Genomic DNA, 72,089 nt, shown 5'->3' on the forward strand with positions numbered 1-72,089 from the left:
AGGAATAGGTTCCTAGTAACACAGCATGTTTGTGGGACTATAGTTCACAATAACCTTTTATGTATTTTATCAAAATAAAATGTGGCTCCACTCATTCATTGAAATGTCACACTATTTTCTGTAAATATGTACAATTACATTGACTTTTAAAAATTTTAAAACCTGTGTTTGTTAATCCAGAATTTCCCACTGTAGCAAATTAGAGATTACTTATACATGCTTTGCTAACTAGGATTTACTGTTATGACTTGAAAGGCATCCCCATAGGAGTTATATGACCAGCCAAGATAAAGAGAACATAAGTATTGAGAAAAGCAGTGTAATTTCCATTTTTTAATTGTTGCAGTCTAGAGATGCTCAGTAATCCACACATTAAAACAAGGAGAAAACACTAAACTCTTAGTTTCAAATGTGTGTCAGACTTTTTATGAGGTTTCATCTGGGTTCAGTGCCCAAAAGACAGTAGTTTTAGTGATGTTTTAATGCCTTCAGGTATTTATAAACTATTTTTTACAATAAGTATTTAGGGTCTTCTTCAAACAAAGCATTAAAGTTGCATACAGTCATATTGCAAAAATCCATCACCTACAGTAGTTGCAGGACCTGTCGTTGGCGAGGTTTTCTAGCATCCAATCTCACCAATTTAATAGAGTAATGGAAAATCCTGTTTTTAACAGTAACAGCACCAAAGAAGTAAGAAGGAACAAAGCTCTATGGGGGTGATCATATTACATCAGATGGCTGACCATCTCTTCTAGAGTGTTCTCTAAATTCATCCCAAGACAACCCATGCATTCCTGTCTTTGAACTAGTACTGTTGGGAATAAATCACCTTGAGTTTCGTAAATGAAATCTTGATCAATTTAACCTCACCTTGAATGGGAAGAATCAAGTTTAGCCATTTGCCCTTTTTTCATTTTTTTGAAATCTACCTTAAAAATGTATTTCCTAATAATCAAAGAGAAAGAGTAATAACTATTATACCACATGATACTTTTTCCTCAAACCCCTTAAGGGCTTTATGTGTATATAATATGTATTAGCTCAGGTAATCATCCAAAACTACCATAAGGGGGTAAGTATATTTCCATTTCCAATTTCTTTATCATATGAAGAAAGACTAAGTGACTTGTTAAAGGTCATGCAGTTAATAAATGGTAAAGACAGGGTTCTGGAACTCAGGTCACCTAGTTCCAAAGTTACATTATTCCTTTCCTTCTATTCCATTCCTCACTGTCGCTCCCTGTCTTCGTGGAGGAAGGACACAAGACCCTGCGTTGTTCTTTCGTCTGCTTGGCCCTCCCCGGGTCTGCTGCTGGTTCTTCCCGGGTTGGCTACCGTCCCTTCCACCTCTGTGGAAGGGCGGTTCCCCCTGCCACATTCCCCACTTCTGCGGGGGAGCGGCACACCGCCTGCCGGCTCTCTCAGGGGCTGCACAGGTGTTCCTTCAGATAGATCTTCCCCTTAGATGTTCCTGGTGCATGTTGTCTCTCTCCTCCTTTATAGTCCTCTTCCGCCAATCCCAACTCTGCTACCCACACGCCAAGTACGCTGCTCTCCTCCAATCAGGAGCAGGTCCTGCAGCTTGTCAAGTTGGTGAGAGGCAGCTGGGTAGAAGCTGTTGCCTCCTCTCCCAGCGCCATATTGTGGGAGAGCAGATGCATAGAATAAGTCTTAATTCCAGTAACTTAGTCTAGTCCGAGTTGCTCCCCACACTCACCACATGTAAACACCCTGCATTTAATTCATACACAGTAACTCTTAAAAAAAAGGTAAAATAAGTGAGGACACAAAGATACATAAAATAAAAGTATCAAATAGTTGAAGTAGAACAGAAAGAACACTTAATCATGAGGAAACAATTTTAGAAAGTGTAAAGAATTACAGTAATATAGATTAAAAGTTACATATTTATATTAAGTGAATTACAACATAATGTTACAAAGAAAATATGCAAAGAGTGAAAATTTGCCATTAATATCACTCGGTTTCTTAAAATAAATTGCTATTTTCACTTTTTCCATCCCTTCTTCAATAAGTGCTTGGCAAGGTACAAAATACAGCTCTCAGGTCCTCATGGTCCTCACAAAACTTGCTATCAGTCTGGAGTCAGAATCACATAACTGCACTCAGCTGTCACACAGGGTAATGGAGGAAGCACAAGAGGCCACTGGGACACAAGGCAGATTACCTAAAATAGATTGCATGTGATTAGGAAGGCACCCAGAGGAAGTAAGACACAAACCAGATCTGAAGTATAAATATGAGTTGACAAGGTTTGGAGTAGTTCAGGATAAAGCATGCATTCTGGGCAAAGACTCAGATGTGAAAGAGGACAGTATTGTACATTAAAGACAAGTTCATAAAGGCTGGTCACTAACATGCATGTATTATTCTATCCTCATATTTACCACTTTCCATTTCAAAGAAACATGATGTGGAGAAAGATCCCAGGTTCGGAACCAGACAAGTTCAAATTATGATTTTGATTCTGCCACATGCATCTTGGTATTACACAGTAGCTCACCCTCCTTAAGCCCCAGGCTCATTATTGACCAAACAATAATACGAACACTGAAACTGAGAAATTCTCATTAAAATGTATGAGTCCTATTTGGGAAAATGGCCAGTAAAGAAATATTCAATAAATGATAATCCCCTTTCCTAATAAATAAGTATATTCATAAACCACCTTTGCCTCGGGTGTTTTATAAAAACTTGAAGTGCTTCTTTGTGTTTATAGTTCTGGATTTATGCAACCTGATTTTTTTAAGATAATCTACTATTGTTTTTATCATTTGTGTAATTTGAACGTGGAAATGGAAGAATCCTTGAGAATCATCTGCCACTACCTCCAACTTGGGTCCTGATTACAGGCAGTGGAAGAACAATCCTTAATTATGTTAACCTGGTCCTGTGCATTGCAGGATGTTTCACAATACTTAGATTGGTAACCAGAGATTGTCACTAATAACCTAAGTCACTGCCACAAGTAAAAATGGTCCCACTTTTCCCAACACCTCATAATGAAGTGGTATCACCATATTTCAGAACCCAGTGATTATCTCCCCTGACCCCCAACACACACTCTGTTTGCCAGTGGAAAACTTGATAAGAGGCTAATAAAAGTATTTTGACCAAGGTAAAAAATGATCAAATATCAGAAATAGGACTTGATTCTACTTCTTTCGATTATTAGAGGTTTCTTCTAATTAGTTCCATGTTGTAATTAATTTTTAAATTTATATATCAAACTGTATATATTTCACTTCACAAATGCATGGGAGGATTTCCAAATAGGAGAGAAAGGGAAAGACAATGGGGCATTGTTTTACTCCATCAAAAGGAACTTAACTAACCTGTTTAATTTTCCATTAAGAGCATTCTGCTCTAAGATTAAGAGACATGTGGACACAAAAAGCCTGAGAACTTTTAGAGTCTCCTCCTCATCACGAATAATGTCATGCACAACCTGTGCCCCTTGGGACCAAGCTACTATTGGAGAAAATTCAACCTAGCAGTGCACCACAGCATACTACAAAAACATCACTCCTTAGCTACTGCTCAGACAAGTTTACATAGCATATTGTACTAACATTAAGCAATTGTAGTTCCCGAGGCTACAACCATTTCATATGTTCTCCACATACCACATCACATAAATGTTTATGTGCCTTGGGTGCATAATATAAGACTTGTGTTTTCAGGTAATACATCTTAAGGTGTCTACTCTGGGTGGGAGAGCCACAATTGGTGATTGGTGTCAGAGTTTTTAAAAACATCTCCAAACTCCACTGAGTATCTGAATATTATGTGCATGCATTTGCTTAAAATCAGAATACCTGAGAACAGCTGCCTTTCTCCAATTCCCAAAGTCTTGAAGGATATGAGTATTCTTGAGTGTCAGTGAACTACAGAATCTATGGAGATTTTCAGAAGACAGAAGGTTAGTGTTAACTCCATGAATTCAGAAAAAAGATATCAAACTGCTTTCCATTTTCCCCTAAGATTGAAAGAGAGGAATACTTAAGCAACACACTGCTAACAAAGAAAGATTCCCATAATTTCACTGATAACACACAGAAGGAAGTTTGTAAGAGCTCTATTTAGAAAATTCTATCTTCATCACAAGACAGACCCCATCTTCTCAAATAATTCCCAATACCATGATTCTGGGAGACTTTATGGGTCTCTCCATCAATAATGCCATGAAATTATCTTCAGGACAAAGGCAGACTATGGACTACATTTGTTATCTAAAGTCACCACACCGAGGTAACTTCATAGTAACATAGTAACATGAACTTCATAAAACATAGTAATATGTTTTAAAACATATGTGGGCCAAAGGTCTTTCAAATTCCTCATTTTCTTCGAACTTTGACACTGACATGTGTCTCTCATTAGGCTTCCTATCCTATCAACTTCAAAAGCAGAGGACGGGATAGAATCATTCTAACAATTAAGTGGTTTTCCTCCAAATTTAACTCTTACCAGTACAATGAAATCTAAACAAAGAATGTGAAAGTATAGCTCATATCTTTTTTTCTAGTGGTACATTAAGTGTAAATGTGATTTTCAAAATATATACATCTCATATTTGTGTTTATATTGTATAGGTTCTTTTAAATTTAGCTTTAGCCTTTTAAAATGCAGGTATTCAGCCTAGTGGTTATTATGCCCGTGTCCCCTGTCAGAGTACCTAGGTGAGATGCCCAGCTCCAGTTCCTCACTCCAGATTCCTGCTAATCGGAATCTGAGAGGCAGCAGTGTTGCTTGAGTAATTGGGTTCCTGCCACCCACATGGGAGACCTGGATTGAGTTCCTGTCTGCCTTCTTTGGCCCCAGCCCAGCCCTAGTCATTAGAGACATTTGAGGACTGAACTAGCAGATAGAAATCCATCTCTCTGCCACTCTGCCTTTCAAATAAATAAATCTTAAAAAAAAAATTGTAGACATCAGCAATGAAGGCCGGCACTGTGGCTCACTAGCCTAATCCTCCACCTGCGGCGCCAGCTCACTGGGTTCTAGTCCCAATCGGGGTGCTGGAGTCTGTCCCAGTTGCTCCTCTTCCAGTCCAGCTCTCTGCTGTGGCCTGGGAGTACAGTGGAGGATGGCCCAAGTCCTTGGGCCCTGCACCCCATGGGAGACCAGGAGAAGCACCTGGCTCCTGCCTTCAGGTTAGTACGGTGCGCCGGCCACAGAGGCCATTGTGGGGTGAACCAAAGGAAAAGGAAGACCTTTCTGTCTCTCTCTCACTGTCCACTCTGCCTGCCAAAAAAAAAAAATAGAAGAAGAAGAAAAGAAAAGAAAAGAAAAAGAAATCAGCAATGAAGCCATCTGCCCTTGGGTGTTTGTTGGGAGAATCTTTGGTAATGATTTAATCTCCATGTTGAACCTATTTCAGTTGTCTATGTCTTCATGATTCAATGATGGTAGATTATATATTTCCAGAAATCTAGCCATCCCTTGTATATTTTCCAATTTGTTAACATATAGCTATTGGTAGTAATTCCTGATGATTCTTTTTATTTCTGTGCTATACATTGTAACATCTCCTTTTTCATTTCTGATTAATTTGAGTCTTCTCCCCTTTTTGTTTGATTAGTTGGGCCAATGGTGTATCAGTTTTGTTTATTTTTTCAAAAAAAATCAGCCCTTTATTTCATTGATCTTTTGTACAATCTTGGGAGGGTTCAATTTTGTTTGTTTCTTCTCTACTCTTTATATTAGCTCACCTATATGCATATGCATTCAATATTAATATATAAAAGTAATATTATTTTATATCAATATATGTACAATAAATGAGATATCTTTAATTCAAATGTTTAAAAAAGCAATAAATTAAGGTTAAAGTAGCCATAAAAGGCAGAATAACACTTCATACCCATTACGATGACTATTATAAAAAAAGACAGTAATAAATGTCAGTGAAAATTTAGAGAAACTGTAACCTTTTTTCCTTGTTAGTATGAATGTAAAATAGTAAAGCTTTTGTAGTGGATACCAGCATAGCAATTCCTCAAAAAATTTGGGCCGGCGCCGCAGCTCACTAGGCTAATCCTCCGCCTAGTGACGCCGGCACACCGGGTTCTAGTCCCGGTTGGGGCACCGAATTCTGTCCCGGTTGCCCCTCTTCCAGGCCAGCCCTCTGCTGTGGCAAGGGAGTGCAGTGGAGGATGGCCCAGGTGCTTGGGCCCTGCACCCCATGGGAGACCAGGAGAAGCACCTGGCTCCTGGCTCCTGCCATCGGATCAGCGCGGTGCGCCGGCCGCAGCGTGCCGACCGCGGCGGCCATTGGAGGGTGAACCAACGGCAAAGGAAGACCTTTCTCTCTGTCTCTCTCTCTCACTGTCCACTCTGTCAAAAAAAAAAAATAAATAAATAAAAAATAAAAAAAAAAGAAAAAGAAAAATAAAGGGCATCTAAATTGGAAATGAGTAAGTCAAATTGTCAGTTTATAGATGACATATTATACATAGGAAACTCCAATGATTACACCAAAAAGCTGTCATAACTAATAAGTCAATCAAAGATGAGGATACAAAGGCAACGCACAAGAATCAGTAGTGTTGTTTTACACCAAAAGTGAATCATCTGAAAAAGACATCAAGAAAATAATTCCATATCCAATGACTGCCAAAAAATAAAATACTTAGGAATGAATTTAACCAAACAGATGAGTGATCTGTATAATGAAAAACTTCAAGTCACTGATTAAAGAAATTGAAGAAGATACAAAGAAATGGAAAACATCTCATGTTAATGAATAGGAAGAATCAATATTGTTGAAATATGTATACAACCCAAAGCAATTTATAAATTCAATACAATTCCTATCAAAATTCCAATGAGACGTCACAAAATTAGAGAAAACACTTCTAAAACCTTTATGGACCCACAAAAGATCTTGACAAAGGTGCTATGAACATGCATTGGGAAAATGCAGTCTTTCTGATAAATTATGCTGAGAAAACAGGATATCCACATACAAAAGAAATAAACTAGACCCTCGTCTCTCACTACCTATAAGCATAAACTCAAAACGGAATAAAGATCTAAATGTAAGACATGACATGTTGAACTGACTACAAAAAAACATAGAGGAGTCACAGCAAGACATTAAAATCTGTGCCCATTTCATGGGTCAGTTTCCAAAAGGCCAGGAAACAAAAGCAAAAATAGGCAAATCAGATTTTATCAAACTGAAGAGCTTCTGCACAGCAAAGGAAGCAAGCAACAGAGTGAAGATTCAACCTACAGAATGGGAGAAAATATTTCCAAGCTATATGTCTAACAAGGGGTCAATATCCATAATGTGTAAAGAACTCAAAAACTCAATAGCAAAAAAATTAAAAAAAAAAATGCAATCTAATTTTTTTTGATAGGCAGAGTGGACAGTGAGAGAGAGAGACAGATAGAAAGGTCTTCCTTTGCCATTGGTTCACCCTCCAATGGCTGCCGTGGCTGGCGCGCTGCAGCCAGCACACCGCGCTGATCTGAAGCCAGGAGTCTGGTGCTTCTGGTCTCCCATGGGGTGCAGGGCCCAAGCACTTGGGCCATCCTCCACTGCACTTCCAGGCCACAGCAGAGAGCTGGCCTGGAAGAGGTGCAACCGGGACAGAATCCGGCGCCCCGACGGGGACTAGAACCTGGTATGTTGGTGCCGCAAGGCGGAGGATTAGCCTTGTGAGCCGTGGCGCCGGCCTTGTAATCTAATTTTTAAAGTGGGCAGTAGAACTGAACAGACATGTCTCAAAGAAAGACATGCAAATGGCCAACATGGAAAAAATGCTCAACACCAAAAATAATCAGGGAAACCCACAAAACTATAATGAGATATTGCCTCACTTGAGTTTGTTTTGCTATTTTTCAAAAGATAAAAGATAACAAATGCTAGCAAAGAGATAAAGGAAACCCCTGCATGCTATTGGTAGGAATGTAAATTAGCATAGCCATTGTAGAAAGAAGAATGGAGGTTCCTCAAAATACTAAAAATAGAACTACCGTCTGATTCAGAAATCCCACTACCAAGTATATACTCAAGGGAAATAAAATCCATCTGCTGAAGACATGTCTGTACTCCCATATATATTGCAGTATTATTCACAATAGTCAAGAAAAGTAAAAAACCCAAGGGTGCAACCAAGGATAAGTGGACAAAGAAAATGTCATACATATACATAATGGGATACTACTCAGTCATATAAAGGATATTTGCAATAGCATTGGTAGAACTGGAGGTTTTTGTGTTAAGCAAAATAAGCCATTCATCTCTGTAGTCTAAAAAAAGCTGATCTGATAGAAGCTGAAAGTGTAATAGCAGATATCAGATGCTGTGTAAGGGATGCAGGGGTAGTTGACAAAGATTAATAAGCCCCAACAGTTGCAACACCACATTGGACACCCACATCTCATATTAGAATGCCTAAGTTCAAGCCTCATCACTACTTCCAATTCAAGCTTCCTACTAATATGCACTCTGGAAGGTAGTGTGTGATGGCCAGATACTTGGCTCCCTTCCATTAATGTGGCAAACTCAGGTGGAGTTACAGACTCCTGACATCTGCCTGGGCCAGGCCTAGTTGTTGCAGGCATTTGGGAGTGAAGCAGCAGAAAAAAAAAGTCTCTCCCAGCCTGTCTGCCACTCTCGCTCTCCCTCTCCCTCTCCTGTTGTCTCATTAATTAATAATTTTTAGAGCATGTGTAATTGACAAAATATGAACCAGATGAACTGATGGTTGACTGATTACCCTTGCAGAGTTCTACTATCTCACTTTTTTAAATCAATACTAGATGTCTCCGAAAAACAACAGGAATGGACTGCAATATGTAATTATCAGTTCTATAAGGATAGAATAAATCAAGGATATTTTTCAATGCTTCAGAATGTAGGAGCTCCATGGTGTTAATAACTAGCATCAACTCAAGGAAACATCAAGAGAGAACTCGCCGTATCAACCTGTGCTAAGAAAAAAAAATGATGCTCAATACACTTGGTCGCATGCAAAACAGATTGTGAAGATCTTGTTATTATGGAGAAAACAATGGACAAGGGGCTGAGAATCAGGTTCTAGTTAGTTACAGGTCACCAAAAAGTTATGTAATCTGAGTGGTCTTTGTCCAGACTGGGCCTCTTTCCTCGCTAGTGATAATGAGACGACTCATACTAAATAAACTCTGAAATATTTTCCATTTTCTTTAAAATGGTTATTATAGATTTAAAAATGAGGGCTCAACTTTTTTTAACTGCATACATTGCCCCTCAAATTATTTATGCTGATCACATTTTCAGCTGAGATAAATGTCATTTTCTCAGAGAAGTCCTTGTGACAACTTAACTAATGAATCTTTTTTCCTGTCATCTTTTCTCTAGTTACTCCATGTTATTTTCCCTAGCACTTTCCAAGTAGATGCTTGTCTATATTCTATCTTCCTCTTGAAAAGGGCATGAACTCAGATCTCTTTTGTTATGATTTATCTTCACTATGTGGGGCCGGCGCCGCGGCTCACTAGGCTAATCCTCCGCCTAGCGGCGCCAGCACACCGGGGTCTAGTCCCGGTCGGGGCGCCGGATTCTGTCCCGGTTGCCCCTCTTCCAGGCCAGCTCTCTGCTGTGGCCAGGGAGTGCAGTGGAGGATGGCCCAGGTGCTTGGGCCCTGCATCCCATGGGAGACCAGGAAAAGCACCTGGCTCCTGGCTCCTGCCATCGGATCAGCGCGGTGCGCCGGCCGCAGTGCGCCGGCCGCGGCAGCCATTGGAGGGTGAACCAACGGCAAAGGAAGACCTTTCTATCTGTCTCTCTCTCTCACTGTCCACTCTGCCTGTCAAAAAAAATAAAAAATAAAAAATAAATCTTCACTATGTGGGACAGTGCCTAGTATTGATTAAAGCAGTGAAATTTATCCCATCCTAATTATTACTTTGATTTGAGCAGTCTGATTTTTAATATGACCTCTTCTAAATAACAATCTAATTTAACTGAAAACATTGCAATCTCTTGATTACATATTTCATTCCCAAAGGACAAATCAAATATAATTTGATAAAAATGAAAAGATACCAACTTCTATATAAAGTACAAAAAAGTTTTAATGAAATACAGTTGGAAATAAAAAAGATTTGAAGTTAGAAAAATACTGCTTAGCCCTACTCTTCAAGTTTGGCTTCTTCCTTCAAAGTCAACCATGAGGTTGATGCTAGAAGGTCAAAGATGAGTAAGATACGATCCATGCTGGAAAAAAAAATGGCTGAGTATGGTAGGGAAAACAAAGAGGTAACTTATACTACCTCAGGAGCAGACAAAAGGCAAATCTGAAATACATGGAAATTTCTTCCTACAAGTGTCATACCTGAAATATAACCAGTCCAGCCGGCACCATGGCTCAATAGGCTAATCCTCCGCCTGCAGTGCCGGCATACCGGGTTCTAGTCCTGGTCGGGGTGCCGGATTCTGTCCTGGTTGCTCCTCTTCCAGGCCAGCTCTCTGCTGTGACCAGGGAGTGCAGTGGAGGATGGCCCAAGTGTTTGGGCCCTGCACCCCCATGGGAGACCAGGAGAAGCACACTGAGGGACCTCTGTATATGGTCTTTATTATGCATTTTAGCATCCAGTTGTTAACTTTAGTTTTACTCCCATTAGTCTTGTAGGGGGCAGTCAATATTGCAGTAACTGCCACGCTGGGAGAACACAAAAAATTGAAGGACAAGTACTCCTGTCAATTCAGATGATTTCTCCCCAGCTTTTTGAATTTTGAGGATGTTCCTCAAGACACCTGCCAGATACTGTTCAAGAGAAAATTTTCTCAAGTACACTCAGTGTTTTGCCACTTAGGCATTCAAGTAAAACAGACAATTGAGCTCCTCTAAGATTATGAATGTGACTATTTGTGAATTTCAGTTTTCCTTCTACAATTATCATGATTTGAAAAAAAAAAAGATCTAGGAATTCTAGTACTAGATAACTAGTAGAGTCCACTTAGATGGGCCTGTTAATTTCTCTTGGCCTAAGGTTCAATATCTGAAATAAAAACCAAATGAACTGCATAATTTCTATGGTTTCTTCAAGCTCTAAGATGTCTATGCCTGTGTCATGAATAATTTAAAGTGTGCTATTATCTCTCCAAATTATTGAAGTACAAACCACCACTTGTAGCCCGTGAATAATCCAGTATTTTCCCTGTGTAAACATCTTTAGCAATAATATTCCATGCAAGCTACTTCATGTAGAGACACAAAGCTCACAGCATCACTGAGAATATTTTTTAAAACATGAAAAATTGTTTATCAGTACAACTTAAATATGACCAAAGGATATCAGAAGACTGGCATAAACCAGCATTATCCAAATCTGAAAAGTCATTTGGATCATCAGGTATTTTTAAAAACATAATAAAAATTTTATAACCTATGGAATCTCAGTATCTCAGCGTGGGATCCAGGATTTTTTTCTTATTTCCTCCTGTGATTTTGATGTGTTTCCAAGTGTGAAATCCATTATTATAAACAATAAATGTTATGAGTTCTGAACACTGAGGGACCTCTGTGTTCTAAATTAGTTTGGGAAAGCTAATAATAACATGTATTATTGAAGTTGATTCATAATTTTTCCTTGATCAGCCAGTAATTGTTTGAACAAAATTGACAGTAGTGATTCCTTAGGGGTATAATAATCAACCAAACTTTTCATATAGCAGGTGAATTGCATTCAAATAGACTCATGCACTATCTGAAATCTCCAAACAATAATCATTATTATACCTTATATTTGTAAATTGTTTAATGGATCATGCTCCACATGAATTCTCATTTGAACCTCACTTAGTTATATTATCCCCCTCTAAAAAATTAGGAAATTAAAGTTTACAGAGATAGAAATTCAAGGATCACACAAGTACATGATTGAATCTACAAGGTAGAAGTTTTTTTTTACTCCAAGTCCTTTTTATCTAATCTCATAAACAGAAGTTGCTCTTGACATTCAAGATACTATCTAAAGCCATTTGTAAGTTTGTATAACTTAAACTATTTTCATTTAGTTAGGCAGGTTAAAAATTTTGAAAAGTGAAAAGATTTGCAAATATTTTTAATTTATATGATTCCTGAGTTATACAAATTGTTGGAATAGAGCAAGTCTTAATATTTAGAGTTACCTTACTTCCAAATTGTAAGCTGCATCCCAAAACCCAAAGAAAACTTTCACTAGGCATGGCAGTTAGGTGGAAACTATTTCTCCTACTAGGAATCAAACAAATCAGAATGCAACATAAGAAAGAGAAAACTAAAAACTTTAGCTACCATCGAAGGGAAAACTCAACATCCTCAACTAACAGCAGAGTTTCCGAAACAGAGCAGAATAACCAACTTTGGATCAAATCAACCTGGGTTTAAACAAAAGCTGGGGCTCTCCATGGTCATGGCAACTTCAGCAAGTTATTTCACAAAAGGAGCTACACAGGATAAATCCTGTGTACTAGGTTTTCATTGCTGCTATAATATAGTATAATGAACTGCCACAAACTAGGGAGCTAAAAACAACACAAATTTATCTTACAGTTCTGGAGATGAGAAGTAGGATGTGAGTCTCATCAGATTAAAATCAGAGTGGTCAGAGCTTCACTCCTTCTAAAGCTCCAAGGAGGAGTTTTCTTGATCTTTCTAGTTTCTAGCAGCTGACTGCATTCCTTGGCATGTGGCCCTTTCTGTCTTTGAAGCAGCCATGACAGTCAAGTCCGCCTCCTCCCATGACACTCTGACACTGACTCTCTGCCCTCTCCACTGCCCTTTTAAGGACTGTTCTAATTACATTGGATACATCTGGATAACACAGTGCACTCTCCTTACATCACGGACAGCTGATAAGCAACCTTTATCTTCTTCCTTAATTCCCCTTTCTCATATAACGTTGCAAATTCATTCCCAGGTTCCAGGCAATTAAAATGATTAAGACGCCCAAGCAGAGCAAGGAGAGGTTTACAGAATTTTCTGGTTCACTGGGTTCTTCCTTGCTGTTTTGGACATGTGCTCTCTGGTCCAGAAAAACAGATGAAATCTCTAAAATCATTCCGCATACTAGAGATCGTTTAAATTATGAAATGTCTGCATTTTATACCACATTTATCAGAAAACCATGCCACAGAAATCCATATTTGTTGGTTTACCATAAGCAATCCCAAACCAGAGATAACCCACTCAAGGCATCCTTAGATTATGAATATCTTCCTACAACATACCATTAATCTATTTACCTGGAGGTCCATTTTGTTACATGAGAGTATACTGGGCCGCTTCCCTTCTCTTTCTCTTCAGGAGGCTTCGTCAAGTAATTTGGGAAGACTGGGTTACAGGCCAGATACTTCAACTGCTTTCTCCCAAGCAGGATATTATGGAATGAAAAATAATTCACATAAAGTGCCTAACATGATGTCATATGTATAACAAATGCTCAACATGGTATTATTATTATTATTATTACCACTTCTTCATATTACTATTACACATAATGGATTATTATTATATGAATCTATTATTATTATTACCAATATTATTACCAATGATCACACTTGATGAGAATCTACTACTTACTTAAATCATTCATTGAATAAACTTTTTATGCAGTCATGTATAAGAAAAGGTATTTAAGATAGACTCCTTTCTTCCATAGATATAAACTCTAGTGGTATTATGTATTATATGTAATATATATAACATGTGAGAATATTAGTATACATATGTAATATATATTACAATTGGCAATCATATGTTGAGACATGTAAGAAATGTAAATTTGGAAAACAACAGAATTTAAAAGAATGAAGCACATGAGGAATGTTTCACCAAGATGGTGATGAAGCTTGTGGTGATGGTTGGTGGAGGGAAGAGGAAAGAGAAAAGCAGAGTGACAGGTCAGGACACAGTGGTTTCCTAGTGGAGAGGGAAGTGGAGGGGAGGGGAGGGGAGGGGAGGGGAGGGGAAAGGAGAGGAGAGGAGAGGGGAGGGGAGGAGAGGAGAGGTGAGGGGAGGAGAGGAGAGGGGAGGGGAGGAGAGGGGAGGAGGGGAGGAGAGGAGAGGGGAGGGGAGGAGAGGGGAGGAGGGGAGGGGAGGAGAGGGGAGGAGAGGAGAAGAGGGGAGGGGAGGAGAGGGGAGGAGGGGAGGGGAGGAGAGGAGAAGAGGGGAGGGGAGGAGAGGAGAAGAGGGGAGGGGAGGAGAGGGGAGGAGAGGAGAAGAGGGGAGGAGAGGAGAGGAGAGCAGAGGGAAGGAGAGGAGAGGAGAAGGGAGGAGAAGAGGGGAGGAGAGGAGAGGAGAGCAGAGGGAAGGAGAGGAGAGGAGAGAGAAGGAGAGGAGAGGGAAGGAGGGGAGAAGAGGGGAGGAGGGGAGAAGAGGGGAGGAGAGGAGAAGAGGGGAGGGGAGGAGGGGAGGGGAGGAGGGGAGGGGAGAGGAGGGGAGGAGAAGGAAGCAGAAGGGAGGGGAGAGGAGGAGAGGGGAGGAGAGGGGGAGGGAGGGGAGGGGAGGAGGGGAGGAGAGGAAGGCAAAGGAGGGAGCACAGCATAGGATAGCAGAGGAGGATATGATAGGTCCACATTCAGAATCTGAGTTCATATAGGCTAAGGGCTTCTAAGGCCGATCTAAATAGTGTAGACATCCTCCTAAAGGGGAATCACTGAATATTATTGATGGAAGCATCGTGAAATACACTGGGTTTTCATTTCATTTACTAGCAAATAATGAGAAAATCTCTCTAAGCTTTAATTTCCTGGTCTATAAATAGAAATAGGACTACCTATGTTGTAGGATTTTGATAAGGACAGAAATAGTGTTGTTTCCTAACACCATTCTCAGCACATATTGGCAGACAATAAATGATGGCCATTACCTTCCCCTATGAAATAGATCATTAGTCCTTTGAGGCGTCCCACTTGGCTTCAGTTTTATTATCTCCAGTTAATCTAACCATACCTAAGTACAGAGCCTCCAGAAATACCACCCTCATATTCGTTGAGGAATAGAAACCTTCCGAACTCCTTTAGATTTTACCTTCTGCCCTTACGAACAAGACACCAAATCAATGACTAGATGTTAAATGAAAGTGACCTTCTTTAAAACTAGTCTGGTATCGCTTTTCCTAAGAACTATTCCTTGCTCTTTCAAAGGGTTCACAGGGCTTTTTGTGTTGCATTGCGTTTCTCTTGAACACAAATAGATGAGGTTGGCAAAATTGCCTTAGAATGCCTTGACAGCCACCATCCCAAATCCAGTTTCATTCTAAGCATATTGAAAAACTAGCTTACCTGAGACCTCTTAATAAGTTTTCTAGGAATGAGCATATGCTTCTTGCATGTAGAAAACTCAAGTCTCTTACCCAAGTGATTTTAGCCTCTTAAACTCACAACTGTTATTAGAGAGAAGAAAAGTCAATGAGATATTCAGACAGGGAAAAATATGTTAAATTATCAAATATTGGAAAATATGAGGGAATATTTATTGTTGCTTTTTGTTCCCCACTTATTTGTGCCTAAATTGTTTTTAATAATGTACTAATCATCGTACCAGGCCTTTTGGTTCATATAATTATTTTGAGTTAGAATTTGACCAATGTTAAGCCACAGTTCCGACACAGCCACTAGCCTGAATTCTTCATGGCTATATACAGAGTCTTTGGTCACTGCCAATTGGCTGGTCTAGAATTCTTAGAAAGAGAATTTGTCCATTATCAATGCATTTAGTGACTTTGGGTCAGGAATCCATCTTGGCCCACTACTGAATTTTAAAAGTGAACCTAGAGGAGACAGACATTACAAAAAAAGAAAAAAAGACTTTAGAATCGTAGACTTAAAATTGTCTGAAAAATAAGATTAAATAAAATAATTTGAATATAAAGAGTAACTCATACAGTAGATAATGATTGAACTGATAATGCTTAAAATGCAAAAATGGTCAACAGTTTTTTGATCCTGGTAGCATAGTGTACTATGAATGCTTAAAAGTAAAGAAGCTATTTCCATGTACTAGGATAAATCACAAGTTTTTCCTGAAGGAGTTAGTTTTCCATGTGATAGTTTCAGAAAAATCTTTCCCTGTCAAAAGTTATTGGCTACCCATGAGATTTAAATATTACCACCCACTCCCACCATTACACCACGTGCTCAGTCAGAGGAGCCACCAAACAGTTGACATAGCTGTGTAGGAAGCCACCACAGAATCGAGGATAGCCCCCACATTAACCCAGAAGGGAGGGTCTAGCAAAACCCTGGTAACAAAAAGTGATCTAAAAGGATCCACAAGAATATTAAACTCCCTACAATTTTTTCTATCAACATAAACCACGATTCTCTAGAGGCCAAAAGCTAAAGTTTCAAAAGAAATAGCTCAAGACATTGTGGAATGTATAGTATAGAGGAAGATCCCAGAGAAGTGAGCCAACAAAGCATGTGCTCCATTAAGGAAGACTGGCTACTTGGAGACAGGCCAAATTTCTGTGTAAGGTCTGAAAGTTTCACAAGGCAAACAAGGTCATGGTATTATTGGACAGCTTCATAATCCTCCACAAAGTGTGTGAATCAAGTAAGTTTCATATAAACCCTCTTGCTAATAAGCACTGCCTCAAGTATCTTGTTCGGTATTGTGAACATAATACAGCTAAACCTAAGTGGACCTGACCAGCAATATCCTTTCTAGGGTGGTGTGCATGGAAAAACTGAATCATCCTAATTGACTCTACCTCCGCTTCTACCTCCTGGGTTTGTAAAGATAGAAAAGTCATCCAAGAAAATGTTTTGTCTCTCTTCCTAGTAACTAAAAAACAGGTGCTGATAATTTCTTGCACTAATGTTTTTCAGCTTGGGTTATTTTGGTTAATAGGAATCACTGCTGAGTGCTTTGCACAATGTATTTCTGTGAAATAAAACATCAATTATAACCTTGAATAGCATTTCTTAACTACATTGTGAGTTACATTTCTAAGAAATATAACAACAAAAACTAGCCCAGGTGGGTGTGATAAAGTTATTGCCTCATGAATATGTCATTTTTCAATCTTGTCTGTTGCCACTAAGAAACTGTTGATTGTTTTTTATCTACAAACTGTGTATGCATGAGGCAGAACACTTACAAGCATTGTTTAAATATTTTCAGATAAATAACTCCCTAACACCTTTATCCTAGCACATGCCTCCTCTTGCTTGTTTTCATTAACAAGCACACTTTAGAGAATGCTTTCTGCAAATGCATGCCTGAAGCTTGAGAGACATGGGGAAGATAGCAGGAAGGATATTGCTAATACAAGTTGAGTATATAAATACATTAATCGCACAGACCACACTCACTGACTCAGGAGCTGACATTATACTGTGAGATTAGCTCAGCCCCTGGTTTTGTCCCTGTCAGTGGAGCACCCATTTTTGAAGCTCTTACCCTACACCTAGCAGTGGTCAGTGGTGACAAGCTCAGTGGGGGCAGGGAGAGAGAAAGACCACTACCAAAGGGGAGAAGATCAGACGTGCACAAGAAAACAACTGAACGGCCGGTGCCATGGCTCACTAGGCTAATCCTCCTCCTGCAGCATGGCACTCCGGGTTCTAGTCCCAGTCGGGGTGCCGGTTCTGTTCCAGTTGCTCCTCTTCCAGTCCAGCTCTCTGCTGTGGCCTAGGAAGGCAGTGGAGGATGGCCCAAGTGCTTGGGCCCTGCACCCACATGGGAGACCAGGAGGAAGCACCTGGCTCCTGGCTTCAGATCGGTGCAGTGCACCAGCCGTAGCGGCCATTTGGGGAATGAACCAACGGAAGGAATACCTTTCTCTCTGTGTAACTCTGCCTGCCGAAAAAAAAAAAAAAAAAAGAAATAAAGAAAGAAAAAAGAAAGAAAGAAAGAAAACAACTGAACAATGTGGCCCCAGTATCACTGTGTGCCTAATTCTGTGCCAGTAACTTTTTAGGGGAGTTCATTTTCTCTCATTATTGCTACCACAGGCATTTAAGAGAATTGGGACTTGCATAAGTTTTTCTCCTAGGTAATAAATCTGGGAAAAGATTTAATGGGAAGGTGTGAAGGGAATAAAACTATTGGCAAAAAGAAAGTATGAAATGATGTACAAATGTCCCTTCCTACGTCATAGCATTGCCACATTAGCACAGAAAATCTATCACTTTATTGAACACTAACATATTAAAACATGATATATAAAATGTGATATATATACATGATCTACATATTCAAAACTCACTTTTTGAAGTTCTAATTCTCTTTAAGAATTACATATTGAGAATATGGTAAAAACACATGGTCTTTCCTATGGGGCAAGCCTCAGTGTGAATAATGATTCCTGGCATTCCATAATTATGACTGTGGGGTCCAGGGGAGATACATTAACATTCCTTAGCCTCAGTTTTTCTCTTCTGTCAAACAAGGATAACTGCTTGACTCAAGAAAACAATGAAGATTAAAGCAAATGATATGAATAATTTCACCTATAGCAGTGCCAGGCACATAACAATTTACCTGTCCTGCAGGTGTTAAGAACTGTTTTCTTTGGACATTTATAACATTCCTTGTGGGCCATACAAAATTATCAGCTTAAAAATTAGCCCACTGGGGTTAGCACTGCGGTGTAGCAGATAAGGCCACTGCCTGCAACTTTGGCATCCGTGTATATGCCTGTTAATGTCCCAGCTGCTCCACTTCTGATCCAGCTCCCTGCTAATGGCTTAGGAAAAAAGGAAAGATGGCCATGTGCTTGGGCCCCTGCCCCTATTTGGGAAACTCAGAAGAAGCACCTGGCTCCTGGCTTTGGTCTGGCCCAGCCCTGGCCTTTGTGGTCATGTGGGGAGTGAACCAGTGGCTGGGAGATCAAATTCTGTCTTTCTATCTTTCTCTCTTCCCCTGCCCCGTAAGTCTGACTTTCAAATAAATAGTTATTCTTAAAAAAAGCTTTAAACATTAAAAATTAGCCTGCTATTGCTTTGTTGAATTTCAAATTCTGTCTGTAGTTGCCTTATGAGAGCCAGACCAGTAATTTCACAGGCCATACACCAGATACTCCCTACCCTTGGAAGAGGTAAGAAACCATGTAATCTACAACTTACAGTTACAGATATTAATGAGAAGTAATAATTCATCCAAAATGAAGTGTTTATGATATGAAAAATTAAGAAAAGAACACAACCATGTTTAATTTAAAATAATCATTCTCCAACAAGCCATTTAGTTTTAGTAAAAATTCATAGGTTGTTCTCTCACTGTATTCATAATGATTAGCCTAGATCTCTGTTAGAATACTTATTATTCTCTTTTTGTTGTTAATTATATGCATGTGTGTCTCTTTCACCTCATGATGAGAGTGACATCTGATCCTTAAATACAGCCTTGCATTGTTAGCAATAACTGCTGCACCTATAATTGTATATGGATGAGGTGCTAGGAATCCTGAAACCATCCCGATATGAAAAATGCACAGTCATAAAGCAAATAAGTTCCTACAAATTTACTATTTATTCCACAAAAACTAAATAAAATGTAAATTAAAAATAAAGCAATTTCAATAATGAATACAATTCTGTGTTAAAAATATTACATGGCTGGATTTCATTCTTTTTTCTGCTGTATAATATTCTATAGAGTACATGTCCAATAATTTTTTTAACTTTTATTTAATGAATATAAATTTCCAAAGTACAGAATATGGATTACAATGGCTTCCCCCCCATAACGTCCCTCCCACCCGCAACCCTCCCCTCTCCTGCTCCCTCTCCCCTTCCATTCACATCAATTAATTTTCAATTCTCTTTATATACAGAAGATCAACTTAGTATATATTAAGTAAAGATTTCAAATTTTGCACCCACACAGAAACAGAAAGTGAAAAATACTGTTGGAGTACTAGTTATAGCATTAAATATCAATGTACAGCACACTAAGGACAAAGATCCTACATGAGGAGTAAGTGCACAGTGACTCCTGTTGTTGACTTAACAAATTGACACTCTTGTTTATGGCATCAGTAATCACCCTAGGCTCTTGTCATGAGTTGCCATGGCTATGGAAGCCTTTTGAATTCACTGACTCTGATAATTTTTAGACAAGGCCATGGTCAAAGTGGAAGTTCTCTCCTCCCTTCAGAGAAAGGTACCTCCTGCTTTGATGACCTGTTCTTTCCACTGGGATCTCACTTGCAGTGATCTTTCATTTAGGTCATTTTTTTTTTTTGCCAGACTGTCTTAGCTTTCCATGCCTGAAATACTCTCATGGGCTTTTTAGCTGGATCCGAAAGCCTTAAGGGCTGATTCTGAGGCCATTTACGTCTTTAATCCATGTTGAGTGGATTTTTGTGTAAGGTGAAAGGTAGGCGTCTTGCTTCATGATTCTGCACATGGAAATCCAGTTTTCCCAGCACTATTTATTGAATAGACTGCGCTTACTCCAGGAATTGGTTTTAGATCCTTGATCAAATATAAGTTGGCTGTTTGGATTGATTTCTGGTGCTTTTGTTCTGTTCCAATGGTCTATCCATCTGTTTCTGTACCAGTACCATGCTGTTTTGATTACAACTGCCCTGTAGTATGTCCTGAAATCTGGTATTGTGATGCCTCCTGCTTCGTTTTTGTTGTGCAAGATTGCTTTAGCTATTCAACGACTCTTCTGTCTCCATATGAATTTCAGCATCATTTTTTCCAGATCTGAGAAGAATGTCTTTGGTATTTTGATTGGTATCTCATTGAATCTATAAATTGCTTTTGGGAGAATGGACATTTTGATGATATTGATTCTTCCAATCCATGAGCATGGAAGATTTTTCCATTTTTTGGTATCGTCTTCTATTTCTTTCTTTAAGATTTTGTAATTCTCATCATAGAGATCTTTCATGTCCTTAGTTAAGTTTATTCCAAGGTGTTTGATTGTTTTTGTGGCTATTGTGAATGGGATTGATCTCAGCAATTCTTTCTCAGCCATGTCATTGCCTGTGTATACAAAGACTGTTTTTTTTTGAGCATTGATTTTATATCCTGCTACTTTGCCAAACTCTTCTATGAGTTCCAATAATCTCTTAGTAAAGTTATTTGGATCCCCTAAATAAAGAATCATATCATCTGCAAAGAGGGATAGTTTAAGTTCTTCCTTCCCAATGTGTATCCCTTCAATTTATTTTTCTTGCCTAATAGCTCTGGTTAAAACTTCCAGAACTATATTGAATAGCATTGGTGAGAGTGGACATCCCTGTCTGGTACCAGATCTCAGTGGAAATGCCTCCAACTTTCCCCCATTCAATAGGATGTTGGCTGTGGGTTTTTCATAAATTGCTTTGATTTTATTGAGGAATGCTCCTTGTATACCCAATTTGCTTAGAGTTTTCATCATGAAAGGGTGTTGTATTTTATCGAATGCTTTCTCTGCATCTATTGAGATAATCACATGGTTTTTCTTCCGCAGTTTGTTAAGGTGGTTTTGGATTGTTCCTTAATCCATTCAGCCAGTCTGTGTCTTTTTACTGGAGAGTTGAGGCCATTAACATTCAATGTGACTATTGAAGTAGTAACTTTGCCCTGCTATTTTCCCAAAGGTATTTTCTAATACATGATTTGAACTTCCTGTGATCTTTTACTGTGAGGTTTTCTTCCTTTACCTTCTTTCGTACTGATGTCAGTGTTTCTGTGTTTCTGTGTGTAACACATCTTTAAGCATTTTTTGCAGGGCTGGACGAGTGGCGACAAATTCTTTCAATTTCTGTTTGCTATGAAAGGTCTTTATTTCACCTTCATTCACGAATGAGAGCTTTGCAGGATATAATATTCTGGGCTGGCAGATTTTCTCTCTTAGTACCTGGGCTATGTCTCGCCATAGGGCTTTTGATGAGAAGTCAGCTGTGAGTCTAATTGGAGATCCTCTGAGAGTAATCTGACGTTTCCCTCTTGTACATTTTGGAATCTTTTCTTTATTTTTCACTGCGGTGAGTTTGATTACAATGTGTCATGGTGAGGATCTCTTTTGTTCATGTTTATTAGGGGTTCTATGAGCTTCCTGTACTAGGATGTCTCTGTCCTTCTCCAAACCCGGGAAGTTTTCTGCTAGTATCTCACTAAAAAGGCCTTCTAATCCTTTCTCTCTCTCTCTCCATGCCTTCAGGAACTTCTAGAACCCGAATGTTGGGTTTTTTAATAGTATACTGTAGATTCTCAACAATATTTTTTAAATTTCTAATTTCCTCCTCTTTACTTTGGTTTGACAGTATACTTTCCTGTGGTCTGTCGTCTAAGTCCGATATTCTCTCTTCTATCTCATTGATTCTTTTTTTAAGGCTCTCAAATGTGTTTGCCATTTGTTCCATTGAATTCTTTATTTCATTTTGATTTCTTTTCAATATCACAATTTCATGTTCTGCTAAATTCCTCATTTCATTTTGATTCCTCCTTAAGATTTCATTTTCATGAGAGAGATTTTCTATCCTGTCCAGTAAGGATTTCTGTAGTTCATGAATTTGTTTTTGAGAACTTCTAAATGTTCTTATCATAAATTTTTTGAAATCCGTATCTTGTATTTCTTCCATATCATCATCTTCATAATCTTGTATTGGAGTGTCATGTTCATTTGGGGGCATCATAATGTCTTCCTTGTTCTTGTTTTCTCAGTTTCTTCGTTTATTGTTTGGCATTGTGGAGATACATTGTGGAGTTATTCTTTGATTTATTTTTCTTTTCCTTTTCCTCACTGTGGTGGCTTTTTTTGTTATACTATGACTCTAGATTAAGTGCTTTTGGTGAATCTCTAGAGGCTTGTGGTAGGTGTGGCTAGAGAGCTCTGTTCAGTTCTTCAGGTTTAAGGGTGTGTCAAAAGTGACACACCCAGGTTCGGCATGGTAAATAGAGCTCTCTTTCTCTCTTTTTTTATTCAGAAGGGAAGCTTTCCAAATTGCTGAGCTATTCTCCTTGAAGGCAATCAGTGCCTGAGCGCTAGCCCCAGTGAGTATAATGTTCGTCTGCTCTGTCCCAAGGACCACATAAAGCATCTGTGCAGTCCTCAATGTAAGCTCAGATTCCCCTGCAATGTTTCCCACCGGGTTGCCAAGCCTACCGAGTTTGTGGTGTCTCCCACTGAGAGTACTCACATCCAGGCACTCTGTGAGTTCTCCCACACACCCTTAGTTTTTTTTTTTTTTTCACAGTCCCAGTTCATAAGCTCCACACATTCACTAGGTCTTAAGCTCCTATTATTTCTCCCCACCAGAGTCAGGTTTTTCTGCTTGGCTGAGGCGGGCACAGCCCTGAGCTGGTGCAGCTGTTACGTATGTCCAAAATGGTGCCTGCTGTATTGCTTTCCCCACTTTTGTAAGGTGAGTGGAGATAGAGAATTGTATCCATACCGGTCCCTTTTATTGTTTTTTCTCTCCTCTAGTTAGCCTGATGAACTTTCTCCCACAGGGATTCAAGCCTCATTCCCTCTAGGCTCTTTCTGCTGCTTTTCCACCAGTGTCTTGGGCTACTGCAGTTTTGCCTCACCTCCCTTTCCAGCACTGGTGAGTAGACTCAGCAGCTGGGGTCCCGAGCCATGGGCGCCCGTGCCTCCACATAGTTCCAGCATGTCCTACTAGTTCTGGAAGAGTTTCCTCTGCAGTTTTTTCTCTAACTCTTCCCTGAGACTACAGAATCTCCACTTTTATTAAACTATCTTTTCCCGGACTATCAGTGCGCTCCCTCCCTATTCCGCCATTTTGGAGCACCCGCCATTGCTTTTTAGTATTAACCCACTTCTTCTTTCTAGAACAAACTCACTTGGTCAAGGTTCTTCTTATTTTTTAAAGATTTATTTTATTTATTTGAAAGAGTTGCCTTCCATCCACTGGTTCACTCCCCAGATGGGTGCAACGGTCGGAGCTGTGCGTATCCGAAGCCAGGAGCCTGGAACTTCTTCCAGGTCTCTCATGCAGATGCAAGGGCCCAAGCACTTGGGCCATCTTCTACTGCTATCCAAGGCCATGACTGGAAGAGTAGCAGCTGGGAACAGAACTGGTACCCATATGGGATGCTGGAGCTTCAGGCCAGGACATTAACCCGCTGAGCCACAGTGCCAGCCCTAAGGTTCATCATTTTTATGTATTAGGGGATTGGATTTGCTTATATTTTTTAAATAATTTTTGTGTTAAATTCATGTGTAACTTGTTGAAGTTTTCTTGAATGCACTGGCAAATCTTTAGTATGTTATAATAAGAAAACGTCTAGCTTCTGTAAATTTGGTGGTTTAAAATGTAGCATATGCTACATGCATATGCTAAATAAGCCTTGTTATGGACAACCTAATAACAGGCCTGCATCACCTTGCCTCATGCATCTGCATCCCTTGTCCCTCCTTCCCTTCTCAGGAAGGTTTGCCCCTGGCAGGGGCAAATTTGCCAGATACAAGCTATCCAATATTTCAGACATTTCCTAGCAATCCACTGTATCAGCCTTCCACTCTTGGGCACTATCCTACTTCCGTAATCACTCAAGAACAGGTACCAGACAACAATGACAATCTCTGTGCCCCCAGTGTCCACTGACATTATTCAAACTAGCTATTCCCAAACCTGCTTTTCCTACCTTACTGGTTCCTTCCTGCAGAAACTGTAACAAAGCTGTTACCCACACCTCCTCCCTCTCCCTCTGCCACCAAACCTCAGTGCTTCCCCATGTTCCTACCTCCGTGGTGAGGTGAGCCCCCTCCTTTTTGGAATTGTAACAAATTATCTCTTCATTGGGAAATATCTCTTCATCTACTTATATTGCTATACTTTACATTTTCTTATTGTATTTTAAAACACAACATATTGGTAGGGAATTAAAAGTTCTCTATTTTCTAAGAGGGAGCACATCTAATCTCTATCATGGCTAGGAGGAAAGAAAGAAACTACTTTACCACCACTTCAAAGTTCAAGAAAGTGATGCTCAGAGAATTTTTGAACTATCAAAGTTATCAAATCACTATGTTTTATATTCAACTATGAACATATTTTTTTCAGTTTCTTATTTTAAAAAGCAATCTATCTACCACAGATTCATTTATACTGCTGTTTTAGCTTCCTGAATCTGCTGCAATAAACTTTCTTAAATTTGTCACTTAAATATCACACATTTATTCTCTTACAAGTCTGGATTCCAGGAATCTGAAATTAGTGTTAGTGGATCCAAATAAAGGTGCTGGCAGAACTCACATCCACAGTTGCCTGCAGGCTGTAGGGGAGAATCCTTGCTTACCCCCTTCCACATGCTGGTGGCTGCAAGCATTTACTGGCTTGCGGTTACTTCACTCTGTTTTTCCAGGTTAACCTTTCAGTTCTTTCTCTACTGTGCCTTCACAGAGTCTTCTCCTATACCAAATTTCTCTTTGTTTCTTTTTCATAAGTACATTTACACTGTTAGGTATTGCCATGACAATCCAATATAATCTCTCCATTTCAAGTTTCAAAATGCTCTACTTTTTGTCATATAAGAGTCAGAGGTTCCAAGCAGAATGCCATACATACCTTTTGCAACAGTACTTTTCCAGGGTAGCACAACTGTCTGGTTTTCACGTTTCATTTTTCTTATACTTACCCTTCCCCATTGTCACCATGACCTACAAAGTAAATTTTGTTGACTGACTGAATAGGTAAAATACACAGTAGATATATCTTTGTAGATCTTTCCACTTCCGAAACTGTAAGAGGGAACAGTCAAAAGGAAGAAGTAAATTCTTCAGTTTGAAAACAGGAAAACTGTGTCTCCTTCTCAAATGTATAAGACATTATATGGGGGCCGGTGCTGTGGCATTGCAGGTAAAGCTGCTGCCTGCAGTGCTGGCATCCCATATGGGGTCCGGGTTTGAGTCCCTGTTGCTCCACTTCTGATCCAGCTCTCTGCTGTGGCCTGAGAAAGCAGTAGAAGATGGCCCAAGTCCTTGGGCCCCTGCCCTCATGTGAGAGACCTGGAAGAAGCTTCTGGCTCCTAGCTTCATATCAGCACAGTTCCAGCCATTGTGGCCAATTGGGGAGTGAACCAGTGAATGGAAGATCTCTCTCTCTTTCTCTCTCTCTCTGCCTCTCCTTCTCTCTCTCTGTACCTCTTTCGAATTAGTAAATAGATCTTTTAAAAAAGATATTATATGAAAGATTAAAAATCCCTAGAACTTTATACAAAAATCTTCTCTAAGTTTTCAGCAAAATGAAAGCCTAGTACATAGTAAGCACTTAGCAAATATATGATAAATATAATAAGGAATGCATTAATGACTGAATGCATGAATGATTAAAGTGTGGGATATTGCTTTCTGTAAGATAAGAATATCACGTGCACATTCACAAGCACATGTGGCTGACTGTGAAACAATTATTTCCCTAAAGCAGTGATTCTGGTCCCTGACTATAAAATTTCCAGGAAATCAGCAATTTACATGAAAAACTGTCAAGGTATCTTCAGGTAGACATGTGACATGCTTTCATAAAATAATATTCTTAAACAGAATATGTAAATGCTTCCCAACTAACATTCAGTATTTGTCCAACATTGTTATAGTTATGCATTGTATATGGGATGCTAAGAATTCTGAATAAATTAATGATTTTCACTAAAGTTCTAATGGTCTATATATAATTAACTGTGAGGTTTGATAGTCGTGTTTTCAGGAACCACAAAAAATGAACTCACACCTGAAAGGACTAGTCAGTTCATGCTTATAAACAGTGTGTGATAGAAACATCTCTCTTGACTTACTGTAGTCTGGAGATAAGACCTTCTGATGGGCACTCTGACCTCGTCAGAAGATCTTGCATACTCAGTTGGGCTCGTGTCCTTGTACCAGTTGTTTAATCTTTTCGTCAGTCTAAATGGTGATGAAAATCTAAGGCTTACAGATGTCATAGAGCTGCTTTTAAAAAGTAGAATCCAACACATTACCTGACTTTGTAGAACTAAAATTTAAGTGCTTCTGTTTCTTTTATCCTAGGAATATTGTATAGTATCTGAAAATATGGTTGGTATATATGTTACCTAGAGATGTTTATAAATGATTATATAGATATAAGCTATGATTTTCTGTCACTCCTAAGGATATTTTGGGGTGGTGGGAGCTCCACATCTCTGAATTTCTTCTACCATAGTTAAGAGAGTGAAGGTTCAGAAGAAAAGAAAAAAGAGGCCGGCGCTGCGGCTCACTAGGCTAATCCTCCGCCTAGTGGCGCCGGCACACCGGGTTCTAGTCCCGGTCGGGGCGCCGGATTCTGTCCCGGTTGCCCCTCTTCCAGGCCAGCCCTCTGCTGTGGCCAGGGAGTGCAGTGGAGGATGGCCCAGGTGCTTGGGCCCTGCACCCCATGGGAGACCAGGAAAAGCACCTGGCTCCTGGCTCCTCCCATCGGATCAGCGCGGTGCGCCGGCCGCAGCGCGCCGGCCGCGGCGGCCATTGGAGGGTGAACCAACGGCAGAAGGAAGACCTTTCTCTCTGTCTCTCTCTCTCACTGTCCACTCTGCCTGTCAAAAAAAAAAAAAAAAGAAAAAAGAAAAAAGAAAAAAACCACAAACATACAAGAAAATAGATTGGCGAATCTGGTAGTCCATTTAGTGATAACTAAAAAAAAAATCACATGGAGTTTAAGTCTTTGATAAAGAAACAGAATAAGAAAAATGGAGGAGGAGACACAGACTCCAAATTGAAAAGGCAGAAGCCCACTGTTTAGGGAAAAGACCCACTTCTCCCTCTTCAGCTCAGAATAAAATGTACATTCAATTAAGTGGCTTTCTGTTTGTTTTTGTTTAAGGCCTCTTTTACAGGAACTCTTCACATTTCATTGGTTATTCTCAGAACAACACCCGCTTCACTCTACTGACTCAGATAGCTTCATCCTGACTGATCCATGCAACCACAAAATCTGCAGGATACCACTGTTGTGTGCTCCAGTCTATGCAGCCATAGCTCGAATATATAAGCACCTTTCGAGCCTGCTAGCTGTTGCTGTTTCCTTAGGCGTAGCCCTTGACAGCCTTTCCTCTGTGAAGTGAAACTTCCTGTCTTTCTTTCCCTTCCCTTTTCTTCTCCCCATCCTTCCTTAACAAAGTAAAACTTTGCCAATAAATTGGTGACAACCAATCTTGGTTGTCTCACATACCTTAGCACACCAATACATGTCACCCATAATATAAGTGGCATATGGGAGTAAAACCCAGAAAATGGATAGAAGCTGGGTGACCCAGAGGCAGCACAGAACAGTGAAAGACAGGCATTGCAGTGCAGTGTAGGATTTAGAGGCTGGTCATGGCTAACCTGCAAGGACTGAAAGATCTTGTGTTACTGAAATACTGCTGGACTGCGTTGAAAAGTTAAGGCATCAGGGCGGCTGATGTTATAGATTAGCAACCACCATGAAACTCTGTTTAGCCAGATTTATCTCTGATAGATTAGAAAGGATGGAATTTTGGAGAGTACTGAAGAATAGTATTCCTTTCAAAGTTCAAGTAGCACAGGATAAAATACTTGATGGGGAAATATAATAAAATAATGTTTCTGTTAAAAGAATTCTCTCCCTCTTTTGTTTCCCTATACAATCTCCTTTACAACTTGAAATAGATAAGCTCTTGTACAGATATTTTGAGTGGCAGGTTTTGTTGTGCTATTACAGATGGGGGTGGGGGAATATTTGCAATGCAGGTAATGTTTGGTTAGCATAATGTTTGGCTAGCCATGCAGGTGAGCAAAGAGTGGGAGATCAATAAGATATCCAGTCATTGCAAAAGATAGGATACAGGGTAAGTTTATTTTCTTCACCACATGGATTTCAGGTTCAATTCTCTGTATGATATGTTTAAAAAAAATCCTGGTGCAATAACTTGAATTGTGTGTGTGCTCTGAAGGGGAGAAATTAACCAAGAAAATGAAGTTTCCAAATTTAAAAAATGACTGTGAATGGGCTATAGTTCTAAGATGAAAATGTAAAGAAAAAATTAATACTCAATTACTGAAATAACAGACCAGTTTTCATAATTCAAAAAAAGATTATTTCATTCTCAATAAGCATCAAAATTCACAAAAATTATGTGAGGATATGTATTTATAGGCATATATGTACTTTTATGCATGTATGTATGTGTAAAAATATATTTATTTAATTTTCCATGGTTACATCACCTCAGCTGTGGTGAAGCTCATTTATTTAATCTTACAGATTATTAAGTGAAGGATAAATACATGAATGACATGTTAATTAATGTACTTAGGAGAAGAGTTGTTAAACTATATCCTTATATTGAGGTCATTTATAATTTCATTAAGTGAGTTGAAAACCATCAACATTTTGAAAGTCATTTGAAATACTGCAAATGTGATTCCAACATAATTAGAAATTTCTCTAGGCCTATCAATCCTGTAGACTGCTAAGGTGTGTATAGGAAGCTTTGTAAAAAAAAAAAAAAAAAAAAAAAAAGAATACATGCTATAAAACCTCAGAGTTCTCCCAGGGTATGGCCACTTCTAGAATAAACAAAAAGAAGTGGCTTCTAATACAGAGGTCAAGTAGAGCTGAATCTTCAAACACTTGAAAACTATCCCTCCCATAATTAAGTGGGAATTATACAACACTAAGTTTTGTAGTTTTTTAACATGAAAGTAATCACAAGGAGAAAAATAAATCCAATGAGATTATGAAACATTCTAAGAAAACAAGTCCTTGCTATTAAAAATTGTCAATTCCATGAAGAAAACAAAAAGTATAGAAAAAAGGGTATTTTAGCTAAAAACATCCTCAAATAGAACACGTGCTGCTTGATTGGACCCTGGATTGGAGAAAAGATATGAGATCCTGAGATGGCAATTTGTGTGTGGATAATTTATGTTGCAGGTGATCCCAGGAGGAGAAGGAGACTGGAGAGAGTGAGAGAAAACAGATTCCTCCTAGCAATGGTAGCTTCAGTGGAGCTGTTGACCACAGACCCCTGCTTATCTATTCCCCTGCAAGTTCTCTGTGGGAGAGTTGGATCAGAAGTGGAGCAGCCAAGACTTGAACCAGTACTCATTTGGGATACTAGCATCACATGCAGCAACTTAACCTGCTGTGCCACAATACTGGCCCCCCAAATATGTGATTTTAATAGAGATTTAAAGTAGAAAATTCTTGATTGTAGAAAGTTTAATAATGAAATGAATGAAAATTTGAGAATTTGCAAAACAGCAAAATGTAATACAGGGTGGGTATTGTTTGGAATTGTTAGTCCTAAGTTACAAGAGAAGCTTAAATTTATTTCATAATTAATGATCACCATCAGGTATTTTCAGGAAGGTCAGAAATTGTGTATGTGATATAGAATGGTATGGGATGTTCTTTCTCTCCTTCTAAGTATGCACATATGTGTGTGGTATGGTCAGAGGCTCACTTGTAACACTGATACTCAGTGAAGGTTATTGGAATATTGTAGAAGTGAGAATAGAAGTCCTGAATTTGGATCACTGCTGTCAGGGAATTGCAAATAAAAACCACAATGAGGTTTCTCCTAGCCCCAGTTAGAATGGTGTTTTTTTGTTCATCAAATCCCCTTCTGGTCATAATTTTGTTTCTTAAAATAAGTTTGTCAATGGAGGGCAATACAGAATTTTCCAGACAATTACATATCACAGTAGGGATAAAAACATATGTATTTATTTCCACATATTCACCTCTTCTGAACATTCCTATGAGTTCAAAACACTAAATCCGTCCATTCTCATATGGCAAATCAGGTCAGGCTCTGTGAGGCAGAGAACTCTGCACTTCCACTTTTGTGAGTTTTCTACTCAGCTACACACCAACTAGATATACTTTTATCAACTACTTACAGAAGGAATTGTCCCATTTTGCAGATGAATTTCATGTCTGACAAGTGTAAATGCACTTGCTTAGTGTCACACAGTCACTCAATCATAAGAAATGTACTTTTATGACACTTCTTTGAACCACAAAATCCCCTTCATATTCATCACAAGAGTACTTTTCAGAAAGGTTTTGGAGAGGGTACTTTGTAGCTTTTACAAACCATAATAGTGGCATTTGGAAAGTGTTTGAGATTTTGTTATAATTAAAGAATATTCCTGTGAAATCTAAATTCCAATTGTTATCTCTTTGGCATATAAACTTTCTGACTTTACCATGCAAAGAGACCACCATGGCCATTCACTATTTACAGGTCAGTTGAGTCTGCACTGATGCTAACTTATCCAATTAAATATGTAGCTGATAGCTGAGCTATTATCATGATGAGATTATGTCTTAGAGTTTTCATGTCAATGCACTCATCTCCTCATGTTCCTCATCTCAGTCTTGGTAAGCTTCATTCCTTCTTTTTTTCTTGACGATTTCATCCTCTGCCTCCCTCATTTACCTAGTTATCACTTGGAACAAAGATGTCTGTTTTCTGATCATTTGTTTTTAGGTATGCCATGCTTTAGATTGTTTTGTATGTATTGACATGCTCTGGGTGCAAACTAATATTGTAGAAAACTTATTTATCAAGATCAAAGTCAGCAAACTCAAAAGGCTTCCATAGCCTTGGCAACTCATGACTAGAGCCTAGGGAGATTACTGACACCATAAATAAGAATGTTAAATTGTTAAGCCAACAACAAGAGTCACTGTGTACTTACTCCTCGTGTGGGATCTCTGTCCTTAATGTGTTGTCCAATGTGAAGTAATGCTATAACTAGTACTGAAATAGTATTTTACACTTTAAGTTCTGTGTGGGTGCAAACTGATGAAATCTTTACTTAATATATACTAAATCGATCTTCTGTATATAAAGATAATTGAGAATGAATCATGATGTGAATGGAATGGGAGACGGAGTGGGAGATGGGAAGGGTGCGGGTGGGAGGGAAGTTATGGGGGGGGGAAGCCACTGTAATCCATAAACTATACTTTGGAAATTTATATTTACTAAATAAAAGTTTAAAAAAATTTTTAAAAAAGAAAACTTATTTATCAACTTCAAATACCTGTTTTATAATTATAAAATTAGAAGACATCCATGGGCTCTTTTTTTTTAACAGGCAGAGTGGACAGTGAGAGAGAGAGACAGAGAAAGGTCTTCCTTTTGCCACTGGTTCACCCTCCAATGGCCGCCGCAGCTGGCACACTGCAGCCAGCGCACCACTCTGATCCAAAGGCAGGAGCCAGGTGCTTCTCCTGGTCTCCCATGGGGTGCAGGGCCCAAGCACTTGGGCCATCCTCCACTGCACTCCCTGGCCATAGCAGAGAGCTGGCCTGGAAGAGGGGCAACCGGGACAGAATCCGGCGCCCTGACCGGGACTAGAACCTGGTGTGCTGGCGCCGCTAGGCGGAGGATTAGCCTAGTGAGCCGCGGTGCCGGCCCCCATGTGTCACTCCCCCCTTTTGTGGAGGAACAACATGGGACCCTGCGCTGTTCTTTTTGCCCAGCCCTTCCCGGGTTAGCTGCCGTTCCCTCACTCGCGGAAGAACGACGCCATCCCAGGTTAGCTACTGGTCCTTCCCGGGTTTGCTGCTGGCCCCCACCCCCCTACCCCCCGCCTCCGCGGAGGGGCGGCACCCCCACCCCTTTCCTCGCTTCCGCGGAGGAGCGGCGCACCGCCGGCCGGCTCTCTCAGGGGTTGCTCAGATGTTCCTCAGATGTTTCCCTGGTTCATGTTGTCTCTCCCCTCCTTTATAGTCCTCTTCCACCAATCCATGCTCTGCTGCCCACACGCTGAACACACTGCTCTCCTCCAATCAGGAGCAGGATCAGCTCCTGCAGTTTATTAGTCGAACTGGTGAGGCAGCTGTGTAGAAGTTGTTTACTGTCTCTCAGCGCCATATTGTGGGAGATCAGATGCATAGAATTAGTCTTAGTTCCAGTAATTTAGTCTAGTCTCAGTTGCTCCCCACACCCATGGACTCTTTTTTATTAATCAAAACTACATTCAGAAAGAGAGCTACTTTCTATGGTTCTTAAACGCTGAATTGTTTTGTCCAGGAACGGATCTATCTTACAGTTGGAATGGAATACACACTGCCTCACCTCTGTTTCTGAGTACTCCCTAGTACATTCATGAGTGTTTTCCTCCTCTACAGTTCTAGTGACAGATCACTTCTAATCATCCTCAGCTGCTGAGTCCCTCTTGAGTGAAATCACAGCTTCTCTTGGGATATGCTAGAACTTATCTCCTTGTATTTTGTGATTATTGAGGTCAATTTACAATTAGGAAAATCAGAGAAATAAGTCTAATCTTTCTACCAGGTAACATCCTGTATGTTAAAAAAGTTGAAAAAACTCTTTCCTTTTTCTATATGATTGTTCTTGAAGTCAACCAAACCATGTGACTTATTAAATCAAGTTGCTTTAATTTTTCTCCTATTCTTCCCTTCACACCCTCTGTCTTTCATTCTCATTCCTACATTTCCAATGATCTTTTATTTCTAATTGTTGAATAGGAAAATATGCTCAGTTTAAGATACATGTACATTATAATTTCTCTTGAATATAGTTTCCAGTTAAAAAATTGTAGTAACGCTTATTGTTTTGTCTTATGTCAAAAGCACATGATTCTGTGCTTTTGCACATCTGTCTGCATTCTATCTGCTCCTAAGGTCCCCCCGAGGAAACACCAGTACTGGTGCATTAGCAAAATGTGAGGGATCTTCAAAAAGTTAAAGGAAAATGCACATTGTGAAAAAACTATGCACCGATTATGAAGTCGTTTTGCACCAGAATATGCTTATTTTTTAAAAATTACTGACTTCTTTTCATTTTATATTACAAAGGGAAAATACAACAGTGAGAGAGAGAGAGAGAGAGAGAGAGAGAGAGAGAGAGAGATTCACCACTATGGTTCACCAACTAAATGCCCACAACAGTGGACTGGAACAGGCTGAAGCCAGGAGCCAGGAATTTAATCTGGGTCTTTCATGTGGATGGCAGGCACCCAAGTATTTGAGCCATCATCCTTGTCTTTTGAAGTATTTATTAGCCGGGAGGTAGAATAGAAGTAGGGCTGGAACTCAAACCCAGGCACTTTGATATGGGATGTAGAAATTCCAAGTGGCATCTTAGCATTGCTATACTAAATACCCACCCCAAAGTAACTTCACTTCTCATCCCATTTTCCATAAACTCTTTGAAGAACCCTCATAATTTGGATTAAGGTCTGAGGTTGGTTAAAGTGAGAGACTTTGTAGAGCTTAGTGATTCTTATTAGCATCAACTGGAGGGATTGATAAAACCAAGAAGGTTGAGCCTCATGCCCATAATTTCTTGGGTCTTGTGGGTGATCCCACAAGGCTGCCTGCCTTAGCTAATGCAGTTAGCCTGACTGCTGCAGGCAGTGGGACCTGCAGGCACATTTCCCCCAACCCCGACTTCTGCCAATCTGGTAAACTGCTCCCGGGTGTGGCTCAGGACCAACTGGAAAGCTACCCTAGCTACATGACCTTCAAGCTGATCAGAAAGGCATATTGGCACCAGTGTTGGTCTGTTCTATAGAGTTAGTGTTCCCCTGAGTTAGTTAAGCCCCTCTGCTTGCCCTTTAAAAGTGTACGTAGCTGCGAATAAGGGTGGCATGTTCACCAAAGCCTGTCGCTGGTGCTTCTTATGGAAGAACACCGTTGCCCGCTCTCCCTGACAGTGCAGTCTCACAGGAAGAGTCCACAGCCTATTACATTATGTATGGGGTGTGGCCATAGAGTTTCCATTTCTAATAAATCCCTCAGGATGGTGACCGATTGATAAAGTCAGAAGTTTACTAGTTGTAAGAAAATAATTACATTCTAGGAGGTGAGTCAAAGGTCTAAAACTAAGGTGAGGGATCAGTTGCCAAATCTGACAAAAGAAGTAAAACACTGGAAATAAGAGGCGAGTGTGAGGGGTCAGAGGTGTGGAAAATCCAATAGAACTCAGGTTGAGGAGGAGTGGCAAGTGAGCTGAGTGGGCCAGAGAAATAACACTTCAGAACTTACAGGGGCTGGCGCTGTGGCGTAAAAGGTAAAGCTGTCACCTGTAATGCCGACATCCCACATGGATGCCAGTTAGAGTCCCAGCTGCTCCACTTCCAATCCAGCTCTCTGCTACAGCCTGTGAACCAGCCGATGGAAGACCTCTCTCTGTGTAACTCTGACTTTCAAATAAATGAATAAATCTTTCTTTTTAAAAAAGAACTTATATTATTAAAGGTTCATCTTACTTTTAATAACTAGGAATAATAACATTATTACAAAAATATTCAAATCAGTTAACAAAAAATACAATAGAGGCAGGCAAAAGAACTTAAAGTTAACTTACACATTACTAGCAGGCGCAGCAGCAGAATCTCAGGGTGGGGAAGGAACTTCCTGTCACTGAGGTTGACCACGTGGGCCTGGGACAGTCACCTGTGGATACAAGCCCTGCATGCACAGCACCTCTCCTGCTGGCCATTGCTCCTGTCAGTCCCTAAGGGTGTGAGGATGCCTGCAATGTCTCCTCTCCATGGAGTCTGGCAGCGGCAGCAGTTGCTGGGAAGTAAGCATTCACGAGCTTCTCGCATTTCAGTGGCAGAGACAAGCGACAGAGCTCACACGAGTGTTAGCCCCACTTCTCTAACTCTTGCAGAAAACCTACCACAGACTGTTCTGGTGTGTGACAGAAACTATTATGTTGTGTCTTTCTCTCAGTGCCTATAGCAGTGAGGTTCTCTGAGCCATCTCTTTCTTAAATTTCTTGGAGGTCCTTAACAGTAAAAGAAAAAAACAAAAAGACTTGACTACTGCTTGTAGGGTAGCTCAAGGAGAATTATCTCCCAATGTGTTTCCTTGGGTATGACTTCCAGAAAGGGTGTCCAACCTCTTGGTGCCCATTTTCAGGAGCTTATTCAGTGTGAGAAGTCATAAAGTATTCTAAATGCTGAGAAAACTGGTGATGCTACTCAGAAAGATCTAAGAATGTGGATGGCCAGTGATCTTGAAAGTAATACAACATTTACTTTGCTCCAAGTTTATATGAAGCATTTTTAAGTAACCTCAAGATAGTTTACCTTTTCCTTTTCCTGATAGAAAATGAGAAATGGAAGAAAGGCCTAGAGAGGAATTCAGGTATTGGAGCCAAAAACAAAGCCTACAAAAATCAATGCTGTATATGAATACTTAGCATACCAGTTGTGCTTGGAATTGGAAAAACTTGTGCATGAATATTTTATAGCTATGTATGTCCTCTTGTGACTTTTACTGCTCATGGTATGATACCAGACTTTTCCTTACTCAAGAATGACATTTCCCTCCATAGTGTCCATCTTTCATCATATACCAGTGACAGCACCTCTGGCATACAAGCAACATATAAGGAAACAAATGGGTTTCATCTTTTAATGGTACTATTTTACAGAGAAAGTGATGTACAAAATTTCATGTCATAAAGACTGTCCTTTGTTCTTCCCATCCACTGGTTCACTCTCCAATTGGCCACAATGGCCAGAGCTAAGCCAGTCTGAAGCCAAGAGCCAGGAGCTTCTTCTGGGTCTCCCATGAGAGTGCAGGAGCCCAAGGACTTGGGCCATCTTCCACTGCTTTCCCAAGTTCTAGCAGAGAGCTGGATCAGAGGTGGAGTGCAGCCAGGACTTGAACCGATGCCCATATGGGATGCTGGCACTGGAGGGGATGGCTTTAACCACTACGCCACAGAGTAGGCCCCACTGTAAAGATTTTTTAAAAGGAATCTTGTGGTAGAATGATTATTAAAAAGCTAATTGTGTAGCCAGTGCTGTGGCATAGTAAGCTAAGTGTCTATCTGTGGCATTTGCACCCCATATGGGCACTGGTTCATGTCCCAGCTGTTCCGCTTATGATCCAGTTCTCTGCTTTTGGAGTGGGAAAGCAGTTGAAGATGGCCCAAGTGCTCAAGACCCTGTACCCATGTGGGAAATCCAGAAGAAGCTCCTGGCTCCTGGCTCCCGGCTCCTGGCTCCTGGCTCCTGGCTCCTGGCTCCTGGCTTCAGATCGGCCAGCTCTGGCTGTTACCACCATGTGGGGAGTGAACCTGTGGATGGAAGGTCTTTCTCTCTGTCTCTCCCCATCTCTGTCTGTAACTCTGCCACTCGAATAAATAGATAAAATCTATTTATAAATAGATAAAATAGATAAAAAGCTAATTGTTGAGTTATGTGATAAAGGTTGTCATCTGAAATCACTAACTACACTGAAATCAACTGTAAGAATCAAATGCATGCAGTTGGTAATAGCTTCAGGATTCAAACTAAGTCTGAACTCAGAAGTTTCTCCTGTAGCTCACTTGTTCAGCATGGTTAGAAATTCAGGAATTCCCACAATCCATTCACTAAATTGACTCAGAATTTATTAAAGTGCTATACTAAGAACTGTCATCTTATCATGTAGGATATAAATGAGTATGAAGTTGTTGTCTTAGTCATTGCGGGTTGCTTTAACAAAATTTCAGACAAACATCTGCCTGTCACAGTTCTGGAGACTAAGGAATCTTAGATCCAGGGTATGGTAAATCTCGCTTCCTGCTTTGATGACAATCAACTTTCGTTGTATATCCTGATGTTGCAGAAAAAGAGCAAAAAGAGCAAGCATTTTTACAGCCTATTTATAAAGCAGCATTAATCCCATTAATCAAGCTGCCACCTTGATGACAGAATTACATCCCAAAGTTTCCACCTCCAAATACTCTAAGCTTTCAACATACAAGTTTTGGAATCATAGACAGTTAATAGTATTCTGCTCTCGGCCTTCCCCCTTGCAGGCAAAGTCCAATCACACCATCTCAATAGCTGCCAATATTTTAATTAATTCCATCATCAATTCTAAAACATCCAATGTCTCATTGAAATGTCATCTAAATCAGATACAGTTGATGATCAAGATATGATTTATCCTGAGGCAAATTCTTCTCCAGCTATGAGCTTATGAAACCAAATAAGAATGTGTTTTCAAATACAATTGTGGGATAGCCATAGGATAGACATTTTCATTGCAAAAGGGACATGGTGAACAATAAGGGGTATGCATTTCAAACAAGTCACTGGAATATTCCATAAGAACTGAAAGCTTGGCTCAATGCTTTGCTTTTTGGACCTGCTAGGATGGTGATCTCACCTTTCATGCCCCCATGAACAGTGTTCACATCCAACAGCTCTAACAGGTAGAATTCCTGTGTCTACTGTTCTGCCAGCCAGGGATTAAGCCCCTACAGATTTGTACAGCTCCATTCTCAAGGCTGTGGGAAGTAAGGGACAATATGCTCATAAAAATGTCACCTTACCCCACCATCACCATGAGAGATGCCATCATGGTCTCTCTCTCTCTTTCTCTCTTTCTCTAGCCATCTGCAAAATGGCTTGCAAAACTAGATAAGCAAAAGGCCTCCAAGGCTTCTGGAGAGCCCCTGGTGCTAAGTTCCCTTGGCAACCAGACTGGATAAAAGCCCAGCCCTTTATGGGGCCTGCCCACAGTGTCTTCAGAGACTGTCACCACCTCTTTACTTCAGTAAAGCAACCTGTTTCTGTTGAGGTTAGCTCTGTCTCCTATTTCTGTCTCTCCTATCTGAGGGTACAAAAAGCAAGAATCTTGAGCTATTCCCAACCTAGCAGGCAGTCTGTTCAAAGTAAGGTAATGCCCCACTCCTTTTGAAACCCAAGAGGCAGCTCTGATGTTTCAGGAGTCAAATTATCTTTAGGGCCATTCTTCCCTTATTTTAAAAATAGAAATGTTCTGTAAAATGCACTATTTGGTAAAGTTTAGCATGGCTGCAAACCGTCCTGTCTCCCTTCTCTTTAATTAAAATGAGTGGTTTCCTTGCTGGGATAGTGCATTAAGTCCATAGTTTACTTCCACACTAAATTTATTTTCAGAGTTGCTTGGCTACACATATTCTCTTCCAAGCACATTTTTCTCACTTTTTGTAACATAAATATTCTGAGAAATACCCAAATATTTAAGTTCTAATAACTTTTTGCTTAATAATTTCAACTTTGATTCATTTTTCACTTTATACTTTAAGTAGTTAGGCAGAACAAACCAGCTCTTTCCATAACTGGCCTAAAAATCTCTTCATATAAGTATTCAATTTTAACAGCTAGCAATTTGTACTCTCCACAACACTGGAAGATGAACCCAATTTGGACAAGTTCTCTGCCACATTATGAAAAGGACTACCTTTTCTTCATGTTCCTCCCTTCTGTCTTAAACCCTATTATATTAGCTTTTTACATCCCTATCTATATCAATATGCTATATATCATTATTTATGCATTCTCTTCAATTATTGAAAGCTTCTCTACAGCTCTTCTCTTTTCTTTTCAGGTCCTTATCAGAATTGCCTTTGAAATTCCCTTCATGATATTCTCAATTTCTTCTAGCACTCATTTAAAAATGTTTCCAGCTTCTCATTTGCTAGTTCTGAAGCTCCTTCTATATTTTTTTAAAAAGATCTACTTTTTGAAAGGTAGTATGACGAAGGAGGGAAAGAAGGTGGGAGAGAGGGGTAGAGGGGTAGAAGGGCAGAGTGAGAAGGAGAGGGAGAGGGAGGGAGGGGAGGAGGGAGAGAGAGAGAGAGATGAAAATGAATCTTCCATAAACAGGTTTACTACCCAAATTCCCAAAACATCCAGGGCTAGGCAGGCTGAAAGCAGGAGCCATGAACTCCATCCAGGTCTCCACGAGGGGTGACAGGAACCCGAGACTTTTGACCATAATCTTCTTCCTTCCAGACCCATTACATTGGAGCTTGATCAAAACTATATAACAGCCGGGACTCAGTCCCAAACACTCTGATGTAGATGTCCCAAGGAGCAGCTACACCTGCTACACTGTAAAACCAGCCCCTTCCTCCACTTTTAAGACATCTGTTACAGCAGTGGTCAATTTCTCAGTGTCAGTTTCTGTCCTTGGGCTGCTGTAACAGTGCACCATAGACTGGGTATCCTATATAACAATCGTCTAACTCTTCCAGTTCTGGAGACTGGAAAGTCCAAGGTCAAGGTTCTAGCAGAACTATTGTCTGATAATGGATCTCTTTTTGGTATGAAGGGCATGATTTATTGTCTATTATCAGATGGAAGAAAAAGAGATCCCGAACTCTCTAGTTTCTTCCTAACAGGGTGGTAACCCCATTCTTGAATACATCATTCATGAGACCCTCATGATTTTGTTAACCACTCAAAGCCACATCTCTAAATGCTGCCATATTAGAATTATGATTTCAACATATGAACTCTAGGTCATACTAATACTATGTTATGCTTTAACCCACAAAAAGTCTTATGACTGCAAAAGTATGGTGGGTTTTTCCTCACACCAATTTTCTTTTACCAGTTAGCATCCTACAATTCAATTCAACTCTGACAGAATCTACTTGGAGTTAGGATCAGACTCCACAAGTTAAGGGTTCAGTCACAAAATACTGCTGTCACTGCAGATGGCAATCACTATTCCTGGGACTACAATGTTTCTGGCCAACAAGATATAAATTGTAGGACCTCATGATGCCCTCTTCAAGTTCAATAATTTGTTAGAACTCAAGAAAAAACATTTCAGCTAAATTATTCAGTGTATTATGAATTATAATACAAATGAGCTAATGAACAATCAGATGAAGTACTGTGGATGAATGCTGAGCCTCTGAACCCATGAAATTGAGGTACAGCATTCCCAGTGTACCTGGATGCATTCTTTAATTTAGACTCTGCCTGAACCCTTTTATTTAGTATATTTTTAGAGGTGCCATTATGTAGGCATGTTTGAGGAAATCATAGACTGTGAATAGTTAAAACTTCAGACTTTCTACCCTCCCAGAGGTGGATATGGAGAGGAGTGGAGCTAAAACAGCTCCTACTTTCTAATCACGTAGTCGGTTTCTCTGGCAACCAGTTCCCATCCTGAAGCTACTTAGAGGCTTGCCAAGAGCATAAACTAACTATGGTTGAAAGGGGGCATATTATGAATATGAAAAAAATCCTATCATTCAGAAAATTTAAGGATTTTGGAAACTCTTGTGGTAGGAATCAGTAGCAAACACCAAATGTTGCGACAATAGATGCTCCTATAACTCTTATCATTCAAGAAATTATGAGGGTTTTAAGAGCTCTGTTTTAGGGAGTAGAGATGTGTACCAAATATATATTTCTTAGTACATCAAAATATTACTAGAAGACACAAACGTGCACTTAGTCCCTTGTAGATGCATTGTCTAGAATGATCCTGAGTACAAGAGCTTCTAACACTGTAGAGTTAGCACGATTATTTAGGTGCATCATTATTTTCATCAAATAAGTAGGTCCAAGCCCCATCCACAGTTGTTATCAAATGTTTAACCTACACTGGAAAACTTTGTGTTTTTATGTTATCAAAATGGAACATTTGAATCAATCTCTCAATCTATTCATTGATCTGTCAATCTACCCTTTAAAAAAAAAAGATTTATTTATTTGAAAATCAGAGTTACATAGAGAGAAGGAGAGGCAGAGACAGAGAGAGAGAGAAGGAGAGGCAGAGAGAGAGAGAGAGAGAGAGAGAGAGATGTCTTCCACCTGCTGATTCACTCCCCAATCGGCCGCAATGGCCAGAGCTTAGCTGATCCGAAGCCAGGGGCCAGGAGTTTCTTCCAGTTCTCCCACGTGGGTACAGGGGCCCAAGAACTTGAGTCATCTTCTACTGTTTTCCCAGGCCACAGCAGAGAGCTGGATCAGAAGTGGAGCAGCTGGATCTTGAACCAGCACCCACATGGGATACCAGCACTGCAGGCAGCAGCTTTACCAGCTACGCCACAGCGCCAGGCCCCTAATCTATCCTTATTGTAAATAAAGTCTTTCCATCTTAAGAATCTTTGACCTCAACTGGCCGTAACTATGGTAGAATTCCTGCAGCACCAGTATCACACACTTCATACATGGGAGACATGCTGGAGGAAGTACTGGCTTTTCTAAATCTCTACAACTGGAGATAATGTTGAAATTTAGTCTCTGGAACTACACAGCTCATGATCTTCACACTAAGGATGCCAATGCTCAACACAATTAGCACAAAATTTACGCACTCAAGGTTTCGGTCTTTGGAAAGCCAACTGAAAGGAGAAGAATAAATGCTATTGTGTATTGGAATGTCTTATTGCATGCTTATGTAGGGATGACTTAACCTCAAAAGTAATGCAAAATGCAGCAAATATTAAATAAGAAAAATATGATGTCCTCACATTATGCTTGTGATAGAAATAAAAACAAACACAATGTCATGTCTCCACTGACTAGTTTAAATAACTCTTAAATTATTACATATATTTGAAGTCTTCTATACTTTCTTAGTTAAGTTTTCCTAAGATATTGGTCAAAGGGGAGGAAATACTCAATCTGAAATCCTTCATGGTGTAAAACAAACTGTGATTTTTTTTTGACAGGTAAGAGTTATAGACAGTGAGAGAGAGAGAGAGAAAGGTCTTCTTTCCATTGGTTCACTCCACAAATGGCCGCAATGGCCAGCGCACTGCGCTGATCCGAAGCCAGGAGCCAGGTGCTTCTTCCTGGTCTCCTATGCGGGTGTAGGTGCCCAAGCACTTGGGCCATTCTCCACTGCCCTCCTGAGCCACAGAAGAAAGCTAGACTGGGAGAGGAGCAACTGGGACTAGAACCCGGCACCCATATGGGATGCCAGCGCCGCAGGTAGAGGATTAACCAAGTGAGCCACAGCGCCGGCCCCAAACTGTGATTTTTAAAAACAGATTCATTAATTTGAGAAAATTCTTAATCTAATATTTTGCTGTTAGTTTAAATGTAGAAATTTAAAATCTATATTGGCATTCCATTTACCTGCCAATTAATATAATAATTAACTCATTACTTTAATATTATTATAATTATCTTTATCTGTATTCTTCCAAAGTGAACATGTATGATCTTATCTATGTTCCTTGTAAGTAATTCTCTTTCAACATACTTTTTCCCATTCCTATATGTACAGCACAGATAAGCTTTTCAAAAGTTATCCCCCACATGCAAACTGTTGAAATCTTTACTTATTGTATACTAAACTGATCTTCTGTAAAAAAAAAAAAAAAAAGAAGAAATTATCAATTCCCAACTTGACTCTCACTGGGATTAAACATGACAATAGGTCTGATCTGATTTCATCATCATTTAAAAAATCATCTATTATTTTTCACTTTATGTTTGTGTGGGAGCAAACTGTTGAAATCTTTACTTAATATATGCTAAACTGATCTTCTGTATATAAAGAGAATCGAAAATGAATCCTCTTGTGAATGGAAGGGGAGAGGGGGTGGGAAAGGGGAGGGATGCGGGTGGGAGAGACGATATGGGGGGCAAGCCATTGTAATCCATAAGCCGTACTTTGGAAATTTATATTCATTAAATAAAAGTTAAAAAAAATGTAAAAAATAAATAAATAAATTTTTTTAAAAGTTAAAAAAAAAAAAAGTTATCCCCCACACCCTATCTAGGATAGTCAGTTTCCCAGAGCTAGGATACCTCTAATAAGAAAGGACAAAATAATGTGAAGCAAGCAGCCTCAAAGAGGATTTCCATATAATTATATCTCTTTTCTGACCTGAGATGGAATACCACACATTTTGTGGGAGGTTACAGCTTCCCAGATAATACTGTCATGCTTCATAATCAGCAGTGCCACAAAGAAACTATGATGGGTTAACAGCTCAGCTTCCTGGATCCAACTATCACCCGCTTTCCTGACATCCTAAGCCTACTGATTTAACTGGCTTTGTATTCCACAACTGATTTTTGGACAGGGAGGAAGAAAACATAATGCTCAAGTGTGGTTCAACACATAGCACTATAATAGAAGCTTCACATAGGTATTTAGGGATAAAGCAAAATGGTCAGCAAAGGGTCAATGCTGTTGTCCTTCAAGAAACAGAGAAGACAGTCCTAACAACTATTTATTGACCAAGTTTAAAGGCTTAGTGTTAAGTGATCTATTTTTTAATGCTTGTTGGTTTATTATTTTCATGTATTGGAAATAATGCCCACAACATCCGGGGCTGAGGCCAGGCCAAAGCCAGGGGCCTGAAGCTCCATCCTGATCTCCCAGGTGGGTGGAGGAGCTCAAGCCCTTGAGCCACCCCCTGCTTCTCCCACGGCACACGTGAGCAGGACGCCCACCTTGGCTCTCTGCAGAATGAGGGGTCCCAGGCTTGCCCCAGCCTCACACTCCTAACCCACGCCCACCCCTGCTGTAGGGCGACCATGGCCCAGTTGAGTGGTGGAAATGGAAGCAGCAGAGTAAGTTAGGGCTGGGGTGGGGACAGAGCTTTCTCGCCTTTCCCCAGACCTCTCCAGCAGTGCCCAGCCGGCCCCTGGGGAAAGAAGCAGCCCTGTCCCCACTGGGTCCCACCAGACCCCAGCCAGGGAGGCTCTGGCTGCTCAACCAAGGGCACCCCAGAGCCCAGGCCGACCCACGGGGCCTCCTCCCTCCCCCGAATCAAGATGTCCTCTCATCCAGAGAAAGAGGAGAAAAAGAAGTGGAAAGATCTGAAGACGATGAAGAAGCTGGAGCAGCAGTGCCCAGGAGGCGGCGGCCCAGTGGCAGGAGGAGGAAGCAGCCACGCAGGCAGAGGACTGGGATGAGCTGGCGGATGCACACTGTGCACATGCAGGACCTGACCCAGTCACTGCTACATAATTGCTGGGCCAAGTGCCTTCCTGCTCCCCCCAGAGGGGCCTTGCAGGCCACTCTGTCCACTTCTCCCTGGGCAGACTGAGGCCCTTGCTGCTCTCCCTAGACCCTCCGGGGTGGGGTGCAGCAGGGGGAGCCTTGGCCCCAGGCTGACCAAGGGCACTGTCTCTTGCCCAGGTTGGCCCTACACCCTGAGTGTGGCCTTGCCGGGCTCCATCCTGGACAACACTCAGGTGCCCGAGCTCTGCACCTGGCTGGCCAGATTGCCAGGGCCTGTGCCATCTTCTGCATGGATGAGGTCATGATATTTGATGAGGAGGGCCAGGATGCCAAGTGAGCGGCCACCCCAGGGGCAGGCAGCCCAGGAATGAGCGGGGCTCCCAGAGGGGGAAGCAGCTTCCCCCCGCCCCACCATCCTGCCTGGCTCTGCCAGAGTGGCCAGGCAGGGGCCCTGACTGCGGAGGTCAGATGCTGTGGGAGGCACTCTTAAGGGGGCAGCCCTTAGGCTGAGAGAGAGAGAGGGAGACAGCTCTTCTGTGCCCTGGTTCATTCCCCAGAGGGTCACAGCAGCAGGGGCTGGGCCAGGCCGAAGCCAGGAGCCTGGGACCCCAGCCGGGTCTCCCACATGAATGGCAAGGGCCCGAGCACTTGCACCATCCTCCATTGCCTTCCCAGGGGCTTTAGCAGTGGGGCTCGACATGGGGCACAGTGTCACAGTGGCAGCTTCACCCCAAGCCTCGGTCTTCCTCCCCTCCAGAACCGTAGAGGGGAGTTCAGGGGAGTGGGCAAGAAGGGGCAGGGTGCGTCCAACTGGCCCACATCCTCCAATACCTGGAGTGTCCACAGTAAGACGGTGACTTCCCTGAGTGCGGGGAGGGGACTGTGGGGTCCAGGAGGTGGCCGCCCCCAGAACCTCCTGTCATCTGCCTTCCTTGCCAGGTACCTGAGAGAGGCATTCTTCCCCAAGCACCAGAGCTGCAGTTTGCAGGTACACCTGACCCCCGTTTCCCACGCCTGCTCCCAGCCACTGGCTGGGAAGTCACCCTTGCCCACTGGGAGGCCAGGCCTGAGCGGAGCTGGGACTTGACCCAGGGTCCCCGCTGTCCTCCCTGTGCTTTGGCACCGCCTGATGCCTGCCCCCCCGCCCGGGCTCCTGAACCCCCTGGACAGCCCCCACCACATGCAGCAGGATGAGGAGGCCAAGTTCTGCGAGGGCATCATGGTGGACCGGCCTGCCCGGCCAGGCCATGGCTCCTTCAACTGCAGCATGAAGGAGGTAGGCCGGGGGCGCATGGTAGGGGCCTGAGAGCTTGGACCCCATCTGTGAGTTTCCCCAAAGGGGACTCTGGGGAGGAGGCCAAGAAAGTTTGATCTGTTTATTGGGAGGGCACACTGGCAGCTCTTGCACCCACTGGTCACACCCCAGAGGGCGTGTCAGCGAGCCAGGAACCCCACCCAGTGTCCCACATGGGTGCCGGGGCCCAGGCAGCTGGGCCATCTGCTACTGCCACCCCAGGCTCACAGGCAGCTGGACCGGCTTCAAGCAGGTCAGCGAAGGCCAGTCCTTGGGCTCACCACTGATGCTGCCAGAACCAGTTCCCTGTCACCCAGGGGTCCTGGGGCACCAAGCCCCACCTGTTCACACGGTTTGGGGACGGTGCTCAGAACTGAGGCTGGGCCGGCAGACCGGGGTGGAGGAGGAAGGGAAGGCAGTAGCAACAGCTGTTACCCTCCACAGCACTCACTTCCCACCAGGCCAGGAGCCTGCGGCTCAGCGAGGGGAGGTGGCCAGCCCAGACACGGGGTACCAAGTGGGGTTCCTCTGCCAGGCCCGTGTCCACTTCTGACTGACGAGCGGTCTGAGAGCAGGTCCGGCCCGTTTCAACCTGGGAGGGTGCCAGGTTGACCTGGACCCCAGGGTCTGTTGCCAGCCCCTGGGTTCCCTGTTCCCCTAGCAAGCTTCTGGAGAAGTGATGACCCCTGCTGGTCGCAGGAGGCATATGCACGTCTTCCGGTTTCTCCCCAGGAGGTGAAGATGGGAACCTGGAGCCAGGTCTCTTGGTGACCCTGCAGCTGAGCCACAAGCAGCTCCCAGGTACCTGGGACTTCCTGGCCCCAGGGGCTCCAAGCCCCCTCCCAGCCAGGCCCCCACCCGGCACTCACAGCCTCCTTTTCCCCTCCAGAGTGCAAGACCTACCACGGGAAGGTGGTGTCAGCGCAGGACCCTCGCACCAAAGCCGGCCTCTACTGGGGCTACACTGCCTGGCCTCCTGCCTCAGTAAGACGGGGGTCCTGCCAGCCTGCGCATGCGTAGCCAGCCTCTACTGGGGCTACACTGCCTGGCTTCCTGCTTCAGTAAGACGGGGCTCTTGCCAGCCTGCGCATGCGCCCGGACCACCGCCCAGGACCTCCGTCGGGAGAGCATCGTGACGGATTCACAGTGTCTGCTGTGGGGTTGGGAATGGGGCCAAAGGGCCAGAAAATGCTTGGCTCTACCCCGTGCTCTCGGGGCTCCTGCCCAGCCAAGCCCAGCCCTGGACTTTCTAGGAGGGCGGGAGACTGGCGTGCGGCTCCTGCCTCCACCTGAGCCCCCGCTTCGCCCCTTCACCCAGCGTACACACCAAGAGGATGTGGCTTGCAGCGAGTGGGACCCCCCCCCGAGCCGGCCTTGCCCCCAGGTGCTGTGTTTGCCAAGGCCCCCTTCCAGGACGGCTATGACCTGACCATCGGGACGTCGGAGCGAGGCTCTGAGGTGGCCTCTGCCCAGCTGCCCAGCTTCCGGTAGGGGCTGCCGGGCCGCGGGGGTGGTGGGGATGAGGGCAGGGAGCCGAGCGTGCCACTGAGTGAATGCCCGCCCGGTGACCTCTGCCTCTGTGTGCCAGGCACGCCCTCGTGGTTTTCGGCGACCTCCAAGGGCTGGAAGCCGCGGTGGGTGCTGACCCCAACCTGGAGGTGGCTGACCCCAGAGTCCTCTTTGACCTGTACGTCAACACTTGCCCCGGCCAGGGCAGCCGCACAATCCGCACCGAGGTGACCCGCACGCATGCCGCCTCCAGCCAGACTGTCTGGCGGGGGGAGGGCCGATGGAGGGAGAGGCTGCAGCCCCCTGCCCCAGGCTGCCACTCACCACCGCAGGCTTGCTCAGAGCCCAGAGTCGGGGGCCCTGGGCGCTCCTGCTGGCCCGCGCTGCCAGGCGGGGGGACCTCGGTGAGCTGCCTGCAGCCCTGTGGGCTCGGGTGCTGACGGAGCAGAGGGACAGCCCCAGTAAGGCGCCCCAGGCCACCGCCCAGGCCCAGCTTGCGGAACAAGCAGCTGCCGCCCGGCGGATCCGGTCCTCGACCGGGGCCCCGGCCATGGCCACAGTTGTCTTCCCGGAAGCCATCCTCAGCACCCTGGCCGTCCTGCAGCCGCCCAGGCTGGCGCCCAGCCCAGCTGAAGACCCCATCGGGTCCCGGATGGTGGCGGGGCAGCAGCAGGTCACCCGGCGCGCACACAGCTGGGACTGGGCTCCAAAAGCAGCCGCCTTTACTGTGCCCCGCCCCCAGCGCGGTCCCTCGGGGCCGCTGCCCTCACTCGCCGCCTGCAGTGATGGCCTTGAGACAGCCGGCCCGCGCCAGGCTGTTGGGCACGAAGAGCAGCCCCGAGACCCGCTCAATGCTCTTGATGGGCACCAGGAGGCGCTCCAGCTGGATGGCCTCGTCCACGGGCGCCTTGGGCATCCCGTGGGAATGCAGCTCGACCTGCCCGCCCGCAGCCTCCAGGATGAGCACCTTGAAGAAGTGCGTGGGCACCACCATGTGGTTCTTGCCGATCACCTGGTAGTTCACATAGGCCTTCCCGTTGGCCTCCGTCCTGGGCAGGAAGAGCGGCCCGGTGCCCTTCCGGAAGGAAGGAAGGAAGGAAGGAAGGAAGGAAGGAAGGAAGGAAGGAAGGAAGGAAGGAAAGGGAGGGAGGGAGGGAGGGCGGGAGGGAGAAAAAGAGAGAGAGAGAGAGAAAGAAAGAAAAGAAGGCCGGCGCTGCGGCTCACTAGGCTAATCCTCCTCCTGCAGCGCCGGCACACAGTGTTCTAGTCCTGGTCGGGGAGCCAGATTCTGTCCCAGTTGCTCCTCTTCCAGGCCAGCTCTCTGCTGTGGCCCGGGAAGGCAGTGGAGGATGGCCCAAGTGCTTGGGCCCTGCACCCCTTGGGAGACCAGGAGGAAGCACCTGGCTCCTGGCTTCGGATCAGTGCGGTGCGACGGCCACAATGCGCTGGCTGCAGCGGCCATTGGGGCATGAACCAAGGGAAAGGAAGACCTTTCTCTCTGTCTCTCCCTCTCACTGTCCACTCGCTTATCAAAAAAGAAAGAAGGAAGGAAGGAACGAACGAACGACCTGCATACAGAGGTAAGTGTTAGGATGGTCCAAAACACAACCGAGCCCTTTCCCTGGATTTAAACACCTGAGAATATGAAGCAAGAAGTAATGTCTCTGCTTTTGCATTTTAACTGGTGAAATGCAGCTTTAGGATTTTCAGAGGCATTTTCTTGTCTTTGTTGTATGTGTTGGTTTTACTGAAGATATCAATTGTTCCATTATTCTGTGCTTAGATAAGCAGGATCGATAGATTAGATAGGTAGGTAGATAGAAAGATAGATACAAAAATATTTAAGAGGGATCAGAGAGGATGAGAGGGAGAAGGGAGAGAGTGAAGAAGGGGGGTGAGAGGCCTGATGAGTTCAGGTGAGCACGTGGACGGCACCGCACCTGAGGGGAGACTCACTTTTGGATGCTTCATTCTACTTAACCTGGCTAATCACCTCTTCTGCTCAAGTTACACATTCTAGTCTTCTTTGCTTGAATTGATTAAATATTGGTTACTATATTAGATTCAGATCCACATACATCCTAGAAACCTTTAGTTTTTACTTAATTAGCATGTGAATTTTTATCCTGGTGGCTCTTTCCTCTCTTTCTTCTGCTATTAGATATCTGCTCAATATCAGACACATTTTCTCTTTTGTTTGCACAGTTCTGATGCCCTCCAAACTGGCAACTGCAGCCAATAATGGGATGCCCTTCGAGTCAATCAATGTTTAAAGTCCTGGCCAGTAATGCTCTTCAGTACTGGAGGAGTGATGAAAAGTGAGTCCCATAGAGCTCTCTTGAATGACATCAGAAATCATTGTGTTAACTACATTGGAAGCATGAGCCCATCTGGTTTTTCTTTGGAGTTAGTTGAGAAATACATCACAAATGGCCACATTAAAGCTGTAGCAGGAAAGAGAGAAAAATAAAGGCAAAGAAAATGTATTCAATGACGTAATAGTTGAAAACCTCACCAGTTCAAAGCAAGATACAGACATTCAAGTATAGGAGTCCTGGGCCAAAGAAACTCAAATACACATGACCAGAGGAAATCCTCACCACCACAAAGAATTATAATCAAAGTCTTACTAATGCAAGACACAGTAAATGAATCTAAAATTTGCAACACAAAAGCACCAGGTTAACCACCCTAAAATTAAAAGCAGATTTTTCATCTAAAACCTTGGAAGCTAGGTTATTTCTCAAGGCATGAAAGAAAAGAACCATCAGCTAAGGCTACTTTACCCAAACAGCTGCCTTTCATTAAAAAAGGAGAAATAAATTAGGGTGAGTATAATGCATTCTGGTGTTTTTGCAGCCCAGTGGAGGTGGCTATAATTCACAATGCATCCTTTCCCGTATAAAGAACTATAATAGGTAATCTGGTAGACTGCAAGTATAAAGAAAAGATAAAAACAAATGAGTAGGATGACAGCTTTATATGATCAGGCTATACTGTACATACACTGAAATGTGTGTATGTATCACTGCAAAATGACCAAGTATCATGTGTTAATCCAAAATTAAAAATAAATTTTTAACAGTGGACATTTTTTCCTCTGAAAGGAAAGGGAAGAAACTTTCCTTTTAAGTTTTATTTATTTATTTGAAAGAGTTACTGAGAGAGAGGAGTGGCAGAGAGAGAGAGAGAGAGAGAGAGAGAGAGAGAGAGAGAGAGGTCTTCACTCCCCAATTGGCCGCAATGGCCGGAGCTGGGCCTATCCGAAGCGAGGAGCCAGGAGCTTCTTCCAGGTCTCCCATGGGAGTGCAGGAGCCCAAGCACTTGGGCCATCTTCTACTGCTTTTCCAGGCCACAGCAGAGAGCTGGATTGGAAGAGGAGCAACCGGGACTAGCACCAGAGCCCATTTAGGATGCTGGCAACCCAGGCCAGGGCGTCAACCCACTGCGCCACAGCAAAGGCCCCAGGAAACAAAGTTTTGATGCAGAAAAACCATAGGACGTGAATTCAAGAGAGGGTGGCATTACAACTGCTTTTCATGATAGCAGTTTTAAACATAGCTTGGGCTTCTGACAATTTGTATCAGTCCTTACAATTAAAAAGCCAACACTTGTCAATTAATGAATCCCCAAAGTTAAAAAAAAAACACAAAAACAAAAACAAATAACAAAACCCATAGAGAGTATGCCATGGTGTGGGTTTAGTTTGAAACTTTCTCCCAGAATTTCAAGAGCTGGGAGCCTAATCTCCAGTTTGGTAGTGTTGAGATTGCAGAATCTTTAAGAGATGGGGCCTCATGGATGTTTATTAGGTCATGGGGCACTGCCATTGGAAAGCATTAATGCTGATCTTGCAGACTAGGTAGGCTAGTTCTTTCAAGAATCGCTTGTTCTAATGGCTTGTCTGCTCTTTCTTTTGCTTCCTCTTGCCATGTAACCTCTTTTTCAAATGCTTCTGTCATCGCAAGGCCCTTAGCAGAGCTCCTGAGTCTCTAGAACTATGACCTAATAAGTCTCTCTTAATTATTATAAAGAAAAAAAAAGTAACCAAGGAAATCCAAGACAACAGGAAAAATATTAAGGAAGATTTCTGACAGTTATCCTATGTGTAAATTACTCATGCTGTAGTTTGTATTTTATGATCAAAATAAACAAAATTATATTTCCCTCATTTAAAAAGTTCAAAAAAGTTTATTTGTGACAAATTGAGGAAGAAGTAGAAATTAGAGAAAGGGAGAGAGAGGATCTTCCATCCCCTGGTTAACTCCCCAAATGGCCACATAGCTGGGACTGGCTCAGGCCAAAGCCAGGGACCATGAACTCCATGCTGGTCTCCCACAATGTTGGGAGAGGCCCAAACACTTGGACCATCTTTTGCCACTTTCCCAGGCACACATAGTGGGGAGCGAGATGGGGAGCTGAGCAACTGGAACCTAAACCAGAGCTTTGATATGGGATGCCAGCATCACAAGCAGCAGCTTAAGCTTCTATGTCACAACCCCAGCCCCCTGATATTTGATTCTGGCAATTTTTACCCTGTTAATGATGTTCATTCAACCTCTCTACAACACTCTCCATTTCATCTAGGGCTTCTAAACGGTAATTTCAATGAGTGATAGTGTCCCTTTCCTCCAGTGTGGCTAAGTATAACCTTTTACACAGTTATCATTCTATAAATACTCTGCCGATGAAGGGATCACTGAATTTAAATAACTCATAATGGTGATTAGTAAATTAGGAAATATCTATACTCTACAACAAAGGACCCAAATCTTGAGACAAATCCTGCCATTGTTGGGGGGAAAAAGGAGTAACTTAAAATTATTCTCTTTTTAAATTGCAGATTCACTAATATGCTACTGGTGTGGCAAGGACACATATATCCCATTTTTGCATGCCCTCAGAAAAGACACACATGAAAAGTCATATTTTTTGGAAAAAAAAAGGAATGACTTCAAAATATTCAAGTAGGAAATCAGGAACATAACATGACCCTAATTGATTTCCTCATCCAAAAATGGGGTTTGGGGATCCATAAGGTTAGGGTAAACAAAGGCATGACTGAGTGAAACTGGGTGTTGGAAAAGCATAAGTAAAGGCTACAGGAGTAGGAAAGTTCCAGGGATGGCCTTCCACATACATTGCATGTTTGAAGATGGCTGCAAAACTACATCATGGGTGTGCCCTTTAGTATTATCGTGCACCCTAAAGTGGCTCTCAGTCAGTCTGGGTCTACCCATGCAGGCTATAGTTGCTATCTTGTTTTTGGATAGTTATAACCTGCTTCTGTAAGTGACTTTCCTAAAGGTCAGATCAGCAGAAACCTGGAAAAAAAACTATTATGGGATAGCTGCTTACTATGGAACAAGCTGATAAATAACTATTATGGATTGTTAGCATGTAAGTTAGCTAAGGGAAGCAGTTAATGTTAATCAAGGGAGAGACACTGTCCTTGATGGTTTCATATAGATCAGAGATTACTCCAGTTCTTTCTAAACTACATATTCAATGGCCACTTTCCCTGAGTGATTTTTCTTCATTAATGTATGGACCACATAAGTCTCTTCTGTTACTTTTTACCACTGCACACCACTGGTCTTTAATATGTTGCTTTTGAATAGATGAATGAATGAATGAATGAATCAATCCTATTCATGTTTTCACATTGCTACATTTGAGCAATAGTTTAGTAGAAATGGGTTATAGTTTTGTTCTCTTAAAAAAGAACAAAACCACATGTGGAATTAAATACCCCTTTCTGGACTTGAACAAAATTATTTTGTGTTATTTTAACTTAGTATAAATTTTTACTATTTGACAATCTTTGACTCAGAGCAAGAACACTACCATATAGAAATGAAATTTCAACTGTTTTAGTTGCAACTTATAAGAAAAATATATTAGAACTTTGTTTTAAATGAGCCTAAATTTTTTTTTTCATGAGGAAATGTCCTTTACAATTTTCGGATGTTATCATGTCCTCTGCTTTGAAATGACTGGCACTGTAGATAATGATGGTTTCAGAAACTTCATGTGCTGTTATAAATATATGCATTTGTACTTTTGCATTGGCCTTTAATTTTATTTTCATAATCGATGTAACATTCCTTAGCATCATTAAAAATCTCTCCAAAACAAATCAATTAGTTTTACTAGCAAAGAGCCCAACTATAATTTGCACTTTAATGGTCCTATTACTGAACTATTTAGCCAGTTGAATCTTAGCTTGTTCATTTTGTTTTGTTTTGTTTATATATATATATATTTTTTTTTTTTCTTTCTCCCCAGTTCAGACCCGACTTGGCTCCACTGTCCACAGGCTCAGCCCCGCCCCTGCTCAGCCCCGCCCCAGCCCCACTGCCTGCCTGCCTCTAGCTTTCTGAGCCCCTGGCCCCAGGACCCCTCCCCATTCCACTGCCCCCTTGCACCCTCCTTCGTGGGGGGCTGGGCCACACAGGAGGCGAGCGCTGAACTGGAGTCCAGGCCCCTGGCTCACAGGGGTTACAAGGATCTGAGGCCCGCGGGCGCCAGTTGCACCATGGCTGCAGAATTAGCTCCCAGCCCGCCCTGCACCTGCTCCCAGCCATCTGGCCTGGGCTCCCTATCAGAGGGCATCTTGGAACCAAGGCCGCACACTGCGGGTTAGCCTCCGGGGCATCTGCCTCACAGCCGAGGGCCGAGACTGTGGAGGAGGGGAGCCCCCCTTTCCTTGCCTCCAGCTCCTCTCGCTGAGGCCCCACACTCTCACCGTGCCCCCCACAAAGAGCCTTCCCTGCCCCTGCAGCCCCCAAGGCATTGGCTCAGCCCAGCTCCGCCTCTTGCCACGTGGCTCTGGTGTGTGAACTTTGCATTCAGACCCAGATTAGAAGACAGTGTGCTGGGGCCAGTGCTGGGGCACAGCAGGTGAAGGCTCTGCCTGTGGTGTCTGCATCTCATATGGGCACTGGTTCGAGTCCCAGCTGCTCCACTTTCGATCCAGCTCTCTGCTGTGGCCTGGGAAAGCAGTGGAAGATGGCCCAAGTCCTTGGGCCCCTGCACCCACGTGGGAGACCCCAATGGAGCTCCTGGCCCCTGATCCACGCAGCTACAGCCACTGTGGCCATCCGGGGAATGAGCCAGTGGATAGAAGACCTCTCCCTGTCTGTGCCTCTCTTTAACTCTGCCTTTCAGATAAATAAACCAGTCTTTGAAAAAACAGGATGCCTTGGAGGCTCGGGGGGAGAGGGGCCTACAGTGGGCTCGGGGCCAGGCACATGTGGTCAGCCACCTCCTTGACCCACCTGATGGGTCTTGCAGAGATGGGTTCCTCCAGGCACCTCCCAGTGCTCGCTTTGGCCTCCAGAATGTGCTGGGGTGGGGGTGGGGGGGCTGGGGTTTCTCCCTTTGCAGTGAAGCCTCCACCAGCGCCCTCCACGCCAAGGCCCTGAGTGTCCCAAGTGAGACCAGAGGAGAAATTCCCATCCGCTGTTCACTCCCCAAGTGCCCACAGCAGCCAGGGCTGGGCCAGGCTCCATCCGGGTCTCCACGTGGGTTTGTGGCCACCACCTGCATTCCCAGGGAGCCAGGACTTCAACCAGGCCCTCGGAGACAGAGACACGGCGCGCCAGTCACAAGCCTGGCCTGCACCGCACCTGCCCTTGGCTGCTTCCTGCCCCCGGGGGTGGGGGTGGGGGTGGGTGCTGAGTGAGGGGCCTGTGAGGAGCCGGGGAGACCTGAGGCAGCGCCATGCCCTGAGCGGTGTGGGATCCTTTAAGGTGCCCAGCGCCGTGCGGGAGAACAATCGGACGGATCCTTGCCCAGCCCTGAGGGGGTGCGTTAATATTTTAAGTGAACAAGTTTAATATTTCATTATTGCCTTCAGTATTCCATGGAAACTTTAATATTTCACAAGGGGGCTAGAGACAGCAGGGCAGGCACAGAAACCAGAAACCGGGGCAGCGCGGCCACGGCGACACTGGATCCCCAGCGCTGCTGCTATAAATCCCCGGCCGGCCGCGCCGCGCCAACCCGCCCACCATGTCCGCCAGAGGCCGCCCACTGACCCCTGCCCGGGTCCTGCCCTTCCAGTTCCCTGCCCGAGGTCAGCGCAGGCCTCTGCCCCCGGGCCAGGGGCTTAGGGCGATGGAGCAGGGCCCATGGCTTTGCGTACTGGCAGAGAGGCCTCAGGTCCTGTCCACAGAGGGCCAGCTCTGGGAGATATCCTCGGAGGCCCCAGCGGGAACCCGGAGCCACGGGAGAACCCCAGGACACCACCCCACAGTGGGCCCTGGAGGCGGCCAGGATCCTGACCTTGCTGAGGGGCAGCCCACCCCCACTCTGTCCAGGAGTAGATTTGGTTCCTGCGCCTCCCGCCCCCTGGCCCGTCAGGTCCAGAGAGGGTAAGCAACCAGGGCACAGCACCCCCCACCCGCCCCCGCCTCGGGGCTCCAAGGCCACCCCCACCTCATGGGCGCAGAAACTGAGGCCCAGAGCCAGGTGGGAGGAGGCGGAGAGAAGGAAGGAGCGCCTCTGCCCAGCCCTGGGACATGGCGCTGTCCCTTCAATGGCCACGGGTAGGGGCCTGCTCCTGCCTAGACTCAGCCACTCTGTGGATGTGACCAGAGGCCTTGGGATTGCCTGGAGATGGGACTGCCCAGGGCAAGACCTGGGGCACCGGGGGCTCCAGACCTCCCTCAGCATGGCCACACCCAGCTCCCTGGCCGCAGGGTCTCATCCAAGCAGGACCCACGTGTGTCCCTCTGCAGAGAATCCAGGCCCTGCCTCCACCCAGGACCCTGGTCAGCTCTATGGCATGCTCCTCCCACCACTGTCTGCCCACCCTGCCTTGGGCTGCTGTGCCAATGGAGGCCAGCAGGGGTCAGGATTCGCCCAGGAATGAAGGCCACCAGGTGTCCAATGCCAGCTTGGGGCTGGACGGTGACAGGTGTGAGGACAGCGGTGCGCAGAGAGCCAGGGCAGTGATAAGATGGCGCAGGCAACGGCTGAGGCACGGGTGCCCACAGGTGCCACCCCCAAGTCCCCGTTGCCTGCCCAGCACCAGACGCACCCGCAAAGCCGCCTGGCGCCCCACCAGCTTTCCCCATCCAAATGCTGGTGTCACCTTCAGAGCTCCACCCCCAGAACTGATCCGGAAGCTTCCAAGGAGCAAACAACACCAGTCCTGCCAGGAACCAGGGGAGCCGAAACCTCCCAGGTAGGACAGGAAGAGAAAGCCTGGCCAAGGCAGGGCGGGTCCCAGCCCACTCGGCCCTCAGCACACAGGAGGAAGACCGGCAGCCGACGTCCTACACCATTCACCCCAAAATCCAGCAACTGGGGCCGGCCGAGGGGAGCCACAGCTGTTGTCCCATGGTGAGGGAGGTTGTCCCCACCCAGGAACCCAGGAACGTCCACCTGCTTTCTAGCCGCCCCTCCCCCGCGGGGCCCAGCACCGCCCACTTCCTGCAGGGTCCTTGGACTCTTCTCCCCTGCTCGCCGCTTTGTCCTGGCCACAGGGCCTCACTGCTGACCCCCAGGAGCGCTGGGCCTGTTCCTGTCTTCTGGCCTTTGCACAAGTTGCTGGCGGTCCCATATGGAAGCCAGGAGCTCCTTCTGGCTCCCACGTGGCTGGCAGAGACACAGACCCTGGAGCTGTCCCTGCTGCCTCCCGGGGTGCGCAGAGCATGGAGCTGCGGTGGAAGTGGGCCTGGGGAGGGGGGCTTGACCCCAGAACTCCGACTTGGGGTGCAGGTGTCCCGGACGGCAGCTTAGCCGCTGGGCCTGAAGAGTTAAAATTGTATATGTACAGGTGTCAAAAGTTAAGCTTAAGCTTACAGGTTTAAACCTTCCTAGTGCAGCTGTAAAAATAAAACAGTGAAGTAGCACCTTGACAGTAGGGACTCCATTTTGGAGCACTTGAGACTGCATTCTGGGAAAGCAACCCCCTCACTGTGAGACTCTGGTCTGAAACTATGATCTCAAATAGTCGGACAATAGCAGTGCACTACATCACCCTTGGCAACACACAAAAACCCCCTAGCATGATTGCTCAAGCTTAAAAGTAGAAAGGTTGCACCTGGGTTACCTGGGCTAATAATGAAGATGTAATTTGTCTATGTCTTAAGATCATAATTGCGGATTGTAAGACTTTAGCAACCCCTTAACAACCGTGTATTCTCTTCCCCTTCCCGGTTTTGCGGTTTTTGCCTTTATAAACCCTAACCTTTGGTTATTCGGGGCTGCTCTGCTCATGATGATCAGACAGCCCCAGCATGCTGGATAATCAATAAAGCTTCCCCTTGCTGTTTGCATAAGAGATGTCTCTTGGTGACGTTTTTCGGGTGGTCGATTCTCACAGGCCACACAGGCCCGAGGGGCCCCGGGGGAGTCAGTCGGGGGCATCGCGTGTGCCTGTAGGCATTGTTGGCGTCTGAAATTTTCCATAATAAGAACTTTGTGCTGGAGACTTCCTGCGTAGTGGCCAAGGAAGTAACCCCATTCAAAACCAAGCCCAGAGCTGTGGGCTTCGGTCTCCAGGTCCTTGCCACACGCACATGTCCGCCCACTCGGCCCTGCCTCCAGCCCTCCGTGGCTCCGGCTGCCTACCTCAGCCCTGGGCTGTCCCCGAGGCTCCCCCGAGGCCCCCCGTCTGCTGAGCCTGCAGTGGCAATGAGGGTGTGGGGGCTCTGGGGGGTCGCTCACTGCCCACAGCACAGGCTTTCACAGCCACGGGCTCAGCTGTCAATCCCGCCTCTCAGATGAGAGAGGGGAGGGCGGGCACACAGTTCATGGCCAGCCAAGACCATCACGGTGACATTTGCGATTCAGCGGCCAGCAGACACGGTCATAACCTTGGCAACCAGGTACAACCACCCCACTGCCTGGCAGGCTGTAACCTGTGCCTGCCACCTCGCCCACGCTCTCTCCGCCCCTCCACCCCAGCACAGCCATCTAGGAGGGGCTGGGGAGGTGGGGAGTGGGGGAGGGGGCCCAGGGACACCTCAAAGTCACTCGCAGCCCCTCCCTCACCCTGCTGGCAGCCACAGAAGTGGCAGGTGCAGGTCTACCGAGCACCTGCTGCGGGGCAGGGAGCTGGGGACACTGGCCCAGGACAGAGGTAGGGCACACAAGGCCACAGCTGTGGGGGGCTGCTTTCCCAGGAACCAACTGCCGCCCTCAGTGTCCCCCAGTCGGCATCTGCTGAGCGCCTACTGTGTGCCCGGTGCAGACGCAGCGTGGATGGGGACAAAGGGGAATCTTAGCAGGAAGTCACTGGGGAGCTTGGGACAGGAGGCGGCAGGGGTGGGGGAAGCAAGGAGGCGGATGGGTGAGGGAACACCCTGTGCAAAGGCCCTGGGGCGACAGCCTTGTTTATTTTTAATTTAAGAAGTCTATTTACTTGAAAGGCAAGAGAGAGGGAGTGGGAGAAGGAGTGGTAATCCCTCTCTCTCTCTCTCTCTCTCTCTCACACACACACACACACACACAAACACACAGCTCCCATCCACTGGGACACTCCCCAAATGCCCACAGTATCCCTGGCAAGACCAGTTGAAACACAGGAGTCAGGAATTCCATCTGGGTTTCTCACATGGGTGGGAAGGAACCAAGTAATTGGACTACCCTCTTCTGCCTTTCTAGGCACATCAGCAGGAAATTGGATCAGAAGGAGAGTAGCTAGAATTTAATATCTTTGTTGAGGATTTTCACAACAACATTCATCAGCTATGATAGTCTGTAGTTTTATTGTAGAATCTTTGTCGAGCTTTGATATCAGGGTAATGCTGATCTCATAAAACAAATATTAAGTGTTTCCTTCTCTGCATTTTGTTGGAGGCATTTTAAGATTCCTGTGAAGTTTTCTTTAAATGTTTTGTAGAACTATCCAGTGAAGTCATTTAGTCTTGGGACTTTTCTCAGTTGCAAGGTTTCTGTAACTGATTTAGTCTTCTTACCAATTGCAGATAGGTTCCTGCTGTTCATGTTTTAGGATTAAATCTTATAGATTTATGATTCATTTATCTATTCTTCTAGGTTATACAACTTTACAGCATATACTTGTTCTAGGTAATCTGTCATAACTGTTTTTCTTTTGTGTGGCATCACTTGCAATCCTCCTCCACTTCTGACTTTCATTGAGTGTTCTATTTTCCTTAATCTACTGAAGTGTCCATTTTGGTGCTCTTAAGCAATGCTATATGTATTGTTTACTTTTTTCCATTTTCTTTGTTTTTTAAAATGTCTGCTGTAATCATTATCATTTCATTCCTTTCCTAAGTTTGAGTTATAATTTGTTCTTTTTCTAGTTCTTTGAGATGAATTTTCAGCGGTTGATTTGAGATTTTCATTTTTTAGAGATTTTATTTAATGATGTAAATTTCATAGGTACAATTTTGGGAATATAGTGGTTCTTCCCCTGTACCCACCCTCCCACCCTGACTCCTGTCCCACCTCTTACTCCTTCTCCCATCTCATTCTTCACTAAGATTCATTTTTAATTACTTTTATATACAAAGATCAACTGTATAATAAGTAAAGATTTCAACAGTTTGCACCCCCCCATGCACACAGTGTATAAAGTACTGTTTGAGAACAAGTTTAGTAGTTAATTCTCATAGTACAACTCATTAAGGAGAGTTCCTACATGGGGAATAAGTGTACAATGATTTCTGTTCTCAATTTCACAATTATTTATGTGAAGTCTTATTTATGACATTAGTGATCACCTGAGGATCTGGCCGTGCCACATCTGAATGCTTTAAGGGCTGGTTCTGAGGTCAGAGTGTTACTTAAAGTAATTCTCATTCTGTGAGTCTGTTGTGTGGACTGCTTCCCATGATGGACATTCCCTCATTTTAATTCTATTATTATTACCAGGCACTTGAAATTTCAAGTCCAGAGCTTTCTCCCACAGATGGCCCAGGCAAATGAAAAGCTAAGAAAAGAAATGGCAGCTGCACTACCTGGTCATTTGAACATTGAAAATATTGATGGGACTCTGGGAAAAGTTACACAAATGGATGTGGCCTTGTTTGAGATGAATCAGTTGGATTGGAAGGAAGAGGACCATTCAGAAGAGAGTTCGGGAGACAGTTCCGAGGAGTTCCTCCTCCGAGGACGAGGGTAACAGCGTGCCTTGTGAAGTCACTGAAAATAACATTAAGCTTCCTAAATCAGAAGATGGAAAAGGCAAGATTGAACTTTTGGACAGTCCAGCAAGTTAAAAAAAAGAAATAATGAAATAAATGATGTGAAAAGAAACAGGTGATAGAAGCCTGCAACATCTGTGAAAAAGGACGTGGGTCGCTGGCTGGTTTGGATTCCGGGTATCTACAGTGCTTGTGTGTTTTATTCATATGGACAGAGTTTGAGCCAAGAGCAGTTCGTGAATTGGGCAGCGCTCAAAACCCAAAGTGGGCAGAGAACTCCTTTCTGCAGTGTGGCCTGCAGTCCGAGGAAGTGAAGTGCAGACATAACGTGATTGGTAGCCCTAGGTTCTTGCCTTATTTGGTTACGATATCATCAGTTGTCTGCCTGTGATTGGCCAGAGCTCAGCTGTTTGTTTGAAACCCAGCTCTTAGAAGAATGTAGTCCTAAAGAAGGTGTAGGTGCTGAAGTAGTTGTGGTTTGTCACGTAGGGTCTCAAAGAATGGGGACAGCCTCAGGCTGATGGCCTCCTGTGTATTTGATGTCACATATGTGATACCAAGTATATTTTGCTTCTCAGAGAACTCCAAGCTGACTCTGCAAGAGTTGAAATATATAGCATTTGGGTTGCTTCCAGCGGTAAACTGATTGTTGATCCTGTGCTAAAGAGACACTGTGTTTAGAAAGCTTAACTGTGTGTGGTGACAAGTGCATTTGTTGGCCTCTTTGTTCTTCAGCATGGAGTTCAGAAATATCGAAGTTATTTTAAGGTAAAAAAAAATCACCAGTTTGTTTTTGTTTGAAATTATCCTTTTGGATAAAAGAACCTAGTTTTTTAAGGTTAGTATAAAAGTCTAATTTATTTGTCACTATCAAAATGAGTTTAATGAGGTAAGTTTTTTTTAAAGAGGAAAGATGTTTTCACAAATAAAAGAATGACTTATAAAAAAAGAACTGATAGTCTACGCCTAAATAATTCATTTCAGTATTTCTCACAGGATATGACAATTCAGCTATGAGTATACTTTTTATCATACTGATTTCTACAGGTCTGTGGCTTTCTCACTTCTGGAGTATATTTTGAGGGGTTTTATTTTACATGAAATAGAGTCCTAAAGCTCTAAATATTTCCTATAATAAGGAACTAATAAGACACTTGCTCAGCAAATTGCCAAGCTACATTGTGTTCTTGCTGAAGGCAGAAGACTCAGCATTAAACATGTTCAACAAATGTCCTTTGTTAAAGAGTTCAATAATTATTTATAGTGGAGTTAGAATTAATTGATACATTATTCAAAATGTTAAATTCAAGACATATTTTACACTGTTAAAACCTGAATATCACTTCACACAAGCTCTCTTAAGATTTAGTGAATTACTAAAACTGTTCCATTGAGCTATACAATCATTTAAGGGAAAAATAAACGACTTAGTAGGCATCAGATTAGATTTTTTTTTCACAGAATGCCACATACAATGTTCATTTATATGTAGTTTTAAAAGAGCTGTACATACCTAATACTTTATATAGCCTTATGGCTTATATAACATTATACTTTTTTTCCTTATATATCAGGGTTTGTTACTCTCATCATCACTAACATTACAGGGTGGATATTTTTGTGTTGTGAAAGACTGCTTTGGGTGTTGTAAGATGTTTGGTAACATCCCTGTCCTCTGCTCTGTGTCCCCATCTCTCCAGTTATGAAAAGTGGTCTCCAGACATTGGCAACTCTCTCCTGGAGGCCAGAGTTGCACCGGCCTCAGTTGAGAACTCCATGAATGTAGATACAAAAGTGGCTAAAGGGGTGTACAAATGATGTTATTAGCCAGACAACTCATTCTTCCTCTGAAGTCAAACTGCTTTAACCCACTGTATTTTCCAGGATGCTCTACTCTTTAAAGTTCCAGGTCTTTTTCCATATGAAGCCCCCTGAACTACAACCAAACTTCAGAGCTTCAGATCTCAGCCCAGGACTAAACTCTCCCCACTATACTAAGATTAAAAATAAAAAAAAAGATAAAACTGTAAGTGGCATTGCCTTGAATTTAATAAGTAGCTTTTTATTCCATTTAACTTTAAGGCTAAATGACAGCTTTTATACATTTTTGATCTTAGAATCTTATAAGTATTACTCAAGAAGCATTTTTTGCACCTTTATTACTACATTTCTTTCAAAGTAACTCATCCAAGACCATCTACCAGCCTTAACCAATTCACCGGTAAATTCTAAAAAAATCAAATCTTGCTCTGTCTCACACTGTAAAACAACATTACACAATTTTTCCAGAATTTCTTCCTGGTTATTACACTGAAAATGGCTGGATTCATTCAGTGCCTTCTCTGTCTCCCCTCTCCTTCTGGGGTTCCTTGCAAAAGGGAGTGAGGGATAAGACAAAGACGTTGAGCCCAAAGTTCTTGCTAGCTCTTTCCATCACTTCTTTCCTCCAAACTTGGTCTTCTCTTTCTACCTCTGCTTCTTTCTAATAAGGCTCTTTCACAAAACAATCAAGGCCAATCTGGATGTGAAGTCCAGAGCCATTCACAGGTAATAAACTTTGATATCTGCAGCACAAGTAAGCACAGAACCCAAACCCAAGCCAAAGTCAAATTAGAGCCAGAGCCAAAGCCAAAGCCAAAACCAACTAACCAAACACAAACTTCTTTTCTCTCTGACATTGTCAGTTTTCCTGTTTTGGCCCTCAAGTTGTTGTGACAGTTTTTAGGCATATTGACAGTTATTTCTGAAGGGTTAAAAACAGCACAATTTGCAACAGGTAATACAACTCCTTATCATTGAAGTTTCATTTTCTATAAGGCTGATAGTGAAATGAAGTCATCTTTGACATCAACTTGCAGCACCTCATCTAAAAATGACCTTTTAGAATAATTGATGGAGACTTTTATCTTTATGTCTTTTATTGATGGGGACTTTCTAAGGTGTGCCCACTAGGCTGTAGCCAGACTACTCCAATGGACTAAAGGAAGTCTAGTTTGCAATGATTCCTGTCAGTCTTTCTATAATTGATGATGTTTGTTAGAAAAATGTACTAGTTAAAAGAGTAGAATTAATACATATTCTACATGTTTCACTTACTTTCAAACCACAACAATTGACTGTTTTCCAATATGTTGTATAACTATACATGCAACTGAGCATACACTCTTCAATTTTCTTTTTGTTACAATGGTAGAATATTAATCAAAATAAAGTAATGATTACAGGTCATTTAGGATGTATATATTCCTTCATATTTGAGATACTGTGCATGTATAGTCTTTCAGTATTAAAATTATGAAAATAAACACAATTATTAATATATTTTATGACCTGTATTTATCATACTATCTACAAAATATAGGAAATCACAAATTATGTCACTTTTAGTCATTTAAACTAGCTTAAAAACTGATAACTCTAGTTAGTCATAACTATCAACTTATTGTGTTAATGGTAAGTTAGATAAAAAGTATAAATTAAACAGAAGGTAATAAACATCACTGAATATTATATTGTCTTATCTTAATCATAGCCCAAAGTTTTCAGTAATTAATTTATATAAATGTAGCAGTGAATAAAATTCTATGGATATGCCACTTAAGAAATACATAAATTATTAGATATATCTTCACAAAATTGGTATCATAATTTACAGCTTTCTATTACTAACATTACTTTATGAAATCTTTCAAATACACAAGTATCCAGTTTTCAAGTACAATGACTATTAACATTGTACTATGTTCACTCCAGCTCAACCACTTAAAAAATACAAGATAGTTGAGGTAAACTTGGAGCCTTATTTAAAAAGCCTCTGAGTTCTATTTTGGTGTATTAGGAAATTACAAACATGAATTTAATGCTTCTAAATCCCTTACATGTATTAATGTTTAGTAGACACATATAAATGTATATTCCTACATATAATGTAGTCTTCTAATATTAAAGGGTTTATATGTATTAAATCCCACTTTATATTTCACTGGGAAGCCTGCTATTCTCACCCCATGTTAGGTTTCACAATTCACCTTCTCTGACAGGTGCATCCCAGTTCAGCAGTCCTCACACTGTGGGGTGTCAGGAGCACCAAGGACACTGGGAAATCTCAAAGGCCAGAAAGTCCTGCAGTGAGAGATCTGCACCTGTGTGCTCGTCATTCTCTCTTCTGGTGATTCTTACACACCAAGTGTGGAGACCACTTCTCTAGACAGTGTCACTGGCCTTGTTTGTACTTGGTTTTATGAATATATTACAGCTTAACCCTTCTCTTCCTGCTGGACATTTGCTATTTTCTTTTTTTATTTTCTACGTAATATACTTTTTAAATTTAACTTTTTATTTGTGTATTTCACTCTAGTTCTGTGACAACAAAGTGACATCTGTGTACCAGAGCATACATACATCAACAGTAAGATGTAGCCTTCCATTACACCACTGCTAGAATATTTAGCTTTCATAGGAGACATAAGCATGTAAGATGGCCACACCAAATAATTTTCTGTTTTTTTCTTAATCTTAATTTTTTAGCAAAAATACTTTTATCAATGTCAATGTTAATAGAACTATAAGTTATCTGTGTGATGTGGTACGTGTGTGTGGGAATCATTCAACTGTGTCATGTTGTATTTGTTGCTAGAGTAATCTCACACATACACATAAGGAACTGTCACCATAATTAAGGGCTAGCTACTGTTGTTAGTTGCACAATGATAAAGTTATTTTGAAAATATTGGTTAGCCCACTTATATGTGAAAAATGCCCTTTCCACTTATACAGAAGAAAAAAAATATTCAGAAAGTTACTTTTGGCCTTGCTATGTCAAAAAGTCAACTGTACAAAGATCTAAGTTAAACTAAAATTATAATTTTAAAAGTCTATTAAAAACAAAAATGTCATGCATTTTATTATCAGTTATGTAGAGGCTTTAAAACTGTTCCAAGACCATATAATATATATTAGCTTTTATACTGCTAATGCACAACTAACAGCAAACTTGATTAGAATAACAGAAATCTTTCTTAATTACACCTTTATATATCACACTAGAGAGACAAATGCCACAAGGTCTGCAGAACCATTCAGTTCTAAGCACTCAAATGGAAGAATAACTTTATGTGTTGTAGTCCTTCACATATAGAATAACAAAAGGAAAAAAATTCTGCAGTCTCACGTTACAAAAAAACGTACTGCTGTAAAATGTAAAGAAGGGGTAACAGGATATCTTCTATAACACAAAATAACACACCTAGTGTCAAAAAGCAAACAAAACTTCTAAATAAAAATATCAAAATACACAGAGCAACTGAAGCACAAATCCTGCATTAAATACAGTAAAGATTGAGTAAGACAATGCACTAGTTAATAAAAGACACAAAAATAGGGAGACCTAGGGCAACCAGTAAATAAAACCAAAATAATGGGAAAACAACCTGAACCACTGTTTACCCTAGTTGGAGTACAATATTTATTGGTGTCTTTCCATTCATATAATACCTAACACTGTACATTAAGTTTTTAATGTCACAGAAAAACTTGGTTCTCCCATGAAATTCTTTAATTTCTTGATGAATTTTTCAAAGTAGACATTATTATGAATGAAAAACAGCCAACAAATTGGCACCTCTATTTAACGATGAAGAATTACAGAAACTTTTTAAAAGTTATCATAATCTTTTTTATCTTTTCTCCCCTCAGCTTCAAATCCATCAACTCCATCACTACCCCTTCTTTGCTTTCTGTTGTTGTGGATGTTAAAACGTTGGCTCATTTCTGGTAATGGATCCATGCCTAACACTTTGTGTATTTGGCGGAATACAAGGAGTCCCAAAGCAAACTGTGCACTGGATGTAATGTCTTCACGCTGCTGGTCAGTCACTGTTGCCAAGGTGTCAAATGGATCCTTTTCACAAGGATCCAGAAGTCCAGGGGTACCTTTAAGAATAATCCCGGAAGAAATACACTCAAAAACTCTTCTCAGTGCATCTCCAGGGCTCTGGGGACTAGAAGCACTACTGATTGCCTTCTCTGCTAATAACTCCATAGCCCAGCTTGGAAAATCAGACCAAGCTGGAACTCATTGACAGAGGTCTCGGAGAATACGTATGATTATCACACAGGACTGCAGACCATTAGCTCTAGCCTGGAACCACTTAGCTTGGCATAGAGCAGCCAGAGCGTCAAGGCATTTTTTCCTGTCCAAGACATCCGGTGGATCTTTCACCATACCCGAGGTTACATTTCCTTCCCTCATGTTCTCTTCTTGAATAATTGGAGATGTCAAGGTGATAGTGACTTGCATTTTGGGTTCCACACAGGAATTCAAAATTATTGCCACTTCAGATACAGCCCATTTTATATCGTACTTCTCAGGACTTATAACAGCAAGCTGTTTGGGGAGGTTTCCTGCAATTCGGCTTAATAATGTCTTTGAAGGATTTTCTGAGCAAAGCAAAACAAGGCTGACATTTCTATCTCCTTGGAGAAGTAATCCTTTTGCCAATACTCCCACTTGCAAAACTCCTTTCAAAGCTCTGTCTTTCCCTCCCTCTTTCTTATCATCTCCCTCCTTGTTCTTGCTCTTTTCATGTTCAGACAAACTGTCTGAAACAAGTTCTAAAGCACGTTCAGTGATAAAAACAATGTTTTGAACTGCCTGTAACTCCTCTTCAGTTGCATAAATGGTTGCATGCTTTGTCATCACATAATGGTCATCAGATGAGTCAGGACGATGCAAAGGTGCAGGCCCCTGTGGTTGAGGTGGCATGCCTGGTTGCACTCCCAGAGGCCTAAGGGGCCTGGAGGACCATGTGGATAGCCTCCATCAGGCATCCAGTGGTGATCCTCCCAATGGTGTTGTCTTCCTCCATTCTTCTCCAGGGCACGTCCTCTTCATTACGTCTCATTTCCATCCTCCAGTGCTCCTCCTCTTCTCGTCTTTGCCAATACTCCTCCTTCTGCATTTGCTTTCTCATTTTCTCTTTTTGAATGTTCTCGAATACTGGACTTCTACTTGCAAATCTGGATTTATTTTTTTTTTATTTTGAAGTCTGTGTCTTTGTCCTTTTAAAGGCATCTCCTTAGTATTGGGGTCGTTAAAATTGCACTCGCATCATTTACAATGGAACCTAATTACTTTTCCTTCATCATTTTGTACCTCCTCCACATGATCGTGGCCCACTGGCTGGACGTCACTCTGTAAAGCTGCAAGATATGCAGGTGTGACCGGCTCTGACACCGTGTCTGACTTTACTTCTGGAATGTGCTCAGAAGAAGTGACAGGAACATTTTTAACACATTCCGTTCCTTTTAAGTCTTCTGCTTTGTTTCCTGTTGACTGCAGTTTATTACCACCAACAAAGTTTATTTTGGGTGTACATGTTTTCTTGGCAGCCTCGTATTTGTAGGCACCGCTGATACTTTAGTGCTGGATGTGCTGTTAAGAGATGTGTTTCCTGTAGTAGTAAGACCTTTCACTGAAGAAGTTGCCATCGATGAAGCATTCACAGGGCAATTGTTTGCTGCAGTACTTGAAGGAGAGGCAGTCGGTTTTGAAGCAGATACAGCTGTTGAAGAAGTAGCTTGGCTAACAGCGTTTGGCTCTGTTGATGGAATTGGTTTACCCAGTTTTGTATGTAATTTAACCACTTTCTGATGCTTAGCACCACAGATGTGGGCAGCATATGCATCTGCTCCTGTACAGGACACATCGCAGAGCTCACAACGCAGCTGGTTGAGTCCCACGAGCAGAGTTATCGCTGCTGCTGGTATTTTGTGAGGCTTTCAATGCGGCTTCTTTTTTTATGTTTCTGTCCTTCTAAATGGTCTTTGTAAGTCTGTGGTCCAGCACAGCTGATCGTACACACATCACAGCAGTGAATCTGGGGTGGTTTCGGGGCTGTTTGGTTTCAGCTGTTCATTTTGGAATGGTGCTTTTTTAGTAAAGTGGTCCCTGTCCAGGCAGCTGCTGCAGCTTCTGTTGCTGCTGCTGCTGTGGGCAGCAGGAAGATGCGGCTGAGCACACTGCTGCTTCATAACCTGAGTGAGATGTGCAGAGTGAGTAACTGCCCTGCTGCTGTAAGTAGCACTCTGAGTGTAGGGCCGCACCACGGTGGCTGCAGCTGCTACTGGCTGTACGTGGAGGACACAGGACAAGTGGAGAAAGTAGTGGTAGCCGGACTCGGTGTGGCTGGTTTTATGGCTGTCACTGTCGAGTTTGCTGGGCTTCAGTATACGGAGTTGCACCTTGGCTATAACCTGCTTTGGGAGCCGTCTGATGGTAGGTTTCAGCAACAGCAGGCTGAGGCCGGGCAGCAGCAGCGAGGGCAGCGGCAGTTGCTGGTGGTTGTTGGTAGTACTGCTGACTGTCGTAAGCTGCAGCAGGAGCTGTGGGTCTTACCTAGGAGTAGGAGTCCTGGGAATTTTGTGTAGGAGCTGGGGGAGGTGGTGCTGGTGCCTCTCGTTGCCTCTGGGTATAACCACAGTCGGTTGCTGTGTGTGCAGCGGGGTAGCCTCCATAGGCGGCAGCTGTTGCTGCAGCGGCCACAGCTACTGGAGCAGGCCTGGCAACTGCAACTGTGCATAGGCAGCAGTAACCGTGTGAGCAGCTACTGGAGCCTGATGGACAGTGCAGCTAGAACTGCAGTTGGATGAGAACAGGCCACACCCGAAGCTGACTGTTGGCTACACTGGGCTGCAACCCCCGCCGCCGCCCCGCTGTGGGTGAATCCAAAGTAGTTGCCGTCGCCATTTTGGCGTCTTCCCCAGCAGGCCAGCACAGAGGAGGAAGCACTACAGGGCGTGTGGGAACCCTGGGCCTGGGCTGCTGCTGCTGCACTCCGAGCTCTCACCCGCGGCCTCCCTCCTGTGAGTAATATGCTTTGTGTAATACCAATATGGTGACGTTACTTTCAGTGTATACCCTGACTAAAGGGACCGACTGCTATTGGTTTGGCTGGAATTTACCACTGTTCCAGCCTGGTAAACTGTTAAAACTGATCACCCTAGAAAGTAGATAATTTTACATACATGTAACGTTAGTATTGTAACATTTCCAAAAAGAATTTCATATTTTGCCGTGCAGAGTGGTATATAGGTAATGCTATTTAATTTTTGTTTTAATTTGCACTTCATTGTTGACAACTATGACTGATTTTTGTTGAATGTGTGTTAGTCTTTTAGGTTTCTTACTCTATGAATTATTTGTTCCCCTTTTTCTGATAGATTGTTTATTCTTCCCTGTGATTTCTTAAGATTTTTAGATTCCAAAATTAAATAATTGAAATTATCTTATGTTAGTCTATGTCTTGTCTTTTACATGTATTTTGTTTTGCACAATTTAATTTTCACACAAATATTCAGTTAAAGTCTTATGCTTTGTCTTTTAGTCATTTGTATATACTAGAGTAATAACATTTGTGCAAATATTTTCCTGTTAATTTGAAGATTTACCTTTGATGTTTCAATCTTTGGTATACCTAGAACTGTGTGCAGTTAGTTTTACTTCTTGTCATATAAATGGCAAATTATTCCAACAGTGTGGTGAGGATCTAAGAGTCATTGATTTATATCATATTTATGCACCGAATCTAATTTTTATATATTTCTTACTTCAGTTTATGGATTCTGGCTTCTGGTCATATAGTCTATGTTTGATCTCTATTCCTAACACTCCAGTAATTTCTCTTAGTTATTATGATTTTTAATTAGGCATAATATATGGTAGAATATGTGATTTCACATTGTTCATTTTTAATACTATTCTTGGTATTTGAGCAAAACCAATTGAATATATTGGGTTATGTAGAAATAATTTCTATCCTAATAATTCAATGAATTGAGGGTTCACTGTATATATGGGTTCATGATGACAGGGCATTTCACCATTTTCTTAAGAGGATTATTCATATTTGCAAAATATTCTGTTAAAATATATTTAAAGAAAGACATCCCTCTGGGGATACCAAAAGGACACAGTGGTTTTCTTTGACAGTTTATGAAATGCTCAGAAAAGAAGTTTTGGGAAGCCAACTAATTAAATTTTTTCATTTATATCAAAGAGTTTCTTTTTCAGCAGATATGTAAGAACATGAAATATATTGCCATTTCTCTCTAGATACTTTGGCCATTTCCCAGCATGTACTCCACATAATTTTGTTCATGCGACTCTGGGATAGAAAAATGCAATAAGTAAGTACCCAGTATGAATGGACTTGGTAAAGGTCTTATGGTAAAATACAGTACTGCTCCAACTAATTAAAGAACAGAAATAGCCAAAAAAGAAGAAGAAAAAGAGAGAGAAAAAGAAATGAGAGACAGAAAGTGATAAAGAAAAGAAATACTTCCCTCCTCTATTGTCATCTAGAATGTGGTGGCAAATTCAAAAGGAGCAGCACTCCAATTAGAAATAGAGGAGGTCTCCAGGAAACTACTGAGGGACAGAAACAGAAGCTTAAGACAGGGGCGTGTAGTTTCTGTGAGGAAACTGTGTCAGCGTCGATTAAGTTAGTTGTTGCTTGTTTTCCAGAAGCAGGGAAGGATGCTTACTAGAACAGAGCAATCAGGGGCCACTTTTCCAGCTTCTCTGCCAGGAAGGCAGCCTTGTCACTGGGCTTACAGCTGCAGAAATGCTCAGTCCTGATGGCCAGCATGAATTTAAAAAGTTTTTGGATCAAAGTAAATATACTTTAATACCATTTTCTGTGCACTGTGAAGTGCTCTTTTACACTATCGAATATTAGCAGATGTGTTGTCTTATAATTCTTTTAATATATAAACTTGTGTGTGTTTGGATAGCTGAGTGTAACTTTCTGGTCACATTAATAGAAAAAATATTTGCTCAAAAGCCAGAATAGAATGATCTCTGGATAAATATAAAATAAAATAAAGTATAAATGAAATATTAATTTTTACACTCAACAATTTTATGTTTTATATATTCAAATCTCTGAAACCATGTTAAAGAGCAAGTGACAAATTGTACAAAATATCTGTAACATAAAATAGAGCTAATAGTTTAAAAAACAGATGATAAAGATCACAGAGAAAAATATGAGGCCATATAATAAAAATGGGGATAGCGATTAAGCTGTTGTCATGAAAATGACAAAATAAAATGGTTTCAATAAGATAAAATTTTGTTTCGTTTTCATGTGAGAACAAAGAGACTGACCAGTGAGCTCTGAGCCCTTGATCACTGAAGCTTCTTCTGTCCATCATTCAGTTTCCTGGGAGCATTGTCCATAACCACAGGTAAGCCAGGTCGCCACTTCACTGGGGAACCAGAGGACAGCATCACCTGTATACAAGAGAATATTGAATACATCTCTTCCACACTGTTCAATTGTTGAAAATTGGGCCTCATAGCCATACCAATGGCAAGGGAGAGTGGAGGATGCATTCTATGAATAAGAGGTCAAGTGTCCAGAAAAAAATAGAACTAATGCTCTGCCATAGGTTGCCATAGCATCTAGGAAAAAAATGTTTCACAAAGAAATATGAACATGTAAATTTAATAAACTAAATGATATAAAAACAGTAGTAAAATGTACTAAAACAGAAGTACATGCTCT

General features: G+C 42.7%; 3 pseudogenes; 2 read left to right on the forward strand and 1 right to left on the reverse strand.

Moving 5' to 3' along the window:
- Positions 1–347, forward strand: part of LOC138850285 (forkhead box protein I3 pseudogene) — a 3,651-nt pseudogene extending 3,304 nt beyond the window's left edge.
- Positions 348–28,667: 28,320 nt separating this feature from the next.
- Positions 28,668–47,835, forward strand: LOC127488722 (28S rRNA (uridine-N(3))-methyltransferase-like; annotated as a pseudogene).
- Positions 47,836–66,175: 18,340 nt separating this feature from the next.
- Positions 66,176–69,277, reverse strand: LOC138850485 (zinc finger RNA-binding protein pseudogene; annotated as a pseudogene).
- Positions 69,278–72,089: the final 2,812 nt, after the last annotated feature.

This window comes from Oryctolagus cuniculus, chromosome 7 (genome assembly GCF_051225735.1).
Source record: "Oryctolagus cuniculus isolate XC-2025 breed Fujian yellow rabbit chromosome 7, ASM5122573v1, whole genome shotgun sequence".
NCBI lineage: Eukaryota > Metazoa > Chordata > Mammalia > Lagomorpha > Leporidae > Oryctolagus > Oryctolagus cuniculus.